Source organism: Myodes glareolus, chromosome 18 (assembly GCF_982192425.1).
Source record: "Myodes glareolus chromosome 18, mMyoGla1.1, whole genome shotgun sequence".
Classification (NCBI taxonomy): Eukaryota; Metazoa; Chordata; class Mammalia; order Rodentia; family Cricetidae; genus Myodes; species Myodes glareolus.
The window spans coordinates 33,624,995-33,697,083 of NC_142043.1; positions in this window are offsets into that span (position 1 = coordinate 33,624,995).

Sequence of the window (72,089 nt, forward strand, 5' to 3'; positions counted from 1 at the left end):
CAGACAGAGTCAGGGGATCTAGACAACCCCTCACAGACAGAGTCAGGGGATCTAGACAACCCCTCACAGACAGAGTCAGGGAATCTAGACAATCCCTCGCAGAGTCACAGAGTTGTTTCCTGTGATTCTAAATCTTGTCAAAGAGTATCATAAAATTGTTGCCACAAGACGTTGGGAAGGGAAGAGGGAGGATAATGGGGAGAAGTTGGGAAGGCTCGTGAGGTATGACCAGACAGGAGCAACAAGTCCTGGAGCTCTCACACGTTAGAATAGCTGTGGAAGGAAGAATGTGCCTTCAGTCTCAGAAGCCTTTGGGCCAGACAAGAACTTCTCCTCATCAGAATGGTGGTCAGTGAGGAATCACAGCTGCCTAGATGTTTAAAAGAAGTGACAGCTGTGGGCTCAGATCTAAAGGAGACGTTTACACCACCACTCAGGCTTAGAGAACACCATTGAAAGAGGGTCAGAAAGTGTCCTAAGAGCCCAACAAGAGGAAGAAGGGTTGTGAAATCCTGTTCCCCAGGCTTCTTGCAACCATTGCGGTCATGAAGTCACAACTGAGGTCACTGGTCCCGTGCCCACATAAGACTGACCCTATCTCCAACCGGTCATGGAAAGGGGAGGGGCTTGTGGAACTACATCTTTTACTTCTGAGCTATTGGCTATTAATAGGTTCTGGCTGATGGAGAATAATATTCCCTAGTTCTGTACCCACTACTGAGACCACCAGGAGCTGATGAATAACTCCATATTCACAATGAATAGTCCCGGTGAAGATTAGTGTGTCATAAAACAGAACGAATAGACATGAATGAGATAGAGACTTTTGAAGAGGATGTGGGTGGGTGGGGGCTGTAGGGGGATGGGAGACTGGTGAGACTAGATACTGTATATATCTGTTAATTAACTAAGAACAAATTTTAATTGATACTTGAAAAAAAGCCAGGAGGAGTGAGTTTGAGTATCTTCCCCATAAAGAAAGGATGGGTGTTTCGGGAGATGGATGCTCTACTTGACCAACTGTCTTCCAACGGTGTGCACAGTGCACATGTACAAAACGCCACATTGCTTCATCCACATATGGACTCTTTTTATTCTTGGGTACCATTTAAAAGATTAACTTGATTTTAAAGGCTTTTTTTTTTTTTACGTCCAAACAGCAGAGAGGACAGAGTACATTTTCCACAGGAAGTCTGAACTTTTCTTTATGAAAGATGAACATGCACTCAGGGGAATTGTGTTTTGTTCTTTTCTTACTAGTGTTAAGGACAGGAAATTCATTTCCAGGTAAACACCTTCATTTTTCTACAGTTTATGGTGGACCCTTAAGTGGATCCAGGCCACCAGAGATGTTTTTACATATTCTGCTCGAGTCATAGGCTTTGGAAAAGCCAATTTTCTCAAGGCTCAGCGGAGTGCTTCTTTATCCAAGAGTGGGAGCCTGGATGACTGGTGGGTCTCAGCTCTGCACTGGCCACTGCCATGGTGAGCTAACAGAATCCACCCACGAGTGTCAAAAAGTGTTAGGTGCTGGGTACTAGGTGTGAGTGGACACACGAAGAGGGACCAGCAGGAGGCTGACCACACCTCTTTGGGCCAGACCACATCAACATGGTTCCCGATATTGCTTCCCATGTCAAATGGCATTTCTGATGCTCTTGGAGCCTCTCAGAGCCAGACAAAGAAAATGAAATGCAGGTACAAGGTGAACATCCTGGCTCATAACTCCCAGGTAGCCCTGCAGGTAGGGTCAAGCCTCTAAAGGAGTTCAGTACAGCCACATCTGCACCATTTCTGATATCTTGGGTTAAATGTAATCCCATGTGAATTTATTTCCAATCGTATCTGATTTTTGCTTATTTGTCTCAGTAGCCCCTGGCCTATGCTATATACATCTGGTTCACTGTGGATGGAAGAGGGGTTTACTTGGCCTCTTAGAAAGATGGGAGTGGGAGGACCAAAGTGATGGCTTATCTGGTAAAGGGCCTGCTGTGCAGGTGTGAAGACCTGCGTTTGCATTCTCAGCATCCATGCAAAAATTCAGGGCTTAAGGATATGGAAACAGCTGGATCCCTGGACCTTCTTGGCCAATACTACTGGCTCCATGAATCAGGATCTGTGAGAGATGTCAACTCAAAAACAGGTGGAGAACAATTGGGGAAGGTACTTGACATCTGTCTCTATACACATGTGCACACAGATGCACATGTACCTGCACACATGTGCAGAGAAAGAAGCTTGCAGGGTTGAGGTACTGTGGAAGCGCCTTGGCTCAGCAGTGCCAGCAGCAGTGGGGCCCGGCAGTCAGTTCTGCTCTATACAAACAGTCTCACGGGACTCTCTGCGTCTTCTGTCTAGGAAAACCTGTCACCCACCTGCCTGGGAAGGACCCTGCTGTTCTCATCAGAGCCTTTCTTTCCTTTCATCCTCCACACCCACACCTCCCGCCCAGTCCTTCACGAGGCCTTTCTGGACTGCGCCTGTTCTGTGTGCACTGTGTTTGTCATGGGCTATGGTGTGCAAATGGCCATTTGTCACCCAAAGCCCTTAGGGTATCAGTCTTCCTGTGCCTCGCTCTGTTCAATCATCACCTCACCAAGGGCTCATAAACAACCAGTATGGACGGGGTCACAAACAAGCAGTCGAACCTGGGTCTGCTGGGCTGGGAGCCTGTGGCTACCCAGCTGCAAATGCATCCTCTGGTTGTAAGTCTCCTGCCCTCCAAGGCACTGGCTCCTCATCTTTTCTAGTCTCCGGGTGCTCATGATAATGTCCTGTTTTCTTGTGGGTCTCTATTCATAGGCACACAGGCATTCACACAAGGAATTTGGAGTTTGCTTGATGCAGCAGATCAAGAAGTGGGGTCTCCAGTGGGTGGCAAGAGCAGCTATGACAGGGCAGTTGTGGAAGTCTCCCTGTAGTGTAAGGATAGGGGTGCGGTGGGGGGCAGACAAGGAGGCTGGTGCCACAGGTCAGTGCTGTAGAAAAGGGTGGTTTGAATGCGTGAGAACTCAGTGCAATATGGAAGGATGCTGTCTGCTGGCTTTGTTTCTCTGGTTGACTAAACTACCTTCTATAGCCCTTGCCTGCTGGCCTAGGCTTGGGACCACCCACAGTGGGCCTGGCCCTCCTACATTAATTAGCATTGATTGCTAATTTTCTTGATGAAAATGCCTCGAAGACATGGCCACAGGACCATATGAAGGAGGCAGTTTCTCATTGAAGTTTTCTCTTCCCAGGTGTCAAGTCAACAGCCAATATTAGCCATGACAGTGGCCTTGAACTCTATGTGTTTGTGTGTGTGTGCAGGATCATGTATATGTGTGAGAGTATATTGTGTGTGCATGGCTGTGGAGGCCGGATGTCAATCTCAGGCGACCTTCTTCAAGAGCTGCATATCTTGGGTTTTGCTTGAAACAGAGGTCTCTCCTTGACTTGGGGCTTATTTTTATCAGGTAACATATTAAGGGGCCCAGAACTTACTTTTAGCCCCTTGACAATTTCGAGTGGTCTCTATGTGTTTCAGAGAGAGAGAGAGAGAGAGAGAGAGAGAGAGAGAGAGAGAGAGAGTTGACCTTCCCTGATCACAAATCCTTTGGATCTTGTCTCAAGCTGCCCATGGCCTCCTGGAATGATCTAGGGAGCTCTGAGGTGGAGCTCAGGCAATAGAGGAAGTTGGGCAGTTGGGATGTGCACATCAGACAGGCCTGTTCTTGTCATTTTTCTTCAAGATAACTCCCATAGTTCTGTAGGAAGAGCAAAGGAACCCCTTGGAGGCTCTGCAGGATGTGGTCCTCTCTGTGGCCCTGCTGTTCAGAGCATCTGGCCGCCCCAGCTGAGGGTGGAATGCCCGGAAGGGAGCTGGGTTGGGAGGCTGGCAATGAGGTGAAAGTTCCTCGCTATAGCTGGCTGCTTCAGCATTTCCAGCCGCAAGCTTTCTCCCTGCGTCAGCATCCACACCAGTCCATTACGGAGAGGAGTCTCTGTGTAGATTGTGAAATATTGATCGTCTGTCCTCCTCATTTTAATTGCATTTCGGAGAGGGCTAAGCTGAGTCAGTGCAGGGCTGCTTGACTTCCCTCTGCCCCTAGGAGACCAGAAAAGCTGGGGAAGCAAGGAAACAAATGTACCTTGGAAATAAGCAGAGGGTAGATGGGTGGTGGTGGAGATTCACCATTCAAGCACGAGGACCTATGTTTGATCCTCAAACCTTACATAAAGAGCCGAGCACCGTGGTGCATACTTATAATCCCAGGATTGAAAAGGCAGAGCCAAGAGGGTCTGTGGGAAACCATTGGCTAGCCAAAACTGTGAATTCTAGATCTAGGAGAGAGACCCTGTCTCACAAAACAAGGTGAATGGCTCCTGAGGAGCAATACCTGGGACGGACTTCTGGCCTACACACACACACACACACACACACACACACACACACACACATACACACACACACACACGCACTCACAGTTTAGGTATACCCACATATACACACATACACACTTGGCAGAGGAAAGGAGGAAGAGGAGAGTGAGAGAGAAGTCGAAGGAATTAGAGTGAAGGCCAGCTGCTCTCGGCCAGAGAGTAGCACCCACATGCTGGTGCTGCTCATGGGAAAGCTGACTGCTGGGATGGAGGAGGAAAACAGTCAAACACATTTTCTAGTATGGAAGCTCAAGATAAGGAGAGGCGCCATGCCCGTTCTCTGCTTTCCCCGAACATGTGACGGCTACCAAGCATCCAGCTGCATCTTCCCATGCTGCCCGAGGACGGCAGAGTGAGGCCCCACATCCCTGAACACTGTTGTCACAAGGTGCTTTCCTCTGATGTGAAGCATTCCCTTTGGGCGTGGGGGGCAGGGCATCAGGAAACAAAATAGGACAAAGTATCATACATCTGGGAAAGCAGGAACTTAGGAGATTCTCGAAGACCCCTCCCAGCTTCATAGAGGTAGTCAACACCTGCTGGCAGAGGCAATTCTGATGTATGAGCTGCCTGCAGGCTGTGCAGAGGGCTTTAGGGTACAGTGCTCATGAGTTATTGCCCCCTCTGGAGTAGACTTTATGGTGATGAAGCTGCTTTTGGGTCACCCCTGCTCCTGTAAGTGAGTCCTCACCCTAACTTCTGTTAGTAACCCTAGGAAACTCATTGGTCTACCAAGTTGGGCTTTGGTGTAATTGTTACTTTGATCCACCCTGGCTCCCTTTCTAGAGTAAGTAAGTGTGCAGGGTGTGTGTGTGTGTGTGTGTGTGTGTGTGTGTGTGTGTGTGTGTGTGTTGTGTCTCTCAGGAAAAGTCCATCACATGACAGTGGTCTATCTGGACCAGGCCAAGAAGCCCAGCTACTTCCAGAAGAATGGGACTCCGTGGAGTCACAAGAAACCCTATGGTGGAAGAGAGCCTTGATGAGGAACAGGCCCTGAACAAATGAAGAACAGACATAGTTTCTGTATTTCCCAGAGTGTGTGCTGGTAGAGAAGGCAGGATGTGTACCTGAGCATCTTCGGGAGCCTCTTCCATTCAAGGAATTCTAAGAAAGCAACACTGACCGAAGTTTAAGCCATAGCTAAACAAGTCTGAGACTGTTTATTACATATGACTTAGTGGGCACTCTGAAAGTTGCCACCAGCTCTCTCAAGACCTGGCATCTCACTGACTGGGTGCTCTGAAGACTGGCTCCATTAACTTGGACCTGTTTGTGTTTAGCTTTATGATTGTCTAGGACTGGTGTCTTCATAGCTGACTACGCATAAGGGTGCACACCTCATCTTTCTGCATGTTTGCAAGAGCCTCAGGGACAGTGACTGCATGGTACCCTTAGGAATCAATCTGTGGAGCTTTGAATAAGAAAAACGCCCCCATGAACTCATGCATTTCAATGCTTAGACACCAGAGAGTGATGCTATTTGAAAAGATTAAAGGGACTAGGGGCTGTGGCCTTGTTGGTGTAACTGTGTCACAGAGAGTTTCCAAAACCCATGCCAAAGCCAGAGTCTTTTTCTCAGTGACTGCTCCAGTGCCTACCTGCATGCCGCCAATGTTCCCTGCCATTTTTATAACAGATGGCTAAGCAAGTCGCATTTAAGTGCTTTCTTTTGTAAAAGGAGTTGTCTTAGTCATGGTGTCTCTTCGCAGCATTAGAACAGTGACTAAGAGACAGTGTTAGACTCGGATTATATAAACGCCTCTTCTACCAGGACATTGTCTGCTGATGAAGGAGCTAGGTATGAGATTGTAAATGAGGGTTCCAAGGCCAGAGTGGATATAAGGCAGGGAGGGGGAGGAGGCTGGCTTCCCCTGCACACTATAGCTCTCAAATGTTGCCCTCAAATAGCACTGATCCTTGTGCACATCAAATGTGCAGGGTTCTTACTGCAGATTTCCACACTCATTCCCACACACTGCACAGAGCCCCCATTCCCACACACTGCACAGAGCCCCCATTCCCACACACTGCACAGAGCCCCCATTCCCACACACTGCACAGAGCCCCCATTCCCACACACTGCACAGAGTCCCCATTCCCACACACTGCACAGAGCCCCCATTCCCACACACTGCACGGAGCCCCCATTCCCACACACTGCACGGAGCCCCCATTCCCACAAACCACACAGAGCTCTCGCTCCCTCACACTGTACGGAGCACTCAGACAGTGCAGCTTCACTTGATCAGGCAGTAGTCACTAACATTACTTCATGAGTTTTTCTGTAGTTTTGAGGCTGTAATTCAAAGAGAAAAAAATACAAATTTACATATCATCTAATATCCAAGAAATTATTTTGCATACAAAATAAATTTTGCATCTGTCAAAATGGGGATGTTGGGTCTATGATTGCTACTGCTTAGGGGTTTCATATTTTCAACCCAAGTAGAAATAGCATGTGTTACCTCTTAGTTTGCTATGTAAATATGTCTGGGTTTGTATTGGTAGATATTTGCAAATGTTCACTGTTATTTTTGTCTTGTTTGATACAGGATTTCTTATACTTCAGACCGATCTTGAACTTCCTATGTATTCAAGGGCAACTTTGAAGAGTTGATCCCCATGCCTCCACATTGCAAGTCCTGGGACTACAGGGGTGCACCACCATGCCCAGTATATGAGGCACTAGAGATGGAACCCAGCTCTCTGTACAGGCTAGTCAAGTATTCTACCAGGGAGCTATCTCCTTACCCATGAATACACTGTCTAAATGCAAGAATGTGAACTAGAACAGGGCTGGATTTGTGAATTCCATTTGTGGAGACTTTGAATGTTTGTCATTTTATTGCTGATAAATGCACATAGCTGTACAAAGTACAATATTAGTCTATATATATATTAGTCTATATATTAGCTTGTGCATACTAATTGGAGACTGTATTATTAATTTATCAGTATTTTTTATTTAGAATCAATACTAAGACTTTAGGGGCAGGGAAGCGTGATAGGGGTGGCACTCTTTAGAATGGTGACAAAAAAAGCCAACTAACATTTAACAAGTTCAATCATTGCTTGAAAATCTTCCCTAAATAATGCAACCCTATTATCTGCCCTTGGTTGGGATGTCCCCAACACTGCGCCCTTGGCATGACTTTGGGCTATAAATGGTTTGTGGTAATGATTATATTTACCAGAAAGTCGGGAACTCAAACCAGTTTCTGCTGGTTGCGTGCTTTATAAGTCTGGAGAGAGACCTGCAATAGCCCCGCCTTCAGTTTTGAATGGGTGAGTTCATCAAGTATGCAGCAAGCCGAAGTAAAGGAATAAATAACAGGTAGGCAGCCAACAAAACATCATCAAACTGGGGACTTACAACATCCAGCCAAAATGACTGGAGTGGCCTGATTGAGTGTAAGCAAAGATACCATTATCAAAGGGGGGCTCGTGACACCAGCAGAGATCGGCTAGAAGGTCTGCGTTGAGACCGTCTGCTGGAGTTCTCGTTGAGAGCTTTTTCTCCAGGGATGTCGCTCTAGCTGCTCGTTTCTCTGCGGCATTATTATCCCACGGCGTGAGCAACAGTGACCCCTATTGGAAATGGTTCGCCATCTAACTGTTCTCAAGGACACAGTGTTTCCAACATCCTTGCCAGCTTGCTGATTTCTTTCCTCCCTATCACAGGGCTGGGGGTGGGGGCATTGTGATTCAGGATAGGGACTCGGAAGACAATTGAAACAAACATGCTTGGGTCTGAGACCACAAAGGGCCTGCTTGCAACAAAGCTTAAATAGCACAGGGCAATGCACCACTATAATGTTCGGCACAGCTAGTTGAATCTGCCGTGAGACCCTCTAGACAGAGAGAAAGGTTAGCAAGCCAACATGTGCCGCTGGGCTTCGACAGTAGTGTTTCTGAGGGTGGCCGCAGGGGCAACCGCCTGCAGATTTCGCAGTTCAACCTGGGAGGCTCAGACAGGTAGCGTGGCAGCTGAATGAGCAGCTTTTCAAGCCAAGACGGGCAAGTGTGTGCTTTTCACTTCTACAAGAACACTGTGGTGCTGACACAGCAGATGCTGGTAAGAGGGTGACAATGAGTGGGGGCCGTGAGCATTTGTTGGGGGACATCTCCAGACCCTGGAGCCTGCTAGCTTGAGTAAAGGGTGGAAGAGCTCAGCAGTGGTGTATGGGTCACTCAAATGAAATGTGTTTTCACACATGTGAACCATTTTGTGGTGGTAAGTATCTGCTATTTTTTTGTACAGGCATGGGTCTGGTGTGTGTAATGGTGCACATATGTATGTCTGGGTGTGTGTGTATGTGCATATGTGGGGAGCAGAGCTTGACCTTGGGTATCTCTATTCAGATGTTGCCTATTTGGGTTTGGAGATAGTATCTCACTTAGCTTTGAACTTACCAATTCCGCTAGGCTGGCTGACCAGTGAACCCCAGAGATCCTCCTGTCTCTGCATCCCCACTTCTGGGATTACGGGTGTGCTAATGACACCCAGTCTTTTTCTCAAGGACTCAAGTCCTCACACTTGGGTTTTCCAGGCCCTATGCTTCCAGTCATCCTTAAAGTAGGCACAGATGGGCAAAGAATTCCTTGCTTTAATTTTTGATGAGAGACAGCAGCGCTGGACCACACTGTGACCGTGACACTGAATAGCAGCTTCTCTCACGCCGTCTGTGCCACACTCTGCTTCTGGCCACTTGGACTTCTGTCAGGGAACAATTGCTTAGGGTAACCTTCTTCCCTCTCGGAACCACAGGATTCTAGGAGCTATGCTGTTGCCCCTGACATGCCAGTAGCCGTGAGACCCACAGAGCCACCAATCCCCAGAGCTTCTCAATGTGTCGCTTATAACCAAAGCATCAACAAGTGGCACGTATCTGCAGTGGGATATTCTCACTAAGTGTGTGTCACTAGGTCCCATGTGGGCTGCCCTAAGCAGCATGCTTCCTTTTGATACGTGACACTATACTGATCTATGATGCCAGTTCATGGATGTGGATGTATGACTTCCCTTTCCACATATATTGCGTAGAAAATGAAGAGGGTGGGAGAGAATAAAAGCAGTGGTCAAGCCGGAGACCCAGGGGTGGTAGGCAGAAACCAGAGCAGGGAGAGTGAGGTATCTCCCTGTGGACTACGGTAGCTCTTAGAGAGGAGATGGCTTCCCTTGAGGTTTGGTGGCCCCTGTGCGTTATCTCACCAGCTGGCTAGCAGGGGTTGCTGGTGTAAGTCAGTCACTCACAGGGCAGTGAGGACAAGTGTTGGCCAAGGGTCCTGGGCTCACAGGGAGTGTGCTTACCTGAGAGGCAGAGAGAGAAGGACCAGCTGGGCCTCAGGGCCACAAATTAAGTTCACCCAACCCTGCAGCTCTGTGCTCGAGACTGCAGAGAAAGATCCAGAACAGGTCCGTGCCCAACAGCTCTGCCTCTTGGATATCTTTGTAGGAAGCTAAAGCTTGGCTCTTGTCCACAAGGTGTCAGAGAACATCTCTGAGATCGTTCCTTCTGCCTTGGTTCTGGCAGCTCAGAAGCTGGCTCCAGGCACCTGCACAGCCCATGCTGCTAACGGAGGCTGAACTCCTTACTCCGGAGATTCAGCCTTGCCGGTTTGGAACTTTGCACCCCCGCCCCCGTCATTTGGCACACCCCTCTCCTGTCATTCAGCACCCCCAACTAGAGCCCACTGGCAGCTCCTAAGAAGCTCTGAGCTTCTTGTCAACTTTGCAGGGAGATCTAAGCATGCACATCCTTGCCAACAGAAGTGTGTTTCCCATGGCCAGGGCAACTGACATTCATTCCTCACGTTCTGTTGACTGAGTTATGCGCCTCTGCAAAGAAGAAACACCCCAGTCTTAGTACTTAGATCTGCCCCCAAGGCCCCTCGTGCCAACTGACAGACTTCTGGCTTCAGCCACAGGAGTTTCTGCCTCAGGCCAATGCAGAACTGCGGAGGGAGAGAGTTAAGACTGATTGACAGCGTGCCCTTCTGATGTTTGCCAGTGATGCTAAGCCGGTTTTTTTTTCCCTTTTATTTTGGCAATTTGTTTCCTTTTTCCTGTGCAGCACCCACCAAAGATACAAATGCCACTCATGCATAGGCTCAGAGCACACTGCAGAGGCCTGTGATAGTACTGACTTGCATCGCGGAAAGAATTCAGAATCACCTACGAGACCAATTCTCTTGGCTTGTCTCTGACAAAGGTTAATTCATGGAGGGAGACATACCCTACATGTGGGCAGTACCATTCCATGGGCTCGAGTCCCAGGCTAAATACAGTCACCGACGTTGATCTCTCTCTGCTTCCTGGCTATGGACACAGGAGGACCAGCCGCCTCGTGGTATTTGTATGGTATTTTGCAACAGTGAGGAAAGTGGGCAATATACTTCTGAGCAGCCACAGGAAGCTGATGTGCTCAGAGCAGCGCTCTCCAGTCCTAGTCCTCCTTAGGGTTGTATCTGATGCCTTCCCTGGCAGGCCTCAGGAGGTGTGTGTGATGCTGACAGGGCCTCCACTTTCTGGTAGGTGTACCCCTGAACTGGCTGCAGGGATACAGGAAGTTCCGCAGGAATTTTCAAGGCAGCCCTAAGAGCTGTTCCTAGTTCTGAGGAACGGAGGACGGAGATCTGCTCTAGCGGTTGTCAGTCACTTTCCTAAGTCGGGCTCATGGTCAGATTTGGCAGAGATCAGCTACCTTCCCATGGTCACTGACTGCTACTCACCGTGGACTTGATATTATGTGACTCCTCTAGAAGCCTAGAAAATGGGCCCCGTCCTTAGCAGAGAGCAACAGGACATGCCGTGGTTAGTACCGCAGCGCTCTCCCTGGATCTGAATGATGGCGGAAGAAGGGGTTCTGGAGTACCAGTCACTTTGTCATTGGCACAGGTTTGGCGGTTGTCCTTCGGAGGAGGCTGCAGACAGGAAAAGGGCTTTACCCACTCTTCTACAGTTCTAGCAGCCCAGGGCAAGAGTAAGGAATGGGGCTCTGCAGACGCCAGTGTCCTCTGTCGTCTGTCACTGCCACCTTTTGCTGGCAGCTACGGTCAACCCCACCACCCCACCAGGTTCTTCAACACCAAGGTCAATGATGAGCCCTTGGGCCACGTCTCTTTCGAGCTGTTTACAAATTTCCCCAAACAATGGAAAACTCCACGCTCTGAGCGCTGGAGAGAAGGAGCTTAGATATGACTTCCTCCTTGCAGGGAAGGATTCCAGGATCCATGGCTACTTCTTGGTTCATGTCTTCTGATATACTTGCATGATAAGGTCTCCTCAAAAAGACTCTATTCAGATTTTTATAAATAGATGAATAGTTGTACCACAAGTCCAAAATTCCTTTTCGCTTATTTGACTTAAACCTCTAATAAATGAGTTAATTTAAATTTGTTCATTTAAACTGTTAATTCAATAAGTATGGTGGTTACCATACCCGATGCTTTGTTTGTATTTCTCCAGGTGGATAACTCTGCCCCTCAGGGATAGAGGGTGACACAGAACCCATGTTCCTTAGAGCTCTGGAAGACCCGGGATCTTAAAAAGAATAACTTTCAACACGGTTCCAAAATCCAGGGCATGGTGCAGTGGGGTGGTTCAGAAGGTAAAGAGTTTGACAACCTGAGCCCCATCCTTCGAATCCACATGGTGAAAAGAGACAGCCTGCTCCTGAGAGCTGGCCCCTAACCTCCACAGGAATGCTGTGGCACATGCACACAAAAACACTTAAAAATTTAACTAAAACATCAAAGGTCAGGGCTATGTTCTGCTGTAGAAAAGAAAACCTCTGTAAGTAAGGACGGTCCACCTTCCAAAGGAGAACAAGAGTGAACTTCAGCTTCAAAGATGGCTATCCTTGAAGACTGTCTTCCCCCCTTCCCGCCCCCACGTTTCCCTAGTGAAGTTCCCCACAGGAAACTGTAGACAATCATCAAGGGGCCTCAGGAACTCCTGATGTCACAGGTGTATTAATTTTTTACGTATTTAATTTCAGATGACAGGGTTTTGCTCTCTGCTTCAGTCAATAACCCAGGACCCCTTTCTAAGTGGGCTTATGTAGGAACCGAGTTTGCGGAACCCTGCAAAGAAAGCAAAAGTGGACAGAAGCACTCAGCCTTTAATAACATGTTTTCAAAAGCTAAGGAGGTCACTGTCGTCTGCAGCTTGAGCACTAAAAATGTCTGAGTTTTCTCCCCCAGAGTATATGGCAGAAAGACAAGGCACAACACTGGAAGCTGTCACCTGTGTTGGGTCCCTAGAGGACAGGCCTTCGCACCCCCACTTGATCTGTTTTGCACTCTTGCACTTGGTTGAAAACAGGAACAAAACCAGGAACAACCTGTTGTTTTCAGCAATGTTTCTAAGGATATTTACCCCTAAGCCATTGAGTTATGGCAATGAGCTTCCTGTTTTTGCTGTCTTGGCCTCCCCTGCTGAGGGCTATGTATACTGTGTGAGAAAGTGGAATAAAGGCTTGTCTGCAGAACCTGAAGTTGTGTTGCGCGTTAATCGCGACACCCCTCGCTCAGAAGAACGACAGTTGCCGTGCTGGCGCGGCAAAGTGGAGGTTCCCACCGAGATCTGAGAAAGAAGGGGTAGCAGATGGGGTCGTCCTAGACTGGTAAGGACGGATTGGGGTAAAATGGGATCCACAAGCAGTAAGAGAAATATCTAAATTGTTAGAGAAACAAGGAACCACGGTCAAAAAGAGAACTATACAGGATTTTCTTAAGAATATAGCTGCAGCAAGCCCATGGTGTCTGACAGGTGGAGGTTTGAACATCTCTGATTGGAAACAGGTAAAAACAGATTTGCAGAAACAGCTGAAAAAGGAGGGTGCCGATAGCATCCCTATATCTACCTTTTCGCTATGGCCCCAGGTTCGCGATGCCCTACTTACTGATAAAATGAAAGTGAGACCAGAGGTCATCGCTGCTAAAGAGATACTTGAACAAATATAGGAGGAGGAAACTCGCCGGTCTATAGGATCGGCAGAGTCACATTGGGACCAAAAGGAAATGTCAGAGGTACCAGGGGGAACTTTGGAATCTGGTGCAGGACTAAGGCTAGCGCCAAAGTCTACCTGCTTTCAGGCGCAAAGTCAGATAGCAATAACCTCTGAGTCAGAAAATGGGAAAGACAGCCTTAGCTCTAGTGCAGAGAATAGTTTATCTGATGAAGAAGCACAGCTAATGCAGGAAATTAAGGTACTTCAGAAAAGGCTGAAGCGCTGTAAGGCGAAGGATTCCTTATGTGTGCCATCAGCCCCACCTGCTTTTAATGCTGATTGGGGAAAGAGGGAGTCCCGTTGTGGACTGACAGATGACAGGGAAGCCGAAGAAGGCTCTGGAAGAAGAGGAGGTGTCAGTTTTCGGCCCCGGCACACAGTTGCTCCAGTTATAGAGGTACCTGATCCTAACAATCCAGGACAGATGCTGAGACAACATGTGGCCTTGAGCTTTAAGGAGATGAAGCAATTGAAAGAGGCCGTGGCGGTATACGGCTCTCAGGCCCTGTTTACTCTTGCCATGGTAGAGTCTTTTGCGGCATTGAATCTTACACCTAGCAGTTGGCAGCAGCTATGCCGTGCAGTAATATCAGGAGGATATTACTTATTGTGGAAGGGAGAATATCAAGAAAATTGTTCACAAATGGCTAGGTTAAATAAGCAAGTGGGACAGGTACAGCGCAATCTAGACATGCTAACTGGAGCAGGAGCTTATGCTGATTTGGCCAATCAAATTGTGCTCGATCCTGCCATATCTCCAGATGGCGGCTACCAAAGCTTGGAAAGCCCTGCCAAACAAGGCTGCGGGGGATCAACTGTCAAAAGTTCTATACTCAAATGTAACAGGATTTAGAGAAGGCGGGACTGATCATAGCTCCTGAGAAGGTCCAAATGCAAGCCCCATATTCCTACCTTGGATACCAATTGGCCATGGATCGAATTAAACCAAAATATTAACTATTAACACCTCTCATCTTAAAACCTTACATGATTGGCAGCAGTTACTGGGAGACATACAGTGGATATGCCCCCCTCCCTAGCAATTAAATAAGGTGACTTAAGACCATTGAATGATATGCTCTTGGGAGATCCTGACCCAACCTCTCCCCGAATATTGACGCCTGTGGTCAGGCAGGCCTTAAGTCTTCTTCTGGACAACATTGAAAGGGTCCATCTCTAGCAGATTAATTATGATCAATCATTAAATTTTGTAGTTCTTGCTTCCAATTTTGCCCCATGGGAGTCTTTTGACAGGATGGACCTATTTTATGGGTACACATGCCTGCCTCTCCAGCAAGGGTAGTCACCCCATACTATGAAGCTATATTACAATTACTTTGGAAAGCTAAGAAGGTTGCTGCCCAGACATTTGGGAAGTACCCTGACAAGATTATAACACCTTATACTAAAGACCAGCTAGTACAATTACAGCAGTACCATGATGAGTGGACCCTTTTTCTCACCTCCTTTTCTGGAAGTTTTGATTCTCATTATCCTCAGCATCCATTAATGGTCCTGTTCAAAAATCATCCCATTATATTCCCCCGAGTGATTAGAGGATCTCCCATACCCTCAGCTCATGCTGTCTTTACAGATGTTTACCCTAAAGGTAATGCAGTTGTGGTCTCTGGAGGAAAAGTATGGAAACATATGTGGGGGATGTATCAGCCCAAGCTGCAGAGGTAACAGCCTGCCTCATTGCACTCCAGCTCTTCCCTGGGGAACCTGTAAACTTGTATACTGATAGTGTGTATATGGCCCACATTTTTAAGCCATTGGAGACATCTGCATATATATCACCTATCTCTAAGGTCCATCATTTGCTCAGCTGCGTTCAGCATTTGATTTGGCAATGGACTGAGCCTTTGTTTGTCGGACATATCCGCAATCATACTTGGCTGCCTGGGCCATTGTCAGCAGGTAATGATTTAGCTGACAAATATACACATGTTTGCTTTACTTCTGACCGCGCCCAAGAAATACATGATGAATTTCACTTTAACGCGCACTCCCTTCAGCATCATACTCGATGCATGCGAGAAGTAGCACAAGCCATTACATCTTCTTGTCCTCAGTGTGCTTCTTTCCTGAATAGCCCCAATTTAGGAGTTAACCCACGAGGGTTACAAACAAACCAGTTATGGCAGATGGATGTTACACACCTGCCTGCCACAGGGAAACTTAAGTTTGTCCATGTATCAGTAGACACCTTTTCAGGAATAATTTTCGCATTCTTACATTTGGGAGAAGGAGCAAAAGATGCCATTGCACACTGCCTATCTGCTTTTGCCTATATGGGCAAACCTGAGGTTATTAAGACAGATAATAGCCCAGCACATATCAGCAAAAAATTTTTATCCCTTTGTTCCTTCTATGAAATTTCCCATAAAACAGGCCTTCCATATAACCCAATGGGTCAAGCAATTGTAGAAAGAGCCAATCAGATCCTCAAGCAATATTTTCAAAAAATTAAAAGGGGGGAGTTCATATTCTCCCCAGCTACTCAATTATCCACCATTCTCTTTATTTTAAATTTTTTGACTGTGGATGCTGAAGGGCGCTTGCCTATGGAGCGTCATACACAAGTTAGGGCTCAGAGCCTAGGATGGGTTCGTTGGAAAGATTTGCAAACAGGAAGATGGATGGAACCAACCCCATTGTTGGCAAAGGTGAGAGGGGCTGTATGTGTTTTTCCTCCAGGAGTTGATAAACCAATTTGGGTGCCAGAATGGTACATAAGGCCAGTGACCCGGGATGAAGACCACAATGCTCCTTCTGCTTCAGGTGATGACTCTGGCAACAACAACAGAATTATGAGTGATGGGGAGTCTGCTGGGAAACCCCCCACTTTTAATGCCAGTTAGTATTGCATAATACCCATGGTCCCAAACCTGCTCCTTGGTGTTGGGATGCTGATAGAGATTTTAATCTCCACCCGACAGTTATGTGGGCAGAATGTATCACTCAAGAGTCTGATTTGTTATACTGCTGGACGCAACATGACTATTTGATCCTCTGCTTGCGTTCCTCCCCCATTTTTCTTTGTATTGTGGAGTGGCACTTTGGGGGGGGAGCGATATTCTTAATTGTTCTTCCAGGATCTGCAAGCAGAGTAATTGTTGGGACAGTTCTGATGGAGCTTTGATCATTCGAGTGCCTGCTGTGGTTCCTCTGCCAGTGCTGGTGTCTCAAGAACATCAGGAGATCATCCTTTATCGACAGCGGGCGAACAGCTGCAATTGTTGCTGCTGTTGCTGTCACTGCCACTGCGGCTACGGTTGCTGGAGTTGCCATTTCACAGACAGCTGTGACTACAGAGACTGTGGATCAGCTGTCTGGAAGGGTTAGCAAGTCCCTGCAGACACAGAATGCTCTGAACTCTCATATTGGACTTGGACTTTTAAATTTAAATCAACAAACTGTGCTTTTGCAAGAACAGGTAGATTCCCTTTGACTCCTGCAGCAAGTGTCTTGTACGTTACACCTGCTAATGTTATAAATGCTTCTGATGTGGTTGAACAGTTGAATGCATGTTTGGATGGCCCTTGGAATTTCTTTTTGAATTTCACCCTGCAGACAGCTTATCATATTGTTAGTATTAATAGCACACGGGTCCCTGCTGTGTCTGGATCCAGTCAGTAGAATGCCATGGCCCAGCTTGGGGGTTGGGTCCAGCAATTGTCTGGAATGCTCACTTGTACTCATATTGCTATTGGGGTTACCTATTTTTGGATTCTCTGCCACTTTATGTGGCAATCCCATGTACAGCACACTGTCACTCGACAAGTGTTGCTTGGACTGCCTTCCGGTAATCAGGAAGTGCCCTAAGTCTGGCTGCAGATGTTGCAGAAGTCATGAGGCATCCCTACGACGGGCAACTCTCCTGGTATAGAGAGCTTGCCTAAGACAGGGATTAAGGCCTCCCGTAGACAGGTAAGAGTCTCTATCTGGGGGAGTCCTAAGACAGGGGCTCTCATGCTTTTAAAATAAAAAGGGGGGAATTGTTGGGTCCCTAGAGGACAGGCCTTCACACCCCCACTTGATCTGTTTTGCACTCTTGCAGTTGGTTGAAAACAGGAACAAAAACAGGAATAACCTGTTGTTTTCAGCAATGTTTCTAAGGATGTTTACCCCTAAGCCATTGAGTTACGGTGATGAGCTTCCTGCTTTTGTTGTCTTGGCCTCCCCTGCTGAGGGCTATATATACTGTGTGAGAAAGTGGAATAAAGGCTTGTCTGCAGAACCTGAAGTTGTGTTGCGTGTTAATCCCGACGTCCCTCACTCAGAACGACAGTTGCCGTGCTGGCACGGCAACCTGAAAGCTAGGGGACATTTCCTGACCTACAACTTCCTTCCCCAAGCAGCTGGACTATGCACTATGTGGATGGCCAGGGTGTTTAATAGATGGAACGGCAGTGGCTATGCTAATGAATTAGGTCTTTAAACTCACCTGGATATTTATTAGCAGTCTAAATAACAGTCTACCCTTAAGGAATCCAAAGATACCAATAGTTCACTGGGAGACTGTCTTTAAAAAAATGCTTCCACCCACTGACTCTAGACATCTGGCCCCTGTTCTGCAAAACAAACAATCGTTTCATTCCTTTGTTTTAAAGCAACAATCATTTCTACCCAGGCCTGAATTAAAAGGTTAGGCTCCGGTCTGTAGCAGTGTCTTAGCGGTTAAGAGTACCAGCTGTTTTGTGAAGAGGACCCAGGTTCAGTTCCCAGCACCCACAGGGCAGCTCACAACCACCAGATCCGGGGATCCAGTGCCCTCTTCTGACCTCACAGGGTACAAGGGATGCAGGCAAAGCACTCACACACATAAAACAAAAAAACTTAAAAAAATGAAAACAGTTAACTTCTACCAAATATCGAAGGAAAATGACTTACAGGTAAAAATAACCCCACAAACAAACTCAAAAGCCAGGGCAGGAACAGCTTTCGAGAGAAAAATTTAAGTAAAGTGTGTTCTTCCCAGTACTTCAGCTTGGAGAGTAAACTTACCAATTTAGGAAGAGATTCACACTTGGGAAGAGAAGCTGGCTCACCCTGACTATCCTTTCTAGTTCTTTATGTTCATGCTACAACATGAAAAACGAAGGAGACGCTGGGACTGAAAACAGCTATCTGGGTAAATACGGCCTTCACATTTTATCCTTCGGAGGCTGTCCTAACAAAGGTGGCAGCAAGGAACCTTAAAGGTGACTGGAAGGACAATGTCCTCATTGCCAGGGTAATGAACTGATGTGTGTGTGTGTGTGTGTGTGTGTGTGTGTGTGTGTGTGTGTGACAGAGAGAGAGAGAGAGAGAGAGAGAGAGAGAGAGAGAGAGAGAGAGAGAAAGAAATGCACAGGACTCCAGGGACCGCCACACAGGTGTCTCTGACACCCCTCCCCCAGAATCATGGGTGCCCAACTTCTATAGAAGCAAAAAACGCATGGGCCACCAAGCCAGGATACACACTGATTACAAGAGGTTTCTGAATTTGAGGGGAAGCCAAGAGTCAGCTGCCCCAGGCAGAGCAGAGGGAAGTTATTAAGGAAATTCATGAGTGTGTCACCAGGAAGAGGGGCATCAGCGGCTCCAATCATATGTGCCTTGGGGGGGGTCTAAACATCAAATCCCTAATCTGAGATGTGTCAGGTGCTGCCACTCTGTCTCCATGGTAACCCAGGCGATAGACTGCTACCTGCACTTAGTACATAACAGGACATACCTAAGAAAACAGGGACAGTTAGATTTTACTCAGTTGTCCACCAGAGGACACAAGTGCTTTTTGGTTTGTCTGTTTGCTTTCTGACATTTTCTTGGGATGGATGGATAGATATCTGCTCTACCAGACTAAAGAATTTAAGAAGCTATGAAGACCTTACTAAATGATAACAACAGCAAAAACAATAACAGAAAATCTCCCAGATTTCTCCAAAGTGACCATAGGTTTTTTTTTTTTTATTTGTTTGTAAAATATCCCGAGAGGTTTCCCATGCCATAAGCATAACCTATTACTGTAATGCAATGCCTGCTCTACAGGCTGCAGTAGGGTTTGTGAGTCGGGCAAGGGGCAGGAGATAGAAAAACACACACACACACACAGAGAGAGAAAGAGAGAAAGAGAGAGAGAGAGAGAGAGAGAGAGACAGAGAGAGAGAGAGACAGAGAGAGAGAGACAGAGACGGGTAATGCCAAGAATGCCACAAGAATGCCCCTTTATTGTGTTCCAGGGCTGCTTATATAGGGTCTCCTTGACTAATGGCCACGCCCTAACTCTCAGCTGCAAGCCCCCCAGTAACCACTCCCTGGACATCAGGAACTCCTGAGGGTCTCATGCTCAGAGCAGCTGCAAGACAAGTTGTTTGCTCAGAGCAGCTGCAAGCACAGGAAAACAACTTGTTTACTCCAGCAGGCAGGGGGTCACAGGAAACTCAGGATCTAGGGATTCCAGTCCCCAACATACTAACACTATGCCTCTTTGGCTCCTCAGACCCCCAGGAAAGGGCAGAGGTCTCTACTTTGCATATCAAGATTGCTGAGAGAGGGTTCTGTTGGCTTCTTACAAGGATTAAATCACTTGTTGTAGGCTGGAAACAGGACTCAGAGAGTAAGAACACTTTCCTGCAGAAGATTCAAATTCAGTTCTTAGCATCCATATCTGCCAGCTGATAAGCCCCTGTGACTCCAGTTCCAGGAGATCCAACATCCTCTTCTGGTCTCTACATTCACACCCACACACACACGTGTGCGCGCATGCGTGCGTGCCAGTCACCTGTAAGGCCTACAAACGGGTCAGCTTCACAGATGGTCTTTTTAAGTCTGAGATTCATTAGCCTTTTCTAAGACCCAGAAAATGATAAAATACATAATTTGATGATAGCTGAGAAAAACCTTATCAAATTATTACAGCAAAGTTCTTCCAGGTCCTTATTGTATTATCCAGCATCCATCTTTGGAAGCGTCACCCCAGCCCCTGGCCTGGGAGTTGCCCTGGTCTGGACTCCACCTTTGGAAAAAACCTGCCAAGTGCTGATCCCTCCACAGGGAGAGTCAGACCCACTCTCACAGGCTATTTAGGCTGCTGCCCAGAGAAGAAACACATAGTCTTTGGGTTTTGCGTGGTCCCCTCCTCTGTCTCTCTCTCTCTCTTGCCATGCTCCTGGCCACCCTGGAGTGCTGCATTAAATGTGGGCATCTTTTATTCGGTCTAATTTGGTCTGATTGGAATTATTTCCGTCGGTGGAGAGGCTCGTCTTAAGAATATTCATAAAACTCACAATAAAACACTTAAGCCACATGAACAGTCAAGAAATTGTGTGTGTATGTATATGCCTGTCCCTGTGTCTTCATGTGCATATATGTGTGTGCATGTGTGTTTGTGCCTATGTATGCATGTACACGTGTGTGCATGTGTGTTTGTGCCTGTGTATGAATGCACACTTGCTATACAGAGTTCAGAAGACCTGCCTGTCTCTTTCACCTAACACTGGATTGCAGATGTGTGCTTCTGTGCCTGGCTTTAATGTAACCTTCAGGTAAGGTCCATTTACAAATTATTGATCATTCTAGCCTTACTTTGTTTTGATTTGCTTCATTCTTAATTTTTTATTTAAAAATAAGTTTAGATCTATTTGTTTGTGTGTGATAGAGGGTGCATGAATGCCAAGGTCAGAAGAAAACCGGCATCAACTGGTTCTCTCCATCCCTATGGGTCTTGGCCCTCAAACTCGGGCAGGTTTGGTGGCAAGCACCTTTACCCACTGGCCCATGTTGCTGGCCCTGTTGTTTCTCTTTTTAGACACTGTGAATGTGAGTGTGTACTTCATGATCAGAAACTTACATTATTTCCCTTCTAATCTATTGCATAACTAGATTTCTTGTTGGATTCATTTTTTTTTCTGCCTTGATATAGTTTCACTAAATAGCCAGCAGTACTGTTGAGAAGCATTGTGACTCTCAGCATCACATGGCTTAAAAAAAGGTTATTGTAATTTTGGCGATTCTAAGATTAGACACAGCAATCCATTCCTCCTTTGTTATTTGTACAATTTGACATCATCTCATGTGCGAGCATCTTCAGATTTCCACCAGTGACAATCTCTCCTGGCCCATAAGACATCAACAGGCTGAAACTTTTGATCCCTGATCGGCAAAGCATGTGTCCTATTCAGTGGGAGAAGTTTGGAAAGCACTGTCAAGATGAAACAATCCAAAGCTCAGAGGCCAGTGAGGCTTGAGAGAAAAACGAGGCAAGTCAGAGGACATGAAAAGGGAAGAAAGCCTCTCACCTTGGGAACTACCCACAGTTCCTTACTGTCAAGAGTCAGGAGACTTCAGCACAACTGGTCAGATAAAGATGCCTACAGAGATAATGTGTCTTCACCCAAAACAGCTCTCAGGATGACATTAAAGACAACAAAGGAACTATGGCTACTTTGGGCCAGGGTGTTTGTAACTCTGAGTTTTACTCTTTAGCTCTCTCCCTTGTTCCTAAACTTAAACAATGTATCTCACAAAGTTACTTTAAATTTTACCTGCAGAAGGAAATCCTGCAAGAAAAAAATAAGTAGATCAGTTTGAACAATTTTCATTGAAGTTTTCAATTTTACTTTAACTTTTGCTTAATCTTTGAGCCATGTAATTAAACTGTGCTCTCTGAGTAATGTGACTTAGAAAAGCCACAAAATTATATACACACTCATACAAATATAATATTTATTGTAAAGATGGCAAAGTAGTGGCATATCATTGGTGGTTCAATCGGACTCTGATGCTGGCAGATTGGACACTTGTGGTGATTGTAGTCAGGCGATCCTTGGTGAGTGGAAGCCTTGTGGCTGAGTCTGTGACTATCCTCCATTCAAGGCCACTATTGTCACGAGGTTCAAGAGCACATCTGAGGGAGGTAGGGATGTCTGCAGGAAGAGGCTGAGGCTGATTCGGTCAAGAAGTCATCATTTTGTCCATCTTGTTATAAAAGCCTCTTCTCTTGAGTTCACACTTCAGTAAACATTCAAAGGGAGCACGGATACCAACATGCTCAGTTTTACCCATCCAGAAAGATGTTTCCAGATGTCTCTTCCCTAAGCATCTCTCTCAACAGTTTTCCAGCTCTATTTCTTCTTCATTTCCAAGCCATCTCCATTCCCACTTCTGTTTTGATTCTACTCTCCATTCTGTAACCATGCCCACCTTACAGTTGGCTATGGTGCGGCCACAAAATAGACTTCTATTTGGAAACAGAAACCTAACCCCTGACATTTCTCAGAAATCTCATAACTCAGGTACTCATCAAAAAAAAAAATCACATTTCCTCATTCCTCCCTGTTGGTCAATATCCACAGGTAAAAGCAGATTGCTTGCATAGGCCATGAACATACACCACTGCCCCCTACCCCAGGCAGGACTGCCTCTGACTCCAGCCTTACCCCACAAAGGGAAAAATCTCCTCAAGTGAGGGGAGCTACCCCCAAACCCTGAAGACTCCTATGAAACCTGTTTATCTTCCTCAGCCAATGACTGCTCTCTGTATTCTTGAGGTAGCCCTGCAGTTTGTCCCTAATAAACTGTTTTGTTTTGTTTTTCTGTCTAAGGAATGGCCCTGTTCCATAGTTTCACTGCTCCCATTTCCTGGTATAAATCAATACCGCTTCACTCCAGTGGATTTACGTTTTCTGATTGAGATGCTGTGGTTCCCAGTCGATTCTTGTCAGGGGATGAGAGTCCATAGAGTTCCTGCTCAGCAATGTGAGCACCCCAACACAGATTTGCTTCTCACTATCCCGGCTACTCTCAGGGCTGCTGAGTAAAGGCTTAAATAGTCCAATCTACACTGCGAACTCCCCAAGACTTTGGATCCCTTCTTCCACATGATAGTAAAGGCAGCCTGGCCTTTCTGATTCACTCCCTGTGAGCTGCATTAGTGCCTGTGTTTCTGTCAAACTATGTGTTAATCAAACTATAACTGCCCTTCCTGATTCTCCAAGCGGCAGCAGTAAAGGCTAGACTTCACTCTGTGAGCCCTTATCCTACTCCAAGGTCATGTTCCTTCCCCTACTGTCCTGTCTACAGTTTCCATTGCCTGTAAATAATCTTTGAAATCAGCTAGTGTGCTGTTGGGATCAGGAAGTTCTGCCAAGAAGGTGCATCTGCAACCGCTAATTTATAGATTAGAATTTAGTGATGTGGAGGTTGTGCTGTTGCAGGTCTAGGGCCTAATTATGATTTATCTTCTTCTGTCTTTAGTACCCCAGGTACATTCCTTGTCCACTTCTATGATAGACATAGCATCCCTTGACTAACAAAAATCTTTGGAATGTATTGACCTAACAAATCCCTACTTTAAACCAATTGAAGGGCAAAGAGAGCTGTCAGTATCCCCGGCCTAAAGCGGAGCTCTCCCCACTGACCTGATGTGCCCACCGATGAATTGGAAAGTGTCTTGATTTATGTTGTTACTTTCTTCATTCCGTTCCTATAAAAAGTTTGTGATATTGCTGCCTCATTGGGACATGAAACACAGTAGCCAGCACCTGTATTCCTGGGCTATGACCTCTCCTTTTGGCTCAGGAATAAACTCTTTTACCTCTTTTGAAGTGAGACCCGTGCTTTCAATTTTCCTCCTGGGTCACATTTTGCACCTCACTTTTAGGATTTGACTCAGGGACTGAGTTCACGCTGCACCCAAGGAAAGCACTTTAAGGATTGAGTTCTCTCGCCAGCCTAAAAGCTGAGTGCTATTTAAGAGCCACCATCTTGCTTTCTGAACTTCCAGGAACTCCTCAAATCCTGCAGGAACCCTTTGATATAAAGATTCTGCCCGTCACATCCTCCCACCTGGGCTTCACTCAAATATTAATTTTCCTCGCTGTATTTCAGAAAAGTTGCCTTAGACTAGCATCGGCACTTCGCTCAATTATCTCTTCCCCATAGTACCGATCTGCTAACTGACATAGAACCGCTCATGGCCTAGCTTCTAGCCAGCCCACCATTCCTCAAGGCCAAGGGTGTTTGTCCGGTTCCTCTTTGCTATTTATCAAGCACTGGAAGATTATCTGATACAAAACGGCTCCTTGTTAGTTAGTTGTTGAATATAGTAATGAATTAATAGTTTAATGAGTTGAATAGGCATCTTTTATATATATACATAATATATAATATATATATACATAATATATATATATTTATATATACCTACCATTTTAATACTTCTTTACTAAAAATTTTGGCTTACAGTGTTGCTTCTCTGTTGGTTCATTTGGTTTTGTCTTCTGAATTCTGGGGCTTTACCTATGTCTGCTATTTCAGACAAATTAACTGAATTATAGAGATGTCTGTTGGGCACACTGGCAAGCAGGCTGGCAGTGTGGAATGTAAATAGTCTGGGCATCATTTTAAATTTTGATTGCATCTATTTATTTACTTAGTATGTGTGTGTGTACACACATACACATGAGAGAGAGAGAGAGAGAGAGAGAGAGAGAGAGAGAGAGAGAGAGAGAGAGAGAGATTATTGCCAGGGTGTTCAGGTGGCGGTTATCCTGTGGTCGTTATTCTTCTTCCACCACGTAAATCCCAGAATTGAACTCAGGTTTGTGAGCCTTGGTGAGCAAGCCCCGACCCCCAATGCTGAGTCACACTCCAGCCTTGGGCTGGGCTTCCTCCTCCCTCCCTTTCCCCTTTTTCCTTTCATCTCATCTCTACTCTTCTCTCTTCCCTTTTTTTTCCTTCAAAGATCATATAGATGCATCCTGTCCTGTGCTTCCTTTTGGATGACCTGCCGTGGTTGATGTGGCCCCTCCCTCCCTGGCTTCAGCTGTCTGGAGCAGGCTCCTGCACCCTGAAGTTACTCTGTCTTTCCCTGGTCCTTTCTTCTTTGACAGTGAGGAAGTGTGTACAGCCGTAAGAGGTGAAAGTCGTTCTCTAGACACGTGACAGGAAATGGGTGACTTTGAAATTCTCCCATGAAAGAGATGAAATTGCTCTCCCTATTTTCCCACTGATTTATTTATAGAAGTATAGATTTAGAAGGATTTATATTATTTTATGCCTTGGGATATAATTTTTCTACTACATTATCTGTTAGGTTGCATAAATTAGCCCATTGGGTTCCATCTGGATGCTGGATCACACAACCCCCCTATGTTGTTCAGTTGGTTTTGTGCTTTTGTTTCTACCTTTAGGCTGCTGTTCTCACTGTTCTCATCTCTACATAAACTTCAGGTTTGTGCCTAGGTTCACTTTATCTGTGTCTTCTGCATACTTTGTAAGATTTATTCCCAAGTGCCTCGTTTTTATTACTATTATACAAGACAATGTTGCTTTAATTTCAAATTCTAGTTGTTCATTACTGATATGGGAAGGCAATTAAATTTTACAATTAAACTTTTTGACCTTGTGTCTTACCACTTTGCTGTGCTTGCTTATTATTCTTGCGATGCTTTGGTTCCTTTTCTCTGTGATGGAGAATAGTGTAATGATGCAATAATTGTAGCTTAGTCTGCCTTCCTTCCTTCCTTCCTTTCATCCCTCCCTCCCTCCCTCCCTCCTTCCTTCTTTCCTCCCTTCCTTCCTTCCCTACTTTCCCTTCTTCCTTGTTCTCTCTCTCTCTTTCTCTCTCTCTCTCTCTTTCTCTCTCTCTCTCTCTCTCTCTCTCTCTCTCTCTCTCTCTCTCTCTCTCTCTCATAGTACTACACAGTCTTCTAATAATCCAATAGTGTTCGGCTGATAAGGAAGAAGGATGCCATAACTTTTTATTTATCTCGGTGGACAATCTTCAGAGAGTCTCTCTATACTATTTTCTTAAAGGAAAGGCTGACTTGTTAGACCTAGTTGTCAGATAGGTGATTTATTGTAAATGCATCTTGAGTTGTGTTGAATGTTCTTCTGTATCGATGGATCTAGTTTTTCTTATTCAGTCCTCATGATTCTGAGCCATCCCTCTAGCCCTTTTCTCATTTTTGGTGTTTTATTAAAAATATTTTTAAAATTTTCTTCTGTTTTCAATTTTTCTTTAGCGGATATCTGGAGCAGAAGGCTTCTTACCACACTAGTCAGAGAAAAGGAGACTATGCTCACAGCAATAGACTGAGCTCTTTCATGGTCTTCTGGAACACTTCCTCCACACTACAGCCGCTCACCTACATGTGTTTATTGTGTCTTCTTGCTCGTGGGGATCACATATAGAGCTCTAAAAACTATAGCCTCCCTGTCACCAAAGTTCGTGAAATTCAGTTGCCAGTGAAGACAAGAACTGTTTTCACGGTGCATTTAAGGTATTTTCCTTCTTTGGGGAAGGGTGTGTGCAATGATTGGCTTTAATAATTAAAACCACTTGAGCAGGAACCTACCATTGAAGGATTGTTCTGACTGCTTTAATGGGTGTGGGAAGACCTGCCCCAAGCACGGACAGCTCCTTCTGATAGCAGCCCAGACCCAAAAAGGCACGGCAGCAAGGGTACTGCTTCTTGCTCTCTTGACCTCTGCTCTCGGCTAGTTGTGTTCCCCTTTCGCTGTTGAGTTCATTTCTCCTCCTGCTGCTGCTGCTGCTGCTGACAATAATCATGATAACCATGATGATGATGACAGTTATGATCATAATGATGACAATGGTTTCTTTGCTGATATCAGAACCAGCACTTCCAAGACTCCAGCGTGGAGTTAAGACAGAGGCTCTCAAGAAACCTTCAAGATTTTCAGCACCAGAGGAGGACAGCTGAGGCGTCAGCCTTAAGGACTAAGTGACTACTGAGCTCTCAGCCTATCTTGAGACATGTGTTACTATGGTAGTTCAAGCTGATTCGCTGAATCGTGTAAATACTTATATGAATATATATTTATACCATTTGTTCTGTTCCTCTGGATAATGGTAACTAATATAGAATGAATAAAGAAGACCACAGACCAACTCAAGGAGGAACTGTTATTTAATTCTGGACTTGTGAAATAAGATGGGAAAATTTTATTACTTCTTATTCCTTACTTACAAAACTTTAAATCGTATTTATTTATCTATCTATTTATTTACTTATTTAGCGTGCGCACGCGCGTGCGCACGTGTGTGTGTGTGTGTGTGTGTGTGTGTGTGTGTGTGTACCATGGGAGACATGAGGAGTTCCACGGACTGTGTGACAGACAGTTCTAAAGAAAAGTGAGCAAATGTCTACCAAAGTCCAACTCAGTGAACCAGTGAATTTTATTGGGGTTACTTACAGAAGTGTGGGTGAGCAGTTACTTAGGGAAGCAGAATTTCCTCAAAGAGAGCAAAGAGAGTTAAAAGCCCACCAGAGCGTGGGTGACACTCAACAGAGGCTGGAAACCTAGAGAGCATTGCACATCCTGTGTGTGATTCAATAGGTTGGAGAGTGACTGTCAGACCTACTGGCTCATCTCTGTTTCTCCCAGGTAGTTTGGCAAGTTCAAGCCTCTTCCAAGAGCCACAGTTGTCTGATCACCTTTCAGGCAGTTCATCTGGTCTGACTATGTCTCTCAGTAGTCAGTAGAGATTATATAAGATTGGGGAGGGAGGAGCCTAATGAATCTTGTCAGTTTTAGGGACTTCCTGAAGGCTTTGAGTTGTTTACTTCTTGAGCTTAATGAGATTCCTAGCAGGATAATTCATCTCCCTCTATGACACTTTGTTGTTTCACCTCCTTGTAAACGTCCTGTGTCTTAATGAGCTTCCTCCATGGGAAGAAACCTCCATGGATGGTTTTCTCTGAGAGGAAACCACCACACAACAGAGACAACTTGAGGGAATTGATAGTGTCCTTACACTATGGAAGTCCTGAGAAAGGAATTCAAGTCATCAAGTTTGACAGCAAGTTCCTTTATGTATGAGCCATCTTACAATCCATATTTTTACAGTTCCTTCAGATAATTTTCTGTTTACTTTTTCATTTCTTTTTTAGATAAATGGGAAATACATAGGTTTTGCATGTGAGTCTAGTGACTAGACAAGAACCTCACTCATTTTTTTTAATAGGCCACATGCTCATCACATTTACAAAAAGCAATATTTCTCTCAGGTTCCAGAACAAGAGGTCACATATTCATGTTTTCTGGCAAAAGATCCTTATCTTGATCTGCCCTCTGCAAATAAATATGATGCTCCTTGACTTACAAGGAGGCCGTATACTCATAAACCCTCTAATTGAAAATACTGTGAGTCTGTAATTCATCTAAGTCATTCTAACCTTTCAGAACTCCTTGTTTACCATACAGCACAGCTCTTCAAAAATTCTTAATGAGACATTCAGACCTAATCCACAAATCCAAAATGCTGCAAGAGCCCTGAATAAACCCAAAGACATTTATGCCACATCACCTCTGTAGACATCCGAAAACCCAAGATTTAGTAGCAGTTCCTGCAGCGATCAGAATCAAGATGCACTGCTTACAGGAGAACCCCGCATGGGCAGCAGCAAACATCCCATCTCAAATCCCGGAGGGCAGAAGACATGACAAATCATTTTCAAGGCCTTGGTGGAACAAATTGTCAATCCTAGATGGTATATCAAAAAAAAATGCCCTTCAGAAATGAAGGGAAATAAAGTTATTCTCAGATATGAAACCTAAGAGAATTTATTGCCACCAGGCCTAGCCTGAGAGATCTCCTGAAGGAAGATTTTCCCACAGAAAGCAAAAGGGAAGCAGCAGGCATAGGCCTGCATTAAGGAAGTAATGGGGTGTATGAAAATAGAAACAATCATGGCACATTGTCCTTCTCCTCGTGAGTGGCTTTCATAGTATTTTACAACTGCAGCCAAGGTGACACCATCATGGGGCTTAGGAGATGGCTCAGGTGACAAAGTACTTGCTGCAGAAGCATAAGCATCCGAGGTCAGATGACTCAGCACAGATATAAAAGACTGAGCATTCCAGCATACACCTGTAATCCCGGCACCAGCGTGCTGAAACAGGCTGAGCCTTGGAACCTTCTAGTTAGCCAATCTAGCCAATACGGTGAGGTCTTGGTTCAGTGAGAAATCCCATCTCACATTATAAGGTGAAGCAGTTGAAGTGTTGATATCGAGTGTTGATGTCTGGCTTTTACAAGCACACACACACACAGAGATAGACACACACACAGAGAGATAGACACACACACGTGAGTACACACCACACACATAAACACATACCAAACTTGTATACACAAGGCAAGTTTATCCTGTAGTAAAGGACTGTGAGTGATTGTTAGGTTTCTATACTTCATGCAAAGTGTCAAGACATAATACCAACGTATAGGCTATGGTTGCTTTCATACATTATCGTTACCAAGTAAACAAAACAGTTGCTCATAAAAGTGTACAAAACAATATGCTCAGGCTGGTGAATAAATAAAGTAAAAATTTTCAGCACTGTTATAATAATAGACAGCAAATAAAAAGCAATGACAGTCAAGCAGAAGGATTAAACAAAAATAATAAATGGAATTATTTCAATTGTGAGTAGTTAAAGTCTATTAAATGTAGTGGTTTTAATAAAAGTGATTAAACAACAGTGTGTATGCAAGAAATTTAAAACTCTAACATAGTCCCAAGCAGGCTGAAAGAAAAGCAGTGGAAATGGGACTCAATTTTAAATGTTAAAGAGAAGCAGCTGTATTGTAGTAATTGCTATTACTAACAACTTCAGGTCTATGTACAATGGATAAACATAAACTTTGCATGATGATAAAGGTGGATGGATGCACCAAAGGCATTTGATAACCCTACATGTGAATGTATAAAACAAGAGTTCAAAACTCATAAAACAAGACAATGAGAGGTTAGATAGAAGACATTTTCTATCCTTGAATAACCCTCAAACTTCACCATTCCATCATTGTCAGCCATTGTTGAGCTGCTAGAGCCAAAATTAGAAGATTACAGAACTGTACTGAAACATCAAGATCTAATCGACATGGCTAGAGCAGTGCACTGGGCAATGGGAGAATACATGTCCTTTTTAATTGCTCATGGGATATTGTGACAAATATTATTGTCAACTTGAACCGATATGGAATCAGGGATGAGAAAACCCTCTGGCCATGTCTGTGAGAGACTTCACAGTTTAGGTTAGTCGAGGCAAGAAGACCCTCCCTGAATGTGTCCAGTAACTTTCAACAGGTTCTGGTCCGGCACTAAATAAAAAAGAGAAGAAAGGGAGCAAACCACCCACATTCATTGCTCCCTGCTTTATGGTTGCAGATGCAATGTGGGCAGCTGTCTCTTACTCCCGGCACATGAGGTCTTCTCCGCTATGGACTGTAGCCTGACATTGCAATCCAAAACAATTCTCTTCATCTGTGAACTGCCTTTGTCAGAATGAGAAAACAACTAATAGACACATTCACTGAGCTATGCCATCTCCCTGTCTCTAGAGAAAGCTTTAAAGAAAAAACTAAAAGTAATTAAAACAATGTAGAATATTTTCTCTGCTGTTAAAAGTATCGTATTAGAAACACAACACAGAAATACAATATAAAAGCTCCAAACACATGGATATTAAACAATATACTTTTATAAATTCCAAAGAGAAAAGTCAGAAAGGAACTAAAAATGCAGAGAATGGAATGAAATAAAATACATCACCCAAAGATTTGTGAGAGGCCCTCGGTTCTGAAAGGGAGACAGAGCAGCAAAGATCTCCAACCAGAATTGCAGATTTCTACTTTAAAGCCAGAAAGTGAGCTGTACTTGGTGAATTATGCCTTTAATCCCAGCATTTGGGAGGTAAAGGCAGGAGGATCTCTGTGAGTTCAAGGCCAGCCTGGTCTATATAGTGAGGCCCTGTGTCAACATAAAAATAAAACACCCACAAAACCAAACAAATCTAGAAAATAAAGTACACTTGATGGACAGGGAAAGAAACATAATAATATTTAAATGCAAGAAATGAATGTTGCTAACCAATAGGAAAACAACTAAGAGAATTAAGAAGGCAGAAGTTTGATTTAAAATTAAAAAAAAAATCAGCAAGATTGACAAAGATGAGAAAAGAGAAACACACGATGCCCGTGCAAAACTAAAATGAGCATCAGAACAGATCTCACAGACAGCACACGGCAGGAAGGCAACGACCAGCCTGAGTAAGCGTGTGAATTTGCCAACTAAGAAGAATAGATCAATTCTTTTAAAAACACACAGATTTTTAAGAAAAAACAATTTTTTAAAAAAAATTTAGCCAGTGTGAAAGATCAACTGTAACTATAAAGTAAGTAGTCTTTAGTTCCCATGACTTCACTGTAGAATTTTACATGCTGTCTGTGTGATGGGAAGTGGAAGAGAATGGAAGTCCTTCTAACTTATGTTGAGATAAGAGTACCTGTTACCAACAGTACACACGCTCACAATCATGCACACAACCACACACATGCATGTACTCATGCACATGCACTCACATAATCTTATACAATCATATGCACAGCCACACACAACCACATACATATTTGCACACATTCACATAATCACACATTTATACACATACACCCACACACTCAAATACACTATCATGCACACACCCATACTTGCATACACACGAATACAACCACACATAATGCATAATCACATATGCACACTCATACAATGACATACACTTACGCGCCCCTGACAGATGGTTCATATGCACATCCTCTCTCACATATTTATCCTCACGTACATTTGCAAACATTCACATATACATTCATATAAGCAGGCACTCGTGCACATGCATACAAACACACCCCTAAAAAGCATTATAACTCGGTGAAGTATTTGCAAAAAGCTTCAGCAAGATTTTAGTAAATTAAATAAAACCACTTGTATATCCCTGCACTGAGTGATATATATTTTAGGTTTCTAAGACTAGTTCATTATTAGAGGAATCCATGTGATCCATCATACTAAGATGAAGAAAAATCCTATCAGTTGATACTGAAACATTTGTTAAAATTCATATTCAGTCTTAAAGTACAAAATTATGCTAACAAAGGTGAGCACCCCACACTGAGAGCACTTTTGATAAGCAATCTGACTCTAGACTCAATAGTACAGGACAAATGTCTCCCCTTAGCTTCTGAGAGAATGGAAAGGTGTCATTTCTCACCACATGGTCTGACTATGTTTGTGCAAGTTCTAATTGACTATTTCTAGATAGAATTCTCCACACAAGAGAGATCAATAAACTCACAGCAGCAATGACAAAGCCTGATAGTACTAATAAGTTAATTTAGTGATGTCACAATCTGCAAGATAAATTCAGAAAAATCAGTTGCATTTGTAATAGTGAAGGAGAAATTCGTATGAAATAGAAAGCTAACGGAAAATGAAATATTGATGTATAATTAGAATGAAGTGTTTAGTCTCTGTATGATGAAATTTAAAATGTGACATTATTATTCAATACCAAAATGTTTCATGAAATACAGTGTGTTCAAATTGGAAAGTGTTACATATAGAATGGAATATAATTTTCCCTAATATACAAGCAGGTTTAATACAATTCTCAACAAATTTTCAGCATGGAGTTTTTACAGACCATACAAGCAAATTCTAAAATTCATGTGACAAGAGAAATACTCTAAATAGACAAAGCAGAGACTCGAAAAAGAAAGAAGAAAAGTAGGATGAATTTATGCTTCCTAATATTAAGTCTTGCTGCACAGCCATAGTAATCAGAATATTGTGGTGCTGGCAAAGTTTATATACAGATCAATGAGATGAATGCAGAATGCAGAAATAGATCTATACAAATATGCCGTTAGTTTCTGACAAGGAAGCAGACTAAGTTCATTTGAGAAGGAATTGATGTCTGAGCAACTGGATATATGTATTGCCATGGGGTAGCAGTGAGGGTGGGGAGAGAGATAGCAGAAAAGAAATAAAATGAAAATAACAATTATAATTTACAAAGTCATGCCTTGCAGGAAAATTAACTCAAGCGTGACATTTAAATGTAAAATCTTAATCTGTTAGAATAAAACATAGGAAAATACACTAACTTGAAACCATTTGTGTACTACATAAAAGGGGAAAATAAATTGAATCTCATCAAAATTAAAACAGTTTTTTCCCCTTAATTCCCTTTACAGGGAATTATATAAAGAGAATATAGTTTACAGACTGGGACAGAGTCCCTGCTCATTACATATTGAGAGGAAGACTGGTATCAAACAAGATTGATATCAAAAAAGGCTCAAAACACATCAACAGAACACAAACAATTAAAAGCAAGAAACAAAACAAAGTATAGATATTTCACTGAAGGAATGTAGATGGTACATAGATATATGAAAAGACTCAACATCATTATCATTAACCATTAGATGAATTAGATAAATGTGAACTACAGCCACAGTGATATTGAGTCAGAATAGCTAATGTGAAATATAATAGAAGATAGCTAGATGATAGATAGATAAATGATTGAAAGATAGATGATAGATCAATGATAGATAGGTAGATAGATAGATAAATGGTAGGTAGGTAGATGATAAATAGATAGATGATAGATAGATAAATGATTGAAAGATAGGTAGATAGATAGATAAATGATAGATAGATAGATAGATAGATAGATAGATAGATAGATAGATAGATAGATAGACAGACACACAGGCAGAGAGATGACAACCAGACAGTTCTAAGATAGATAGATGATAGACAGACAGATGTATATGGACCTATGAGGATGCAGAAAGGCTGTATTTCAGCACACTTGCATCGCTGGTGGGAATGTAAAATAATTCAAAGTGAAAAATACTTTGACAGTTCTTTTCAAAAGTAAAAATGATTTCTCTGTAAGGTACAGCAATTGCTCTCTTGGGTGTAAAATCTAGAGAAATGGAAAGTGGTTTCCAGGAATAAATTTACAGATAAATATTCAACAGCAGTTCTATTGGTAAGTAGCCCACGCTGGAAAATACATAAACTCTCTTCTGTGGAAGAATGGTTAGACACATACAGCTCATCTGAACCATGAATGACAATTCGGTAGGAGAAAGAACAAACTTCAGATGCACATACAGTTATATGGGCAAATCTCATGAAAGTTATATTGAGGAAAAGGCCGATCTCAGAAACAGGTATCGTCTGATTCCTTATATAGGTCATTAGTGAAATAACAAAGCCACAGACATGAACCACGCAGGAATGGTGTCTGGGTTAGGGAGAGAAGCTCACTTAGAATATGGCTGCATAGGGATGCTGAGGGGCACCGTGATGGTTTTCTAATTAGGTAGACTGATCATGGTAGGTATTAAACAGAGATATGAAGCCATGCACACACACCCCTTACACAGCCTCTGTGGGTTGTAGCTGCATCGCTTTTCTACTTGGTATCTTTTGTTTGTCAAGACTTGGACACTGGAGGATGCTGGATGAAGGATGCCTAGGCTCCTCCTGGACCTTTTTAGTGTAGAAGTTAAAATCAACATTTTAACACAGACACAGACAGGGAACCAACAACAGAACAAAGTAACGATTACACCGATGCGTTTATTGAGGATACTTATAGGAATATGGATGGGGTTACTTATAGGAGCAGAGGTGATCAAAGGCAGCTGCATCCCAGAAAAGCCCACCCATTCCCATAGTGATGACTGAATGAAAACTGAAATCCTGGAGTTCTGCCTAGCAACCAGAGAGCAGGGCAGACTGGAAGGCCTCCTCAGGCAGCCCCACCCACTCTGGCCTCCCCAGCAAATACTCGCTGCTTCTTTTAGCTTTAGGAGGAGGTTTGTGCATCTTTTAAGTTTCTTCTCGCTGGGACTTGCAAGGTGGCTTACTTCCTTATTCTCTCTCTAGAGCAGAGGTTCTCAACCTTCCTAACGCTGATATCCTTCTGTGCAGTTCCTCATTTTGTGGGGACCCCCGATCCTGAAATCGTACTTCATAACTGTAACTGCGCTACCGTTGTGAGTCGTAACGTAAATATCTGATATGCAGGACAGCTGATGTGCCCCCCCCCAGAAAAGGGCACTTCAACCCTCCAAAGGGGTCGCGACCTACATGTTGAGAACCACTGCTCCAGGGCCTCTGTCCTCCTTCGTAGGAGGAAGGATTCAACTTAGAACTTCCTGAGACTTCCTTACGGACCCTCGATTCAGGAGAAAATGTTTCAATTCAGAGGAAATTGTTGCACAACATTCTTTTCTATTTTTTTTCTGTGAAATTTTATTCCATTTAAAATAAAACTATTTTTAAAGTCAAAGAGGTACTCGCGTGGCTGTTTCCTCACAGGTACCTGTTAGAACAGGATCATGAGTCACTTTTCTCATCGCTATGACAAAATGCCTGGCAGAAGCATTTAGGGAAAGAGGGGTTGACTTCAGTTTGCGCTTTGAGGGCGCGGACACCGTGGCGTGGCAGCTGGAGCATGAGACAGGTGGTCACACCGCATGCGCGGTCAGGAAGCAGGGAGAGAGGGATGCTGGTGCTCAGCTCACTTCCTCTTTTTCCTTCAGTCCGGGACCCAAGTTCATAGAGCAGAGCCACTTACATTTAGGGTGGGGTTTCTCACCTCAATCAACCCAGGCTAGAGGTCCTCACGGGCATGCGCAGAGGTTTGTCTCCTCGGTGATGCTGGATCCTGGCTGGCTCACAGGCGATATTCATCACCACGGATGGGTAAGAGGGCTCCAGCACTGGTCTACTGCAGCACTTTAATCCTGGTTTGTAAACACTTCCTTCTGAGTCACCAGCCATCACGGGTCTCCATTACCTGGTCTCTTGTAACTACCTCCCCCCCCCCCCCCCCCGCATGTCTGCTGATATTTGAGCTCCTGCCTCCATAGCACGGCATCCATTCCCCTGCCAGCCCCTGGCAGGTTCTCCCCAAGAAGTAAGTGCATCAGCAGAATCGTTCACTTGATTCTGTGTCCCCAGATTTCCATCTGTCACCTTCCTCCATCCACTGTCTTCCTCTGCCTTTCAGCCTAGTTTCCTAATACTCAGGAACTGTCGATAAAGGCCGGTGTAAGTAAGACGGTTGTGGACTCAGACTCCAGTTTAGCCACACGAGGACCACACAGCTTTGGTAACTGTATCATCATCTTCACCCAAGTGTGTTTGTCAGCACAGGGACCCGATCCTCGGAAAGAAAGAATAAAATGAGACCACGTGACACATCTGGATCCACATTTGTAAAATAGTACACCCACGCTAAAATGCACCGCACAGTCAGTATTGCCTCCCTCCTTCAGTGATTAATAGTCTCTGAGCTAAGACATCACTTGTGGAAAGAAACGAAACAGAAAGAGGCACACAGCAGAAACTTTTGAATTTCACATTAGTAAATTTGAATTTTATCAGATAGGGAAGGAAGAGCTATTTCGAATAAGAGAAAAATAAGTAAAGCTATTTGAGTATGTGTTTTCAAGTGACAAGTGGATGGATTTCTATTTTTTATCTACTCAATATCAGACATGTTATCTCATTATTCACAACACACAACAGCCCAACCATTGTGCGACGGAGCACCCCTCCCACCCAGATGCTGAAACCACACAGACTGATCAGTTGCCAGGCTACAGGCTGCCTGGTGCCCAGGCTCTGTGAGAAGTTGATGCCATTCCTCTATAGCTTTTTGCCTCATTTTGTCACATGGCAGTGAGTCACAAAAGTAGTTTAGCCTGCTCTGATGAACAGGGGTGGGCGGGGATGGGGTGGAACTCTGGGCTCTTTCTTCTCCTGGCCTCTCCCACATTCATGACTTTCTCCTTCCTGCGGAAGGTTGACCTGGAGTGTTTCTCTACATTTTAATAGTTATGAGAGAGAAGCAAGAGGGAAGTGGAACAGAAGCATGTGCGTGTCAGCCCTTCCACCATCCCCTTTATCACAGGGGTGCAACCCTAGAATGAGGAGACTTTAGAGACAAAGGGCCAAACGTATAGATGTGAGAGTCCATTAATGTGATCCGCCAGTCACAGTCATGAAGAGGAGGAAAAGAAGCCTGCTGAACACCAAAATTAAAGGGTAGTGCTCCATGACGCACGGCTGCTTTCCATACGATGCCAGAGGATGCCCTAGATAAAGTCCAGCGTGAATGGAGGAAGCGCTCAAGAGGCCTCATCCTAACCGAGGATCTATTTACAGGTGAGGACAACTGCTGGGCAAAGAGGCGCCATCTTCTCTGAAGGTGTGGCAGGTGTGGTAGGTTTCCCAGGCTCCACGGAAGACTCCGCACATGTGCACATAGGGGACGCTCTAAATGGACTTGGTGGAATTTAAAAAAAATGTTAAAAATGGGGAAGTATTGGGAGGTTTATCAATCAGAGTTCTCTAAAGAAAGAGAAACTATATTATATACATTAAAAGGGGGTTCTGGGTAGTCCAACAATGGCTATCTTATGCCAAAGAGGCTGGAGATACGGAAGTTGTTCAGCTCACAAGGCTGGATTTCTCAACAGTCCCCACCTGATGCTGAAGGCCCGGAGGCCTCACAGAGAGCTGCCAGTCATTAGCCCATGTTGGAAACCCCAAAGAAGCAGATTTTAATAACAGCGAATGGATGCTGCAGCACCAGCTTACATGAGTTTGCCATCCAGAGTACAAGCAAGCAGGCAAAAATCAAAGTTCCCTTCTTCCGTGCCCTTTTATCAGAGCTGTCACCAGAAGGTGCCATCTCCATCCTTTCTACTTCAAATAATCTGATCGAGAAAATCTTTTGTGGCAGTGCCCAGTGCCTTGCATTTTAGCTGGTTCAACATCCAGTTAAGATGGCAATCGATACTAGCCATCATGGATGTGTGTGTCTGTCTATGTGTGTGTGTGTGTGTGTGTGTGTGTGTGTGTTAGGGGACTTTGGAAAGGAAATGGGAGCAAATAAAATCATACTTCACTATATACATGTATGAAATTCTCAAAACATAATTACAAACATGATAATTTTTACGCATATGTGCACCTGGAATGGATGGCTGTGTCCTTAGGAAACAAAGTTATCAATGGCCGTTGATTTCAGCCATAAATCTTGCCCATCACAGAACCCAGCAGCATCATCTCGTCCTTCTGGAAGGGTTGGAAACAGCCTCAGAAGGCTGAGAAATTTAAGGCGCATGTGCAACTATTGCTCTTTCCTGGCTCTCACCCTGCGACAGCACAGAAGAATTTTAGTTACAATTTTCCTTTTAAGTTCCTTCTCTGAGACACACTGAACAAACCTCAAGCACTCAAGGCGTCTGAAACGTCAGAATGAAGCCTGTCCTTCAAGCTCAAGGCAGGCAGCTGGGAAGCAAATGCATTAACTGAATTCCTTCAAACTTGTCAAAGGAAACCTTGTCTCTCCAGTAGATAAAAATTAATGCGATATCAAGAGCGCTTTTATCCAATTTAGTCTATTTAGAAATGGTGGGATCTCTCTGAGGGGAGTGATATTTAAAGTTACATTTCCTTGCAAAGCCTTGTAGAGGGACCCCGGGTTACACATGTTTAATTCCTCTGCTGTGAGATGTCAGCCGCCGAGGCCTCCGTATATTAGCACAAATGACTTTGAGCCCTTGGAAGATCTTGCTTCTTTTTCTCCAGAGTTCGACTTCTCTGCCAGCCAGTAGAACAAGGACCCCTGACAATACAAGCTTGCCTGATGGAGAAGCAATTTGGCTCCAAATCCAAATCCGTGGAGCCCACTGTCTAGGCTAACCTTCCTCCAAGCAATTGATTTACAAGAAAAAAGGAGGGGCTTGGCTTCTGAATTGTAAGTTTCTTACTTTATAGTGATTGTGGGCCTGCCAGAGGGCCTGGTCCTCAGAGAGAATGGAACACTGGCCATGGAAGATCCAGAGCCTGAGGTTCACAGGGTACTCCAAAGATTGTCATTCTGAGTAAGAAGTTTATTAGGAGAGTTGTTAACACCATGGACTGACAGACGGCAGTTTGGTAGGAACTCTGAGTGAAGTCCAGGCCCCAGTACTGTGGATATGACCCCAGTACTGGATGATAGAGACTCTGAGCAGAGCTCAGACCCACAAGGCAGAGCAGAAGGTCCCTTCTAAAAGGTTTCAGTGAAGTACTTTTATAACATGACCCTGCATCCAGTCTGTCCCAGATCCATGGGTGGCATGGAAAGTGGGGGATGCCAAGGAAAAACATCAGGGACTGAGGATGTGGGGGAGCTAAAGAGGGCGTGTCTAGCTGAAGTGCATCCACCTAGGGGTGGATATCACGGCTCCTTTTGATGTCTCTGGACTCTGTGGACAGAGTTCTGTTCATAAGCAAGCTCTTGCTTCTCAGTAGGGTGTCTTTCCCTCCCTGTAGCAGCAGGGCTCCTCAAATCAACATGAGTAGCATCTGGTCTGGAATTCCAACTCTAGAGTTTAGTTCATAGGTGTGACGGTTTGACTTAGAATGCCCTCCTCCGTAGTCTGAGAGATTTGAATACATGGTCGCCAGTTGGTGGTACTGTCCATGTAGGTTTATTAGACATGTCATGCTGAAGGAAGTATGTCACTGGGCCTGGGCTTTGAGGTTTCGAAACCACAAACCATTCCTGGATGTCTCTCTCTCTCTCTCTCTGTGTGTGTGTTTGTTTCAGTACCATGCCTGCTGCCTGCTGCCTCAAACAAACTCTTTCTTCTACAAGTTGCTTTGATTATTTGATTATTATTCTCTACAACAGTAGAGAAGTCACTCATAGAATGGCCAATTGGTTGCTAAAGCCCAGCATCTCAGGTCCGCATTGTGACAAAGCCGAGATTCTCCAAAGACATGGTTTTAGCTTGACATCAAGTACAAGAAGCAGGTAGACATGTTACAAGAAACCAGACCTATCTGAGCATCTTCCCGTATCTTCCGTAGTGTGCCTGAAGAAGAAATTCCTATCATCCATGAGATTCCAAGTTACAGGGACAGGTTCAGTGAATCTATGTACCAGTGACACTCAGGAACTAGGCTTTATCCCAGACCTTCTTTCTGTGCCCTGGTCTGTTGAACAACTTAATCACTCTGAACACCTGCCATAGGCATCTTCTGCTTCATAAATTCTAATTTGTGTGTGTTTGCCCATGTAGATCTGGGTGTCAGGTGACACCTTTGGGTGTCTTTCTTTAGGAGTCATCCACATCCAATGTTTTGTTGTTTTGCTTTGGAACAGTGTCTCCCAAAGGCCTGTAGCTTCCCGTGTCAGCTATGTAGGCTGACTGGTGAGTGACTCCCTGAGACCTACATGTTTCCACCACCTCCCCAGTATTAGAATTACAAGCATGCACCATTATGCTTATCTTTTCTATGTGGGTTCTGGGGATCCAAGTTCAGGTCCTAATCCTAGAACAGCTTTGACTATTGAGCCGTCTTCACAACCCCCACTGTCATAGCAAAGTGACAAAACTCAGCTTACAACAACCATTAGTGTTTCTATATAACAATAACAAAAAAATGTTGAGAAATAGATCATGGGAACTCTACCATGCAGGACAGCCCTCCCCCTAACTAAAATATCTAGGAATAAACTTAACCAAGACGGCAAAAGGAAGGCCTCCACAATGAAGACTTTAGGTATCTGAATAAGAAATCGAGGAAGACACTAGCAAGTGGAAAGAGATTTCATGCTCATAGATTGGTAGAATTAATTTTGTGAAAATAACCACCCCACTAAAAGCAATTACAGATTTAATGCAATTCTAATCAAAATCCCACAACATTCTTCATAGACGCATAAAAAAACTTGAAGTACACACGGAATCATAAAAGACCCCAGATAGCCAAAGCAAACCTGAACAAAAAAAATGCTTAATGGATTGCAATTGCAGATTTTAAGACATATTATAGAACTATAGTAATATAAACAGCCTGGTACTTGCACCAAAATCAGACATACAGAACAAGAGAACACAATAGAGGACCCAAAGCTAAGCACGTGTAATTATAACTTTTAATATTTGACAAAGATATCAAAGTAAAAATACACCCTGGAGAAAAGGCAATCTCTTCAACCAACAGTGAGGTAAAATTAGATGTCCACATGCTGAAGACTAATATTAGACCCAGATCTATTGCCCTGCACAAAAATGAAATTCAAATGGATCAAATATCTAAACAGAAACCTGAAATACTGGAACCTACTAGAAAAAAAAACAGGCTAACAAGATTTAGATGTGGGAAAGGCTCAGGAATTAAAGTCAACAGTGGGACCTCTTAGAACGGAAAAGGAAACAATCAGTTGAGTGAAGAAGAAATGTACAGAGAGGGAAAGAGAATTTTCACCAACAATATATCTGCTCAGGGATTATTATTCAGCATAAATATATATACACAGATGCACATATAATTATTATTGTTTGTTGTTGTTGTTGTGTGTATGTGTGTATGCAACCCACTGAGATATATTTGAGTCAAGGAAAACAACTCAGTAAAAAGTGGGCTCAAGATCTGAACTCCAAAAGAAGAAATGAAGATGGACAAGGAATATCTTTAAAGGTATTTAGGGAAAAGCAAATTACAGTTATTTTGGAATTTCATCTTACCCCAAGAAGAGTGGCTAAAATGAAGAAAACAGCAGGCAGCAAAGGCTGGCGAAGACACAGGGAAAGCGAGATCTTCATCCACTGTTGGTAGGATTGCAAATTGCTGCAGACTTCACAGAAACCGGGGTGGGAAATTATCAAAAAGCTACAAATAGACTTGGCATATGATCCGGGTAAACCACCCAAGACCCAAATAGTTTAAGATCCTTTTCTGCAGGTACTTGCTCAACCATGTTTATTGGCACCACATTCAGAGTAGCCGGGTGGTGCAGGACCAGCACTTATGTCTTGAGAGCAGCCAACCGCTGTCTAAAGTGAACTTAAGGGCAGCTCATAGGTGGGAGTTCACGTCTGGTACTTTAAACCTGGCCTCTACCCATGGCTGGAGAGGTCCTGGACCCTAGAGAGAACCTACTACTGCCATCTTCCTTAACCATATACCCAAGTGAAATTCTCACTCTTATAGAAGACACTTCTTTTGAAACACGAAGAGGGTCCTACAGAGATTGGGTTATCTTGCAGAAAATAAATGACTATGGGCTGCTTAGCCCCAAGTGGTACATCTACAGTGAAACCTCTACACCTACTGCTAAATAAATATTGTCGTTAATATAAGTGTTAAATAAATAAATACTGAAATAACAGGAATGCTTCACCCAAGAAACTAACACTATAGATATATAGTGAAGACCAACATTATGACCATACCAGTCAATATGCCAACATGTATTGGGGAAATGTCATAAAGCCCCCGCCCTTAGAGGAGCTGCAGGGAGTCAATGGCTGCTGAGAGGAAGAGAATCAGGTTTCTCCAGGGGTGAGCCCTAATAGGTTATCCAATTCCAGTGATCATCCCTAAATAGGTGTATGTATGAGCAACACTAAATGAGTACACACACACACAGACACACACACACACACACACACACACGCAAGCACGCATGCATGCACACATACACAACCAACCAAAAAACAATAATCATTAAAGAAGAAAACATCATACATTGAGGGTGTGTGTGTAAGAAGAGTTTAATGGAAGAGAGGGAGGGGAGGAAATAATATAAATACAACATTCTTTATGGAATTCTCAGGAAACAGAAAATTGATTTACAAAGAGTGAGAATAAGAGAGAGGAGGACCACTACATGACAGAATAGGGAGGGCAAGGGGAGTCTCTTCAGCCTTTAGAGAAACTCCCAACAAAATCATTCAGAAAAGTTTTAAGTCCAAAATTCTTCCCCTAACAGGAGAAATCTGACATTTTTGTAATATTTTAGGGAAGATGGGAATCATGTAATTCAGCATAGCGTAAGTGAAAAAGAACACGGAAGAGCCAGGTGCCACAAATGGAGAGCCTCAGGTCACAACACAGACTGTTCCTTAACTCTCTAACCCAGAGAGAGAGCGAGCTCTGCAGGAAGGAATGGATTGAAGCAAGCAATAATATCTATCTAAAGGTGCAGGCTCACGCTCCACAGCCACAACAGACCTGACAGTCTACAGATGCTTAGAGCGGTGCTGGCAGTATTTGGGGAGCACTGGGTCCCATTCTTAGGACAGGTTAAGCCTGTGACATCTTGCAATTGTTTATCCTAGCCACCTCGAAGGCAGAGGAGGGGATTACAGCTCTATTTTCAAGCGGAAACAGTTGAAGTTCAGAAATGCTAAGTGACTTATCCTTGGTCACATGGCTCATATGAGGGTGTGGCCAAGTCGGAGATTAAGCCTGCACTGCTCTGAAGAGATGACTGTTGTCAAAGATGAGACCCTGTTGCCTTGGACACAGTGCAGAAGGGCACTTGGGGAAGCTATGAGGGGGTGTGGTGGTTAAAATTTTATTGCCAACTTGAGGAGATTTAGACAAATGAGGGAATGGCACCCATGTGCGTGTCTGTAAAGGGATTTCTGAATTAGGTTAACTGAAATGGGAAAGACCTGACCTAAACATGGGTGGTACCATCCCATGGTTCAAGATCCCAGGCTGCATACGAAGGAAAAAGCTAAACACCAGTATCTGTATTTACTGGCCATAGATGCAATGTGACCAGCTAGCTCACACTTCTGTTGCCATGACTTCCCATCCTGATGGGCTTTATCCTCAAACTGTGGGAGAAACAGCAACACCACCAACAGCAGCAACAACAACCACTTTCTTTTAAGTTGTTCTTGTCACATATTTTGTCTCAGTGACAGGAAATGTAGCTAACACAGGATGACATGTTTCTGTCATTCTGTCAATCAGACACAACGGAGGATTGTTCCACATGTTTGCTTGCTTTTGTAACAGCCTATGAAATAGTTCAGGAAACGTCTAGATCAAAGTATATAAATATTCCTCATGCTTTTGAAAGGTAGGTACAGATGAGCATAATAGGGCACAGACTCCACGTCGTGCATAGAGAAGAGAAGGGCACAGCTGTGCACAGCACCAGGCAGTGTCTAGAGAGTCAGGGTGGGTGCTCCTATCCATGCAAGATAACTCTGCAGAGGGTGCCTCACATTCTGTTCCCCCTATATTCATGTGGTGGGCTTCAGAACACCCATCCTTTTCCATTTCTGTAGTGACACATTCTTCTGAAAACACCTTTTACATCCAGAGAGACTCAACTTCTTCTGGACCTCACAGCCAACTTAATAATACGCTTGAGTCTTGTTGTTGTTGTTGTTGTTTGGTTTTTCGAGACAGGGTTTCTCTGTAGCTTTGGAGCCTGTCACAGAACTAGTTCTTGTAGACCAGGCTGGCCTTGAACTCACAGAGATCTGCCTGTCTCTATCTCCCAAGTGCTGGGATTAAAGGTGTGTGCCACTACCACCCAACTGAGAATGCTTAAGTCTTAGCCTGCTACCCTACTATGTGGTCAGTCTGTTTAAGCTTAATCTGCCTTTAAGAGAACAATGTAACAACCAACCTTACTTGCTTTTGATTTTCCGTGTAATCAACTTCACAACCTATGTTAACACACAGCTGTAATCTTAAATTATATATTCTTTCATGCCACTGACCCAGAGTAACGTGTGTATGCATGCGTGCATGCATGTGTGCATGCATGCGTGCAGGTGTGTGTGTGTGCATGCCTGTGTGTTGTGGTAATCATTTGCTGAAAGTAGTTAACATGTTTAAAACAATCTTAAAACAAATATTCACCGTAAACGCTGGAAGCAACATGGACATATCTTGATAGCATGTTTGCTTTTCTGAGTGGAGCACTGGGGTCCAATGTAGTCAGTAACAACTCCCTGTAAAAGGATATTTAAGATTTCTATAAAGTATCTCTCATTGCTTTTTCATGTGATGCTTCCTATATTGCTCCATAAATACAGAGCAGGGCCCTTTGTTAGAGTCAGATGGAAGACATGGGGAGAGAAGTAGGGAATCGACACTTGGTCTCACTTTCAGTCAAATTAGCATAAGGGGAAGTAACGGGTTTTAATTCCTTAGTGCACCCTTAATGCAAATGGATTTTGGTGCCCCTGATGTTACCTTTAATGTCTGTAAACGCTGAGTATCTGTATTCCATGCCGTGTTAGAAACAAAAGGTCAGATGTGTCTGTGTCCAGCTTTCCTGAGAGCGGGCACTTGCTGGATGATGTGAGGCCCCTGTGCCGATGGCTCCCCTTGCAGCCTCTGCCTTGCTGCAGGATGTGTTCCTATTGATCCATTACTCATCAATGATGCTTTGCACCTCTTTAGATGTGATGCTTCCTTCTGTTTCCTCCAGTGCAGCTTTTACTCAAATCCAGGGTCCTACATATGCAAGGCAACTCTATGTGTGTGTGTGTGTGTGTGTGTGTGTGTGTGTGTACATGTGTGTGTACATGTGTGTACGTGTGTGTGTACGTGTGTGTGTGGTGTCTGGTTGTTAATTACCCATTATACCATTACTGTTTTCACAAATAGGAGTAATGCACACTGCCTTCTTTTCTTTGAAAATCACAGAGGAACAGGTTACACTTCAGTTGTGAGCAACACAGAGCAAGTAAATTGAACCCTGGGTGACTCAACTTCTTTATCTGTAAGGCAGGAATATTGTCCTTATTCTTGCTAGCATTCTGGGCTCAGCACCATGGCTCACTGTACACTGTTTTTCAGCTCATGACCGCACGGTTGGCTGGAAGCTGGTGCTGACTGTGGCAGGAATTTTCACAGGCTGATGAAAGAACCCACCTTTTACACCAGAGTAGAGCGTAAACAGTTTTATTTAGTACCTTCCAGAGGGAGCACCAGGCGTGGAGGAGCACAGCTGCTTGCACATGTAGGCCGAAGCACTCTCTAGTTTTGAGCAGTTCTCCTTCAGTTAGGTTGAGCCATTTTGTGAATGGCTCAACAATTCCCACAATGTCATTCAGTTCCCACAATGCAGATGAGGGCAGCCCTGTGAGTGCCTGTGTGTGGTGTCCACTTGCCACTAATTTTTGTTGATAATGCAATTTAGTCAGTAAAACAGAGCTCACAATTTTTCTGCTTGGGGGGGGCACTTTCTGCACCAGGCTTAGATGGGGTACCTATCCCCTTTCTGGTATCTCTGTCATAGCCCTTTATTCCTACTGCCCACCTTCCTGAGACAGGAACTTACTGACTGCATATCATTATCCTGAGTAGAGGTTAACATCCAAAACTCAAAGTATGTTTCCTACCGAATATGCACCCTTTTGCACTATAATAAAGTGGAAGTCATGAGGACCAACTGTAATCCAGCCTCCAGGAGTTGAAGGAAGCTGCTTCTGAGGCCAAATTGATATGGCCCTGCTATCTGTATTAGCCATTATTATTATTACCTTTCCTAACTGCATGCTATAAAACCATTAACAGCATATTTACTCATCCTTTATGGGGCATTAATACCTACTTATCCTCCCAAGAAGTGAGCTTGAGACAAGGAGACTACTACAGGTTCTTACTGTTTGGGCCTCCGGACATAGTGCCTACTGTCACAATATTCTCACCCTGCACAGTGACCCAGACCCCATAATTAACCTCACTCAGCAGAAATGACATTGATGGACTTACTCAGCTGTCCAAGGGAGATGATTGGGGCTGGGCCTCAGTTAGTACAGTGCTAGCCAGCACAGCCAAAGCCCTGCCTCTGATTGCTAACATGTAATAAAATACTGCACAGTGGCGCATGCCTGCAATCTCCCAGCACATGGGAGGCAGGGAAAAGTTGGTAATAAGTTCAAGTCCTTGGCTACCTATGGAGTGGGAGGCTGGCCTTTTTTAAAAAAAAGGCAAAGGTTTTTCGAAAGAGTCTCCACCTCCTTTGCTCTTCACTACTAAGCCACATGTCCTCCTGGAGATGAAGTTTGTTCTCACAACAGTTGCTTTTTGACCCCTCCAGTTAAGTGCTGAGTGTCCCTCCTTAGCACTGTGGAAATGCTCAGGCTCTCGAAGTCCAGAATTAGAGGACGATGAACCACCACACCACTAAAGGGTAGAGCCTTAGGGGAAACACACAGGAGGGGCAGTATAGCAATGGCCTACAAGCATGTCCATGGTCTCCCATTATGTGATTCAGCCCCACATTGTCGAACTGCTCTGTGTATGTTTTAACACAGCTATGAGAGGAAACAGTTCAGCTTCCCACACGGCCCTTCAAAAAGCCCTCTGGGTGGTAAGGAAAGAACAGGCAGGTTGTAGATCAACTCTCAGACAGGCACACATGCTGACTTCCAGAGGAATGCTAAGTGACTTCAGAGTCGGCAGTGGAGGGGAGAGGAAGGGGTACAGGAGAAGAATTCATCAGGAAAGCAACACTGCTGAGCGTATGGGGAAGACTTGGGGCAATCACAACGGAGATGTGTAACTACCTTTGGCCTTGAGTTGGGTAGCTGAGAGGTTGGACTGTCACTTGTGTTGCAGCAGAACTCACTAGACACTTGAGTCCTAGGATATGAAGCTGTTTGCAGGTTCGTACCTGATGACCTGTGTTTGTGGCCCTCTTGGTACCCACTGTGGTTCCAGTGCCTTCCATTCATCTATTCAGCTAGACCAGAGGCCACATTTTAGGATCTGGCCCTGCCCTCTGCCACCATGGACAACTCCAAGGCACTGTGCCCGATTTGAACTTAGTTACTTCAGAAGATCCTATTATCCCTGAAGTCGGAGATGGTAGATGTGGGGCAGGAGCCCGTGTGACACTGTAGTGTTGTTGGGGTTCTAAGAGGCAGCTTCTCAAACAGACATAGGTGATATAGCAAAGGGGAGACACACCTCTGATTGTCAGGGCCTCGTTCTTGTTCTTTTTTATTTTTCTTTATTTACTTACCTATTTATATCAACCAGACCACATAGCCCCTGTTCTTACTGTTAGGAAATCCACAAGACGATCAAGCTACACAAATGTCACATATATACAAAGGGCCTAGGCCAGTCTCGTGCAGGTTTCCTGGTTGTTGGTATGGGTCTCAAGCTGGACCAGTCATTGATTGCGCACTCCCACAATTTTGGTGCCACCTATACCCCCAGCACATCCTGTAGTTGTAGACAGGACAAATTATGAGTTTCAGACTGTGTGGCAGGGTTGGTGTTCCAAGCCCTCCACTGGAAGTTGTGCCTAGTTACAGGAGATGGCTGGTTCAGACTCCTTTGTGGAAGTTTCTTTGAATTTGAAGAGCCAAGATCTCCTAGGTCTGATCCCGTCTAGCTGGTTTTGCACTAATCTTTGATTACTTCACAAATGCGTATCACACCCAGATTGAACAGTCCCCTGTGTGCTAGTCCACAGTTGCTCTGATTTTCTGATCACCAAGTTTGCTGTAATTAGCTGATAGGACGGATATCTAGCAAATCTCAGAAAGTTCATATGTTTTATTTTTCTAAGTGTGAACAAATGTTTCTGAAAAGAAAGCAAACCTTGCATTGAACCTTCCACAAATCTGACCGTTACTGATTAGAACTTCAATGATGGTAAAGAGATTGGAATGCTGCAGGTTCAGATAATTACTCTTGGGCTGTCATTAGCCCCTATCACAACTATTCTTGCCCACTTCTTTGACTTAGCATCCTTGAAAACCCCGTGGGATGGTTCTGTTTTTGTGAGTTTTTTGGTTTCTTTCAAGACAAGGTTTCTCTGTGTAATAGTCCTGGCTGTCCTGGAACTCACTTTGTAGACCAAGCTAGCTTCAAACTCACTGAGATCTGCCTGCCTCTGTCTCCCAAGTCCTGGAATTAAAGGTGTGCGCCACCACAGCCTGGCCTCCTAGGATGCAAGCTTCCCCTGGCCAAGAGGCTACGAAAGCCACGATAGCATCTGAAGCCCACAGCAGAGATTTCTCTGCTTGGCTGTCAGTGACCTACATGATGTTTCCACCCAATATATGTGAAAAGTGTCTTCACTGATCACTTCCTTCATTCCGTGAGTATAAAAATTTCATGAAACCATCAGCACACTAGAACCTGGAATTTATGTAACCCAAATCAGTGTTCCCAGGCCACAGTTACTCAGGCTTGACTACAGAAGAAAGTAGCTTTTGCTACGTTTGAGGTAAAAACTGTGTGTTTTCCTTGACATGGGTGGAATCAAGGGCAGGTTTCTGGCAACAATTATACCCCACACACCCACTCAAATCCTGCACTCGTCTGCCAGTTTTTGTGCTTGGATAGCTGCGAACCCCTAACGCCTGTTTGTGTTGCAAGTGGGAGGCTTACTGCGTGTGCAAGCAGAGTGAAGATGGCTCATCTGACAGCCTGAAGCGGGTAAATGTGTGCCCTCATCTCCCCAGGAACAGAGCCACACGACATAATCGGCACCAGAACTGGGACCACTAGAATCAAAGATGAGTCTGGGAGGAAAGCCTACAAGATGGGTCCAGAGGCGTGCCACTGAGGCTGCGCGGTCTGAATGTGGAGCATCTGGAAGGACAGGAGAGGACTTCATATGGCTGCCTTTTCCTCTTTGTTATGGCATAGTGTGCCTTCGGGCTATGTCAGCGTTTGCTTTGTCCCGATGCTGGGTGAAGAGCTATGGAACCAAAGTTGAGTCCACTTCTGCATTGGTTACTATGCTATTGCTGTGAGGAGACACCACGACCAAGGCTACTTGTTAAGGAAAGAACTTAAGTGGAAGTCTGCTTATGACTTCAGAGCACTAGTCCATAGTCATCATGGTGGGGGCGGGACAGCAAGAAGGCAAGCCTGGCACCAGAACAGTAGCTGAGCGCTTACATCTGGATCTGCAAGCAGGAGGCAGAGGCAGAGACAGCTTTCATCCCAGCACTCGCGAGGCAGATGCTGGCGAATTTCTGTGAGTCTGAGGTCAGCCTGGTCTACAGAGTGAGTTCCAAGACAGACTCCAAAGCTACAATGAAACTCTGTCTCGAAAAACAACAACAACAACAAAAAAACCAAAAAAAAAACAAAAAAAATTGAGCCAGTGTGTATGCTAGAAAGAGGTGTGTCACGGTTCCTGATAGCCTCCAGAAGTATCAAACACAATAAATATCGTTTGTAAACACACATACATATACACACACACACACACACACATATACATGCATACATACACACATATACACACGCACAGTCATATACATACATGTATACACACATACACACATATATACATACACATACATACATACATACACACAGGTTAAAGGTATTAAGCTTTGCTGAGGGCGTGTGCTGTCTCCCCAAAGTAAAAATTTTTTTTTCTTGGGTGTGGATATTGCTTGCTGATCCAAAGAGGTAGGAGCAGGATAGGCTAGGAGTTAGGTGCAGATATAGCCAAGGGGATGGGTGACTGTTCCCCTATTAACTCTCAGCCGGACTAACAGCTTAGAGTCACTTCTGCTGAGTTAGTCTGTGGCAAGAAAAATACACGGAGTCCTCATAAAAGTGCTCCAGAAATAACGAGTCAGATATCTAAGACAAATGGATAAAATACTTTTGAGCTGTATTAGTCCTTGCTAATGCTTTACTTGAGTGTCTAGTTTTGAACTTCTGTGACCACCTGACACCTGCTTGGGACAGACGGCAATAGACTCTCCGGATGCTCCACCAACATTATCTCCATAGTCCCACTATTTGTTAAGGGATGGTGGTTCAAGACATTAAGGCGCTAAACCATCCGTAAAAATGTTTCATTATATATAGATAGCATATTGCTAGCCCTGAAGTGTTAGAAACCCACCTGAGAGACAAACACAGGAATGTGAAGGGGTAAGGAGAAAAAGTGAACAAGGATTTCTTGCGAGAGTGAGAAGAGACACTCTTAAAAGCCATTAGGCTGTTAAGCATCCCCAGAGGCCCCTAAAACAATAACAGTTGTTGCAATTGCTATTGATTATATTTCAAAACCTGGATGGCAGGACCCTACTGCGGATGATGACATAATTTTTGTTGAAGGACTTGGGGCCCTAAGGTTAGGACTGAGTCACAGGTGCCCCCTCCCAGGAGCTCAGCTCTTGTAGAGCTGGATGTGCCACTAAGGTATTGCTACATCACAGCCCAACGTCCTACTCAACTGTGCGCTCTGCATGCCCCACAATGAAAGTGCCAATCAAGAGGTGTCAGCTAGCGCAATCGAGGTGTGAGCGGTTATGGCTAGAGCCAGTTTCTGACTGAATTCAGGGCCCAGCACATGGAGAGACATTCACATGTGGTATACTGGGAGCTAAGAGAAAACCTGCTGTCTTGGGACTCATATGCTCCAGTGCTGTGTGGGGAGGTGGGGACAACTGCTATTGCTTTGGTAAATGAGTTTGATGACTGGTCAATGTGCTTCCCAGCATCTGATTTATGACCACGTTGCTACCGCTGCCAGTGTTTGCCCTGATTCCATTTTCTGACTTCCCCTCACATTTTATAACAGAAGACAGACTACTGAAACACACCACCAGCCTGCTCTAGAAACACACACACACACACACACACACACACACACACAATTGTACATGTACACACAAACAGAATTAATAGGCAGCGAGTCTCCGAAAGGCCTTGTGAGACCATGCACCAGGTAGACAGAGCCCTAAGTCTCCTCCTGCCCTCTGAGGAAGCAGCTTACCTTGAAATCACAGCAAGTGGCTGCTTTTCCAGGATCTCAGTGGCTGTTTACAATATAATTAGTGTGCTAATCAAAGGCAGTCGAGGAGACATAAAACAATTACTCCTGGCTTTAAACAGGGTGTGATTGAATAATAAAACTAAGAAACAATGGCAAATCCTGTTTCCCCCAGTGAACTTTCTGGCAAGCTATCTTTGGTGAGGCTTTGAAGTAAAAGGGAAGTAGCAATCAATTCGTCTCTGTCTGAGACCTTAGCTTATAAACATCTGCTGGTGGCAAAAAGCCAGAACTGCTATTACCTGCTTTCCACTCAGGCAGAGACGTTTATCATGTTATTTCCAAGGAGGGAAGGCTGATTTATTTGTCTCCAGAGTAAAGATTTATAAAAATAATTTTTTTCTTTCAGCCAGAATTTGCTTTCTGAAATACTCATAAAAATACAGGCAGCGTTTAGTAGGCAGCTGGGGGGTTCTGGAGCTTTGGAGTCCCGGGCTTGAAAGAGGTGATGGGTGGGTGTTGGGAACACAGAGCCTGTTCATGAGAAAGCTATTCCCTCATAGGTTTGTGGAGGGGAGGAAGGTGATAGGGCCGTTGTGTGGTCTCAGTATGCAGGACAAGTATAATGTTGGTCACTTAGTCGTGGGATCGGTTTGAAAGACTGGCTGGCTCTATGTGTACAAGGCTTTGATAATTAATTCTGATTGCCAACTTCATAGTTCTAGACTCACATAAGAGACAAACCTCTGGGCCTATCTGTGACAGGGAAGGACAGTGCAGAGGTTCTTCCATCTTGTATTCATGCTGAGTCCATTTCAGGTTAAACTAGAATCTGACCTCCTTGATGGAGAAGAAGCCATGGAAATTTTCCCAATTCTATATTAGGAGCTCTAGGTCAAGATGTCCCAGCTAACTTAGCTTCTGTTAAACTGGTTGCTTATGCAACCCTCCCCCTTTCAGCTAACCACTTACTCAGCTTCTGTTAACCTGCTTGCTTGCACAAAACCTTCTACTGTAGCTGTGGAGTGAAATACTGGGATGTGGTTTTTACTTTTAAAAGTCCCTCAATCTAAATGTTCAGGTGTTGTAGGAGGCCACTAGTTTGTGCCTGGCTGCCCAGACCATGAAATAATCACTCAGAAACTATGTTATTTAAATCACTGCTTGGTCAATCACATAAACATATTGCTAACTAGCTCTGGTATCTTTGGTTAACCCATTTCTATTATTTTATATTTTACTACAGGCTTGTGGCCAACTGGCAAGCTGGCAGCTCGCATATTTCCCCTCTGGTGGCTACATGTGTCTCCTGACTCCACCTACTTTCTCCCAGAATTCGGTTTAGTTTTCCCTGCCTAGCTCTGTTCTCCCCTGCTATAGGGCAAAGCAGTTTCGTTATTCATTAACCAATAAAAGCGACACATATACAGAAGGGCTTCCCACATTATTTCCCCCTTTCTGTCTAAATAAAAAGGAAGGTTTTAACTTTAGCATAGTAAAATTTCATATAACAAGACAGGTATCAAACAAGAATTACAGTTAGAATATTTATATCTACTTTATCTTTTATCATAACTAAGAAAAACTATAATTATAATATTCTTCAACCCCATCAAAGACTTCAGAAGGATATAATATTACCTAAGTAAACAGGCAGTACATTGTAAGCAACTTCCAAAACCCTAGAATTGATAGAAACATCTTGCTGCCTGGACAGTCACCTGAAGTTCTTCTGTATCACTGGAGCATCTACTTTCAGCCTACAGGTTCATAGTATCCAGCAGACTTTTCCATGGAGCAGGAAATGTGAAGATCTGTTTTGCCTTCTAATGTGCGAAGTCCATCAGTTGCTTTCCTCTGTGTCCTGCAGAATGTCTGACAGCCTCATGAAGCATCTGTACTCTGCAGTTTTTCTCTTTGCTCTGCAGCTTGCCAAGCTAATGGCTAGTGGCCACACTCAGCTTTCTGATGCTATTGATGAGTCTAGATGACAACATCCATCCTGTTCTAAGCAGGTTGTCCTACCATCTGAACCACACAGCACAGAACGTGCTTTGTAAGCGCCAGCGCTGGCAGCAGAGGGACAGATTTCCTGTAGGGCGTTTAACTCAGAAGATTGACTGCTTGACTCCAGTTGGTTGAGCGTAGTTGCACTCCCGTATTTCAGAATAGGCATTTACATTCATGTACTCCAAGGTTTCAAAATCTGTGTATTAAGCCATAGAATAGCTTTCCTGGTCTCATAATAGAACTCGCCATGGAGAATCAAAACAAATTAAAATAGAAATCACAGTGAAATCAAAACTTCATTTTATTTGGCTTTATATTAGCTGTGCCCAGTTCACTTGCTATGTGATTTGGGTTCCATTTCCCACTGGCTTTGCATTTTTTGAGACAGGGTCTTGCATTGTTGCCTTGGCTAAGTTAGCCTGGAATTCACTCTCTAGCCTAAGCTGGCCAAAACCCTGCAATGATTTTCATGTCTCAGCCTTCCAGGTTCTAAGATGAGGGGGAAGGAGTGCTCCACCATGCTGGACTCCCTTGGACTGAAGAGTTGGCTCAGTGGTTAGGTGTCCACGCTACTCTTCTGGAAGGCCGAGCATGGTTCCCAGCGCCATGTCATGTAACTGCAGATCTGACATCCTCTTCTGCACTCAGCAGGTGCCTGCACAGATGTGCACAGTTACACTTGTACGTACATTTTAAAAAATGAATCTTTATTTTAAAAAGATCTGATGCAGTACAAATGTTATGAGCAGTCACTGTAGTATGCTGGGCAGAAAGTAAGGACAAGCAACACTGAAGGCTTAGTGCAGACGTGGATTATTTTCAAGCATTTTCCATCCTATGGACACAGATGGCTGACTATACACTGCAGTGGACTGTCATCAACCTCTTGGTAAGCTAACTTCCTTCTCATCTCACTCTAGCCACGTCTGGAAACAGATGCAGCTAGGCTTTCAGTCTGAGCAAGGGCGCATGCTCAGCCTTTCTCTGACTCAGCCATGTTATGTGGTCTTACTGCTCATGGTTTCTATCTACATTAGCTTGCTCACTTTAAAGCATTCAGAGAGATCTGGAAGGAAGTCTGTGCTTTGCCCAGTGCAAGCAGAGCCAGACGAAATGCTCTGGGATTCACTTTCTGATGGTGAAACCCAGGAGAGAGCTTTCGTTCTCACAGGAAGCAGGTTAGAAGAGCCAAGCTCCCTCCTAGTCAGGAAAGAGGGTTAGGGTTCCAACCTTAGAACCCACATACAAGGCCAAGTGTGGCAGCATATGCTTGTAACCCTGGTGCTGGGAAAGAAAAGACAGATGTATTCTGTCTTTGGACAACCAGCCAAGTCTTGCTGATGAGTCCCAGGTCAGTGAGAGACACGGTCACAAAAAAACCAAGCTGGATGGTACCTAGGGAATTATACCTGAGGCTGACGTCTGGCTTCTGCATGCATACATACCTGCACTCAATAATGTGCCTTAATGCCCACACATGTGCACTCATACACCTTCATGTGCATACACATGCACTCGTTCATGTGTATAGGCACATGTACACACTGGAGGGAAGGAAGAAGAGAGGGGGAGAGAATGCTTATAACTAACATCATACGTGCTGATCCCTCTTTTCAGTCGTATTATTCCTAACTAGGGTAAAGACTATGTTGCTGCTCCTGTATCCTAGTGCGGAAAGCGATGGGTGGGAGATAACCTGCTGTAGACGTCATGGATAACAAAGGACTGAACCAGATCTTCCTGGAATCTTTTTGAAACTTTGTTTCATAGCTTCACGATGAGCTCTCCAATATGATCCCCACTTAGAACTCCTTGACGAAAAGTCTGTGGGTCCAATGAATAGAGATTAGTCACAGAGTGGAAGGAAGCCCTGGGCTCTTGGACAGTACAGAACGCCATGGCGTGCATTCCTCGGGTTCCATGGGATGGCCTCTGCAATGCCCTCCCAACGCCTTTGATGGCTCAAGTCATCTGCCCCTTGCTATGCATGACCGTCCGAGATCGTCTTTTTGCTCCAACCTCTCAATCGCAAGACCTCAAGCTTCCTCTCACCCTGCGAGTGTTATCTGTGGGAGACCAGTTCCCCTCACATCTACTCATTTCCTATATGAAAAGTCAATTGGACCAAAAGCCAGGCTACTTTACATATACCCCTATACTTCTGTTTCCTTTGACACATTTATCTCATATAATAGTAAAAGAATGGGAATACAAATAGGTGTATTTATCTGTAGTGGATTGTGTCTCCTTTGTTCACTGATCTATAGGCTCTGTAAGATGGAAAACACAAGGAATCTTCTTAATCCAGTTTCCCCAATATTCTCTGTGACAAATAGAATATGTTCAAGACATCCAGGTTCAATAAACGACTTCTTGTATACTGTGGGAGGCAGAACCAGGATCAAAATGGGCCTAGGTATTGCTTTGTTACTTCTCACCCGTAAGAACTTAGGTGGGTCTTGGTGTCTTTTGGTTCTTCCATAGACTGGGACATAGCACTTCAAGCCTGGTAGGTTTTGGAAAACGGTGCAGCTTGCAGGGTGAGGCAGCGGCTTCTCACTGTCATCAGAATGAAGCGCAAGTCCTTTTCCCCTGTTTCCTCTCTGTGTTTCTGGAATGGATCTAGTTCTTGCCTTGGGACAACCCACAATTTTCCGTCATTCTTTGTTAATAAGATTCCTCTTAGTCATTCTAAGTTATCCAACACTGTCTATTTCAGCAATTAAAAATGCATTCTGTCCAACAGTTGGCAAAACTTTCGACTATAATTTAACATAAGGTGCGCCAGCTTCTTCCCTGAGGCCACTTAGATATGCACCTGCTGTAATAGAGTGACATATGCTCTCATTTACACCACCCCTCCCACTGCACACACCTGCTATGTGACAGATTTTTCCTGGGGAAAGGTAACATACAAGTCTACTAACCCCAGAAAGGGAGCCCAGAACACACAAAAGAGGCGACGGAACCATTTTTAACTTGGTGCAGTAGAGTTTATTGAGGTTACCAACAGGAGCTGAGTGAGCGGTTACTACAAGAAACAGGGAGGACTCATAGGCAATTGCAACATACTCACGCATAGAAATAAATTTAAAAATCAATTTTCTGGTATTAAGGAGGCTAAAATTAAGAATATAAAAGTAATATCTGTGGCCTCTGGAATCAGATACTCTTCCTTCTCTGTCTCTCTGTGCTGAAAACTTGGCCTTCAGCGTCCCAATCCAATAGTTTTCCTTTCACTCAGGACAAAAATCATTATATAGAAATCCATACTAAATCCAAAATAACTTGGAGACCTGGTTGACTCTTTAGTTCCTTTATATCGTATAGACACATTAATCAAGATGGGTGAAGTCACATGGCTTGGAGCTTCTTTAACCTTAGTAAAGATGGCTTCCAATCACGTAGTGACCACCTTGATGCGATAATTGGCCAAGGTAGTGGTGAGTTACAGGATTGGGATATATTCCTTTAAAAAAAAGTATGCTCAGAGGGGAGCAGAGAAAAATGAAGACCTCAATAAAAATCAATAAAAAAGAAAAAAGTATTTATATTTTTCAAACAAGGGCTTGTTTCAAGTTGTAGAAGCATGCAGTAGCAGATTAAAATTACCCATGTGTAGATTTTTAGTTACCAACACTCTCTTTACAAATTTTAGGGTGACCTTTTGCCATGGAGTTTACAGATTTTTAACCACACCCAAGCAACTCACAAACCATAAGGAAAAGAAAGTTTACACAATATCTTTACAAACTTTGAGATAAAATTTATATTTTAGCAAAAATTTTAGAGATTCAAATAAAACCAAAGGAAGTATGAAATGAGTAGCCCTACCCCCTATTGAGAGTAGTCTACTTTTCAGTTGCCTTAAAGCATACAGTGTTTCTTGCCCAGGCTGGTTTGTTTTGCTTGTCATTTCCTCTGTTGTCAAGCTGGATGGGCTTCTGTCTTAGAACAGAGATTTGGAGAAATTTTTTAAACAAGCAAGGTCAGGAGAGGAGGGCCATAATGCAACTCCAGAGCAAACTTTGAATAAAGTAGAACAACATAAAGCAATACGTTAATATTGTTCACACGCTAAAGACTCCTGAATCCCTACAAAAAAAAAAAAGAGGCCAGGGAGGGACCAGAGCCAGCAGAGAACAAAGAAGGCACAGAGGTAAGAAATGCTGACTGTGGACCAGCAGCACAGTCAGTGGCAAATGACAGAGCAGAGGACTTATGGTGCCCTTGTTGGGTGGTAGCCGTTGCCTGGGGTACCCACATCTCCCCAGTTGCAGACAGAGCTCAAGGTCAGAGAAAGACAGTTGGGAGATAGACATTCTTCAAAAGCAGGCAAGGAGAGAGAAGTGTCAGATGTACCTGGGCGACTCAATTCTAACTGGTCTTAATAATAAAAACTCAGAGTCAGATGCTAGGGGGTGAAAGCTGAAAGATCAGAGAAACAGAGCAGTCAGCCACTAGTTCTTACTGCTATGAAATCCTCAGACCGAATGGGGCACCCTGTCTCTAAAGTCCTCAGACTGAAAGCCTTGTTCTCCTGTCTACTCTTGTCTTATAATCCCTCTCTCCACCCAACCATATTCCTTCCTGTGTCCACCTCCCTACTGTTGAGATTAAAGACATGTGACTTCTAAGTACTGGGATTAAATGTGTGAGTCACCGTGGCTTGGCTCTGTTTTAGACTGATTGACTCTTGTGTAGCCCAGGGTGGCCTTGAACTCACAAAGATCCATCTGCCTCTGTCTCCCTAGTGCTGGAATTAAAGATATCTGCCACCACTGCCTGGCCTCTATGGTTAACTAGTGTGGCTAGCTCTGCACTCTGATCTTCTGGCAAATTTTATTTGTTAAAGCACAAATTTTATTTGTTAAAGCACAAACAAAACATCACCACGCTTAAGTAGCAGACTCCAGAGAAGCAAAAATAGCAGAAGATGAGGAGAGAGAGAAATTAGCCACGGCTAGAGACCGTATGCTGCAGGAGGGAGATGAGAGATGGAGTTACCTAGGACGAGCCCATCGCTTCACTCTCTCTGTCTGTCGGCTCTCTTCTCTGCAACAAATCTTATGGGCACAGCAGAAGACACAAATCCACCAGGCACAAACAACTAAAAAGATGGAACGTTCACACGTTCACAAGAGACCAAACACCGATGTGTGGTGGCCACCTTCATTCATAAGCCAATACCAGGGGGACAGGTGGGAGTCTCCTTTCTCCCATCGACAGGGTTTACAATTATGACAACTGTGTCTGGTCTCCTATGCATCTCCAAATGTCCAGACCCCAAAACAGAAGAAAACAACTTACCAACTGGTCAGAGTTTTAAAGGACATTACCAGCAGCTCTAATTCTCTTTTTGTTTTCAGTTTGCAAATTTGGGGCAGTCACAGTCAGAACTCCCTCCTAGGGCCTATCGAGTCCACTTTGGACTTGCTCCCACTTGGGGGTCTAGCCCCCACTAGTGACTTTTATTTTCTGGCAGCTTTGATCTCAGACTCCCCAGGCTTCCCAGTCTTAGTACCGATTCTGGACTCCTGGCCCTGAGTCTGGAATCTCCCAGGAATCCAGCAGAACTTCCAAAAATGTTAGGGAATCTGAATCTTGGGAAAAGACTACAGACTCAATTCAAATCATAATTAAATGAATTTATTAATTACTGCTAGCAGGCCGAGAGTCTTAAAGATGAACTGAAGGCATGCCACCGAGGGCCTAGGGGAAGGGTTTCCAAAGGTGGGCGCTACAGTGAGCTGCGGGGTGAGAAACTGTTTTCCGCTACCCGCAGCTGTCTTTCTCCCCGTACCCAGTGCTAGAAGAGTTGTCTCACGCGCTGGTACACAAGGATAACGGGGTTTATAAAAGCCAGAACAAATGGTTAATTATCTCATAGAAGTTTGAAAATTTGGGGGGAAAGGGCCAAGGAGTCTGAGCTGCCAGGACTTGTGTTTTAGGAGTTTAGAACGGGTTCCTAGAACAGAATGGAGTTTTCCTAAGCCCTCATGTCCCAAAGGCTGGAAACTTGATCCACAGCATGGCAGCGATGAAACTGTTAAGAAATGGGGCCTAGCGAAGACAGTGACGTCATGGAGGTGGTGCCCCCTGGAGGGACTAATCTGCCCTAGCAGACTGCATTAATTTTGAAAAGAATGTGGAGTTATAAAGCGAATTGGCTATTTCCGCTTTCTCTGACCCCTGACGTGTCATGTGGCTGTTCCTTCCCTCGTCCCCCACCATGATGACATCCGTCATGCTGCGATGTAGTGAGAAGACCTTGCCAACTCCAAGCTCTTGGACCTCTGAAACCGTTAGCTACGTAAACCTCTTTATTTTTTCCTTCAGATGTTTTGCTATAGCCACGAACTAATCCTCGCTCCAGGTGTGGTCTAATAAGGAGACACCTGTGCCTACCACGGATTCCAGACATGTAGAGGCCTGCCGTTGCTGTCATGGGTACCACAGTCTACATGGTAATATGCTCTATGGTTGTTATCAAAGCCAGGCCTGGAAGAGACAGGCTGGGTGGTGTGCGACAGAAGTCCCAGCATTCTTTCCTGCTTTCCTTGGGCTCCTAAAAGGCTGACATGTCAGTGGGCTGTACAGTATCGCACGTATGTCCTAGGGTGGTACTGGGTTTCAGATGGGTAGAAATAAACCAGGCTCCTGAAATTAAGTCTCTACAAAGTAAGAAAGCCAGGAGAAAGGCAGTTTGACTAGAGAAGGCCCAGTAGTTCTCCTAAGTGTGTGTACTGGGTTGTTCTCACAGTGTACCTCCTGGGAAAAACCCATTGCTTGCAGCCGTGTGTCTGTGAGCGATCCGTATAGTGGTGACATTGGGAGCCATCTTGTCCAAATGTCAAGTTCAGGTGGGGGCTCCATAAGCGGAGCTAACCTTTGCTTTGAAGGAAGGTGGCATGTGAGGTGAAGCCCAGTTCTAGCCTCCCCAGCGTGCCTTATAGGAGTCCGGGACCCAACTTCTCGGACAGCTACGCTCTAGTCGTTCTGGGATCAGTGTGCATGTCGACACAGATGACCTATGGTACAGCTGGAATCCCCACTGCCTAAGCTGTGTGGCCGAGGTGTGACTCCTGAGCACACACAGAGCCATCTGTCCTAGGCCATTTCCACGTCCAGTCCATTCTAGAGCCACCTGGCTCTCTGGTGCAATCGACAGCTAACTGAGCCCTGGCCCATCCATGCATGGCAAGCCTTTGACATCGCAACAGATGTCATCAATGGAGTTCACACTGGAGAACTGTGTTATAGACATACCCAAAGCATCTCATAATGTTTTAAACAAGCTTACGTTTTGTACTGAAATGAATTCATAGTTATTCCAGGCCACGGGTTAAAATGCCTGTTATGCTTCGAGATTCTCGGTGGCCAGACAATTCCTGGACCGATTTGGTAAGGGGGGCTCCAGGCAGAGTGGTATCAACGGCTTGAGTCTTGGGGATGCCATAGAAAGGGCTTTAACTCTAGCCATGAACATTTAGAGTTGAAGTGAAGATCTTCCAAAGCAAAGCTACCTCAATGGCATTTGCTACCACATCTGTTGTGGTTCTCAGCACTATAGTGTGTATGAAGATTTAAAAGGCATGTAAATTATTCTGCTTATCTAATAAGAGGGTACACATATACTTCTACATCACTTGCCCTCATAAACACATATCCATACACAAAAACAAATAATAAAAATAAATATTTTTAAATATATTTATTTATGCACAGAACAATCCTCCCTCCCTTCATTCCTGACATTGCTATGCAGAACAAGGAAGCCCTGACCTTTCCTTTCTCAGCAACACTGATCCTATCTCTGACATTAAATCATGCCAGCCTCCAAATATCACATTTGCTATTCTCTTTAGTATAATGCAAAACAAAACAATTTAATTTGCAATTGTTCAGTCTTCAAGGCCGGTGAATGGCACATGGGGCCTTTGGGTAAGCTCGTGCATCTCCTAATGCTCCTGGCATGGATGGAAAGGCATGATCCTGATAGACAACTTTTTTCCTGTCTCTTGTGAAGTATGGTCCATCAGGACCAGCCCTGAGTTTCTCACTTGGTTCCTGTCTTGTGCAGACAGGGCCTGGCATGTCATGAGGAGCAGGGACATGCTAAGGGACAGAAAGAACAATGGGTAAGGATTTCAGATGTGAGAACAGCTATGTGAAGCAGCATGTAGGAGATGCCCTGGCTCAGGAGCCTGCGTGCTACATGCTTCTGAGGCCCAAATCTTTCTCTCTCTCTCTCTATCTCTCTCTCTCTCTCTCTCTCTCATGTGTGTGTGACATGTTTGTGTGGGTATGTACACATGTGTGGAAGTCTACGTGGAAGCAAAGAGTTCATCAGTGTCTTCCTTGATTGCTTTCCCCTTTGTTTTTTTAAGACAGGGTCTCTTAATGAAGTGGAAGGTTAGCAAGCACTTTACCAACTTAGCTTTACCTCAAGGCCTAGTGTAGCAGGCTTTCTTGGCCCACCAGCCCCCAAATCATGACCCAGAGACTTGTTATTTGTAATGACTGCTAGGACTTACTTTAGGCTTATCCCACTTGTTCTTAACCTGTTTCTCTTCATCTACATTTTGTTCCGGGTCTTTTTACCTTTCTTTCATTCTGTATGTCCTACTTTCCTGCTTCTTCTGTGTCTGTCTGTCTGGCCTTGAGTCTCTCTCTCTGTCTGTCTCTATCTCTCTCCTAGATTCCTCCTACTTATTCTCTCTGCCCACTAGGCCTGCCTATCCCTCTATTGCCTAGATATTGGTCATCCACTTTTTTAATTAAACCAATCAGGTCCCATCGGGAGGCAAGGCGAAACAAATATAGCATATCTTTACATAGTTAAACAAACATAAAATAGCAACATATCTTTTCATGAAGATGCAGGGTGATCGGTAATGAAAAGTCCCCAGACTATCTTACAAAAGATACAGCTTTAATAAAACAGAAGGAAAAACTTACACAGAGTCCCACCCGTCTGGAATGCTGGATCCAGGCCAGGTCGAGAGAGAGAGAGAGAGAGAGAGAGAGAGAGAGAGAGAGAGAGAGAGAGAGGGCGGGGGCTTTACTCGCCAGGTTTATAGGTAAACTTTTGCCTAAGGGAGACACGCCCCACGAACAGAATGTGATTGGCTAAACTCCCCTATCATCTCCCCCTTTTCCCTAAAATAAGACAGAACAAAACCAAATACAGCTATATATAATAGAAGCAAATAATAAATATAAAGTTACAAACAACAAACAATATTAAGCAAGAAACATATAACAAAAGTTTTACTAAACATTTTATTTCAGGGAGTATAAATAATGTAGATGGTAACTACAACTATCTAATCTTTAACTCCATCAAAGATCTGAGAAGGGAAATAATTTTATTCAAGCAGCCCGGAAGTACAAGCGGGAAACTTCCGAAATGTGCAACGAATGGAAGAGACAACTGAATACCTGGGCAATCACCCAAAGTCTCGTTTGCAATGTTGAGTCAACCAACTTTGGCTAAGGCCTGATGTAACTGACATGCCATTTTTCAAAGGCAAGAAACCTTTTAGGACTCTCTCATCCTGTCTTGCCAAGATAAGACAATCCTGCTTTTATCCATTTACGGATATTCTGTAATTCTGTCAGTGGTCGAGGTATGGGCTTTTTCTTTGCCCAAAGGCCAGTTCTGCCAGGAAGAAGACAAGCTCCATGTGGAGTGTTTTTGGTGCTCAACGTTCTCTCTGGAGTAGAGCGGTGATGCCAGGAGCAATTGTGTCTCACTACTATAGAACTATGAGTTAGATTAAAGGCCATTTTTTTTACAGCTCTTGGAAGAGGTTGAAGATTATACTATCTACACTAAGTATGATCTCTATGCACCTAAATAACCTGATTAGCCTAAATATAAATATAACAAACATATATGACTATTGATTTCTATCTATCTAACTTGAAGACTAAGAGAATGAACAACTGTGTAATGAGTGAGGACAATGACCTCCAATGTAAACAATGTATATCATTACATAAATATCTTAATCAGAGGTAGGAATGTAAATATATGTATATATATATATCAATACAAATAGAGGTAGAAGCATACTCACATACAATATTCAATATATCAATGTACAGAAATCAACACCAATACAGTTTTCTAAAAACAATAACTCACAAATACCAATATATTATTATCCCATCATTTTCATAGTAAAAGGAATATTCCACAACAGTCCAGAAGCCTGAATTTCTCCCCACCAGGTGCTAATAGTTCTTTCTCCTAACTGATGGCCAATTGATTGCTAATAGAGAGTTCTCATGAGGAGAAGCAATTACTCATTCTCGATGCCTATACTGATCTCATGGTCCCCAGAAGTGCCTTCTTCACTGGATTCTCTGGGTCAGCTCCCAGGGACCAAACATGGCTTCCATACACTCATTTTTGTTCACTTGTTTTCATGAAGACTGAGGATTTTATGCTCACATGATAATCAAAACTGGAGCTGGCCCATCCTCCAGGGACCCTCGATTCTCAATGTCTTGTTAAATAATGCAGAATCGATTAGCTTGCTAAGAACAATCAGTATGGTCATCCATGACTTAAGGAAAGAACGACCAAGAACCATTTTCTACCATGGCCACTGTTCCTCTCTGTTTCCTGAGGATGTGTAGAGATCTGTGTACAACAAGTCAGGTGCCTAATTGTAAATGCTGCCAGACGTGGGGCAGAGTCTCCAACCTTTCTCCTTGACTAAGATACACAGCTTCATTAGATCCTGATGTTCTCTGTATTAGTCAGGTTTCTCTAGAGGAATGGGACTCACAGAATGAATGTGTATCCTGTAAGGGGGATGCATTAAGTTGGCTTATACAATGGGGTCCATGTAGTCAAACAATGGCTGTCTCACAATAGAGAAGCCAGAAAGTTCATGAGGCTGAATGTCTCGACAGTCCCAATCTGACTTCAAAGGCATGAAGATTCCTACTACTATCTTCATCTTGTGCCAGAAACCTAGAGAGGCAGGTACTAACAATGCCAAAGGAACTCATCAGGCCCAGGGTAGATGAACTTGCCGGCAAACATTTTACCAATGGAGCTATCTCCCCAGACCTCCACACATCCATCCTGTCCCTGCTGGAGATCATTCTCCATCTCAGCTTTCAGGTTAATGAAAGACAAGATCATTTTCTAAATGCTTCCTCAACCTGCAGTTACTTCCCTCTGTCACGTGGCCTGGTGTCTGTGTATTGACTCTCTGTACTTTTATCTGTCACTTCACAGAGAAGCCTGACTCTGTAACACTTCACGATGCTCAGCAATCACTGGGTGCCCAATGTTAGCTCACAGGCAGCGCCAACATGCTCAATAACTAGTCATTCCTAAACATAGGATCTCAGTTAAAACAATGGAGCATAAAGTTAATTGCCGAAAGTGTGTGTGGGCGTGTCTATTTTGCTCTAAGTATGTTATGGGCTTGTATGTGTGATAGGGATGTGGCAATGTCTATTGAATGCATAGCATCACCATTCACAACAGTGACTTATTGGAAGGAGTGTCGCTGTGCCCATGCAGAGAGTTGAAACATGAACTAGATGAGGAATGAGAATGAGTCTATGACTACCTTCAAGCCTCTTGATTTGGCCACTCAGCATGAGCTCATGATTCTGAAAGCCCTTTCCTGGGAGCTATAAGAAACACAAGTACCTGGGTCCCTGAGTTAGTACCCTTGGGGACCTAAGTCTTCAGCAAGCACACAGAACACCTGCAGGCATGGTGCTGACTGGGTACTACCCATGCAGCACCACTGGCTTTTTGTTTGGTCACTACCCAAGGACACGTGACTTGGGGTCTGCCATCTATACCAAAGCACCTTTTCTCTAGATGTCAATTCATACTACCATGACCTTTCCAGGAGTCATTGAAAGTTCTGAGGCACAGTATACAGAGTATGGCAAAATGGAGAGGGGAGAATGCTAAAATTGATGCTCCAGCTTAGAAGTGAACTTCGGCTGTGGCTAGTAGGTGTCTTTGTTACTCTGTTCTGTGATCAAATACCCTGACAACTGAGGGAAGAAGGGGTTTATTCCAGCACACAATTCAAGGGGATTATTCTGTCATGGCAGGAAGGCATGAGAGCAGGCTGGGAGGTGCGGGGCAGTGGCAGGTTTGCCGTGGTTGGTTGACCTCGGAATAACCGCCATAGACCCGTATGTTTAGGTGCTTAGTTCCCAGTTGGCGGAGTGTTTAGGAAGGATTATGGGTGTGGTCTTTCTGGAGAAGGTGTGTCACTTGGGGTGGGCTTTGGGGTTTCAGAGGCCCACACCAGGCCCAGTCTCTCCCCCTCCCCCTCCCTGTGTACCCCTCCCTCTGCTGTGGGCTGTAGATCAGATGTAAGGTCTCAGTTACTGTCCCAGTGCTGTGTCTGCCTGCCGGCCGTTATGGTTTCTGCCATGATAGAAATGGGCGCACCCTGTGAAACCAAAAGCAAGCACCCGATTTAGCACTTCGTGTCATAAAATTGCCTGCGTCATTTTGTCTCTTCACGGCAGTAGAACAGTGACTAAGGCACTTGCTTACTGTCACATTGTGTTCCCTCTTAGAATGCAGAAAATGAGCAGGGAGTGGCTGGACTTTAATGCCTCAAGTTCTGCTCACCAATGAGCTGCTTCCTCCTCCTAAAGATTCCAAAACCTGCTCAAACATCACCGCCAGCCAGAGGCCAGGCGTGCAAACACATGAGCCGACGGGGGACATTTCACATTTAAAATACAGCGATGGATAATTCTCTTGCTAGTGTATAAGGTGGCTCTTCTGTCTGGGGGTAACTTACATCCAGTAACTGTGGCGATAGGGCTAAGATGAGTTTCCTCACTGAAGGTTAGCGTCAGGGCTTCAGAGAAAGCAAGTTACACACAGGACAGTCAGGCAGCATCGTTGTGACTGGTGAAAGGAATGTTCTAGAATGTGTTGCTTCATCAGGGTTCAAAGTTGTTCTCACCTCAGCAGATAGGCAAAGGGTGGTTCTTTCCTGAAGAAGAAAAAAAGCCTGGGAAATTGTCTCGCTTAGTTTTGAAAGTCAAGCTGGTGACCTCCAAACTCCCCTCTGAGTTTATACTTCATTGTTTTATAATCCTTTAATAAGCTAAGCAGCTACAGAGTGAGGTCGTTACTTTATAATTTGCTATAAATATTTCAGTGATAACCTCCATATGTTAAAGAGCTCTTAAAAGCCCTTTAAGATCTAAATACATATTCTTCCGGGAGTCAGTAGGTTATAATGTACCCTATATTTTTATAAAGTCGAAGGGGCTAAAAAGATGTTAGATGTTAACCTGATAGCATAGTTCCCATTAAAATGATCATTGCCAAATATTTTTGATAAAGCCAATGTAATATTTCAAATCAGAGTCTTTGTTTCCCCCATGACGGTTCCTGTGGTCTGCTGTGGGGACAGAGAACAGCAGTCCTGGGAACATATATTTATCCATCAACGTTCAGGGAGGAGTCTCAGAGGAAGGAGGACAAAGCATGCAGATGGAACCATGAACCTCTAGAGTGTTGGAGATTTGAAACTTCTGGTCTTCTCACAGAGGAACCATCAAGTTTCCGCAAAGGACAGGGTTGTGTCCTTGGGATGTAACAGGCACTCCTTCCTCTGCACAGTCTCCTCTCAAGCGGAGCCTCCCTTCAGTAGACCCAGTGTTTTCCAAAGCTAGTCACAAAATGATTCAACCCAGCTCAATATTCACTATGCACTGACATCATTATTTGCTGCCACCACCATGAGCTGATGTAATTGTTCACTGACATCATTGTTGGCCGACAGCTGACGTCACTGTTTTCTGACGTCATCATTCAGTGACGCTAGTCCAGTATTCATCTTTTCCTTCAGAATTCACCGTCCTAGAAGTTCAGGAAAGAATTTGACTATGCAAGTAGTATTGATCTCCCGTAGGTCCCCGAAGCTATGCTAAGCACAGGAAGGCAGCGTATGTGCTCCATCGTTTCCTGACACAGGAAGACACCCTAGGAGTGGTACTCAAGGCATATTTTATAGATCACTAGCTCTGTAGAAAATCTGTAGCTAAAATGTGAAAACTGAGTTTCATTTGAAAACATTTTCAAGGATACTCAGGGATTCCTTCTGACAAGTTTCTTAGAGGATATAATTAGAAAATATACAATTAATCATTCAGCTGTCCATGATGGCACTTCTCATAGAACCTGCAATCTTCATAATAAATAATGGGAAATATCAAGCAAAGAAAATCATGAAAAAAAACTGGGTGGGGGGGAGGGGTTGCTCCTAGGTAAAGTGCTAGCTGCACAAACTTACGGACTTGGGTTTGAATCCTAAAAGCCCATGTGAAACCTAAGAATAGTGTTTTGGATCTTTAGTGCATGAAGGGAAGGAGACAAGAGGATCCACGGGGTTTGCTGACCAGCCAGCAAATATTCAGAAGAGTTCAACAGCAGGCAACTGTACACAGTTATACCCACAATTGCATACATTTCTCTCTATCTGTCTGTCTCTCTCTGTCACACACACACATACATGCACGCACACACACACACACACACACACACACACACACATAGGGGAGGAATAAAACAAATCTTGGGATTCTCAAAGTTTTGGCAGTGAGCAAACAGAGAAATCTTCCTATTTAATAATTTAATCAGTTGAGGGAAAGAAAGAAAATGAACTAATAATTTAAATAATTGAGTAGACTTTACTAAGCCCTAAGCTTTATACAATAATATAACATGAGGGTCATATTGGATCAATGAAATTGTAGAAAAAAATGGAACTTCATAAGGTTGGAGAGTTGGCTCCATGGTTATGAGCTCTTGCTATATTTCCTGAGATCCCAGAAAACAGAAGAGATGGGGTTTAGTACAAGAATGCTCAGCAAAGCCCAGAGAGGATCAGACAGTTGTGTTGGTGCTGACAAGTGGAATCCATGCAGCAGTCAATAAAAATAGAGGACTATAAACCCAGGGAACATGACACCAAACATACAAACCCAGTGAGCATGGTACTAAACAAGGACAGTTTCATGGTAGACTTAGAGTCTGAGCTAATATTAAAAACAACAAAAAGAAATTAGAAAATCTAGATAAAGAAAAGAAATGTGGCAAAAAATAAAAAGAAGTGTTAGAAAGGAAAGAGAAATCTGAGTTTATTCTTTAGTCCTTGACCAGAAGTATTACCTGTGCTAGCTGGTCTTGCTAAGGAGCCATCAGCATAAGACCCTTAGGTGGCAAGCAAGGCCTCGTGGTAGATAAGCCAAAGTGTACGGGAAGAACAGTAGTCAGTGGTAGTGATACCAGGGACCTTGGGTTCTGTTCTTCGGGTTCTTAGTCTCATCAATAAAAGAGTTTACAAGTGGACTAAAAAAAAGGAAAGCTTGAAGACAATTTATTGGAATTTAAAATCAAAACCCCAAGACTGTGCAGGCAGGCTATCAATTTCAGCAGCTGCACAGAGGAGAAGTGTGGAGATCAGGCGGAAGAGCCATGTTGTTCAAGTAGGAACAGAGATCAGAAACATGGTGGCTACATAGCCAAATAGTGGGGAGGGAGGCTTCAAAGAAGGAGTAAAGATACCTAATGTATCCAAAAAAGCATACTTAGTTTCTGGCCAGAATCCAAAAGCAAGAGAACAAAGAAAGATGAAAAGGTTTGCCTCTCTGATTCAGGTCTCAGAATGGCGAGGAGACCCCCTGACATCATGATGTCATAGGGAGTCTCTCAGTAGTGAGAATTATGGGAAGGAAAAGCACAAGATCTTATTAAAGTAAAAATTATTCCATCTATCTCTTTAGTTTGGCTTGTAGTGAGCCCTCTTTCTAGGGGTGGTCCATTGGCCAGGTGATGGGTGGATCTGGGCCAACTGGCATATTGGGTCTCCTGCAACCCAGAGAATCTATTCTCTCAGGCAGCTGGAGCTTGTCCTTAACCAATCTTTTATTACTTCTCTAACAGCCTCACACACTATATATTCCTAAGCCACCAAACAGATAGTGTAAAATGACCACACTACAACGATCATGAGGAAAAGGGTCTTTGCTGATGATAAAGAACGTCCAGGTTCTCTACTCCAGGGGCTTCACAGAGATTCAAGAGCAAACCCGGGTACTCCTGAAAATGCCCTCCTGCAGCTTGAACTACACTGCTATGTTCAGAGCTGCTGTGAGCTACGGTCCTCTGAGCCAATCAACTCTGAGCCATCTCAAAGAATTTAGCTGTGCCTTTTTGTAAAAGAATTGTTGCAACTGGGTTTATTGATTTTTTACACCCCCTCATCGAGGAGTGGAAGGGTCACAAGAACCTCATCTGATATCCAGCCATTCCCTACCACTTGCTATATGCAACTCTGCCTTCCTTACAAGTGACCTTGGGCAAGGACCAAGAATATATAGGCTGGGTCCTTCTAGGCAGCAGCGTGGGGAAGCCTTCAAACCTGCCAGGTAAGGGCTTTTTCAGTGTGGCCTTTTTGGAAAAAGCACACCTATACCTTTGCAAATAATCCCTTACCTAGGCTCTGGAAGGAAGCCCCACATTTTAACTCGTTGGTTCTTCTGAGTGAACTTTAGTGAAATTCATCTTTGGAACTTGAGAAGAAGGGGTAGATGTTTATGTCTCTCCCCAGGAAAGAGTTTTAGCCGCAAGAGTAAACTAAACAGTTCCTTCATTACTGTTCTATTGCTTTGAACAGACAACATGATTAAAGTGACTTTTATAAAAGAAAGCATTTAATTGGGTACTTGCTTTTAGTTTCAGAGGTTCAGTTCATTATCAACATGGTGAGGAGCATGGCAGCCAGCAGGAAAGCACTGGCTTAACATCTGAGAGTTATATCCTGATCCATATGCAGAGACAGAGAGACAGAATGAGAGGGAGTATGGGCTGGCACATTGGAAACCTCAAAGTCCTCCCCCAGTGACACACTTCCTTCAGTGAGGCAACACCTAATTAAACAAGGTCACACCTCCTAATCCTTCTAATCCTTTAAAATAGTGCCACTCCCTGATGGCTAATTGGTTAATTCAAATATATGAGCCTATGGGAGCCATGCTCATTCAAACCACTGAAGCAGTTATATAGAAATGCTAGGATATTCCTGCAGTAGTCTGAATTGATTGACCAGTACTGTAGTTTCCATGGGACCTAATGGTGTTAGCTGGTTGGAATTTTTATAACAGCATTATTAAAATACAATCCACACAGCATAAAATCCATCCATTTAAAGTGTAAGATTCATTGAATCTTTAGAAAACTGTTCCGGGGAATTGTACAAACAGCATGGAGGTAAAGTTCTAGAACAGTGTTGTCATGCTGGAAGAAAAGTTTGTACAGACACAAGCACACTCCTTTCACGCCAGCCTCAGATGAGGCAACCTGTGTCTAGTCTATGCCTCTTTCTAGGACTCACACAAGGGAGTTCTCTACTACATTTTGTAGAACAAGCAAGACTCAGCCATCAGGGTTATCCCCTGATAACCTTACCTACATCTAACCCCTGGATTCTTGCCTTTGAACATCTCAGTTGGATGGATGAAATTTTGGACTCTTGGTGCCTGAAATGGACCTTGAATTGCCACCCATGAAGGCAGGTGGGGAAAGGGTGCATTGTTTCCTTGTTGCCTGTTATTTTAAGTATACAAGAACAGAGGGAAAGATGCATGGTTGGCTTACGAAAGGAGGCAGCAGCATTGCATACTCTGGAATGAGCTTTATTAGGAGAAGGGTCTGCATGTAGGCTCTGATCAAGGCTTGAAGTGGGAGAGCACTAGGAGAGGAACGACAATGTATTTACATTTAAATTTTTAAATGTGTCGTTTTAAACTGTCAAAATATCAAGTGAGACAAGAGAGGCAGAGGAGCTTCGTCCAGAGTAAGAGTTGAGAGAGAGAGAGAGAGAGAGAGAGAGAGAGAGAGAGAGAGGACAGCCATGAGAGGAAATGCAGAGCCCTAGAGGAACTTTGAGAGAAATTCCTCAAACAAGGGGGAGTATACAAGTAAAAGCTTCTAGGTTTCTATGGGGTGGTGGGAAACTTTACACCATGTAATTTAGTTATGCATAGCCTACATCACCGGAAGAATGGAGGAGCCGAATATGGGGTAGGACCTTGTAAGTCCCGGTCGCTGGCCTCGCTGGCCTCCATCTTTGAATGCCCTATCCCTGTGCTGGCCAAGGAGGGTCAAGACAGCCCGCCAAAATCTTGACCACTCCCCCAGTCTAT